Below are 72,089 nucleotides of genomic sequence, written 5' to 3' on the forward strand. Positions count from 1 at the left end.
TGTGGTCTATTCTGGAGAAAGTTCCATGTGCGCTTGAGAAGAATGTGTATTCAGTTGAGTTTGGATGTAAAGTTCTGTAGATATCTGTGAAATCCATCTGGTCCAGTGTATCATTTAAAGCTCTCGTTTCTTTGGAGATGTTTTGCTTAGAAGACCTATCGAGTATAGAAAGAGCTAGATTGAAGTCACCAAGTATAAGTGTATTATTATCTAAGTATTTCTTCACTTTGGTTAATAATTGATTTATATATTTGGCAGCTCCCACATTTGGAGCATATATATTGAGGATTGTTAAGTCCTCTTGTTGAATAGATCCTTTAAGTATGATATAGTGTCCCTCTTCATCTCTCACTACAGTCTTTGGGGTAAATTTTAGTTTATCTGATATAAGGATGGCTACCCCTGCTTTCTTTTGAGGACCATTCGAATGGTAAATGGTTCTCCAACCTTTTATTTTCAGGCTGTAGGTGTCCTTCTGTCTAAAATGAGTCTCTTGTAGACAGCAAATAGATGGGTCCTGCTTTTTTATCCAGTCTGAAACCCTGCGCCTTTTGATGGGGTCATTAAGCCCGTTCACATTCAGAGTTACTATTGAGAGATATGAGTTTAGTGTCATCATGATATCTATTCAGTCTTTGTTTTTGTGGACTGTTCCACTGAACTTCTTCTTAAAGGGGAATTTTAAGAGGCCCCCTTAAAATTTCTTGCAGAGCTGGTTTGGAGGTCACATATTCTTTTAGTTGCTGCCTGTCTTGGAAGCTCTTTATCTCTCCTTCCATTTTGAATGAGAGCCTTGCTGGATAAAGTATTCTTGGTTGCATGTTCTTTTCATTTAGGACCCTGAATATATCCTGCCAGCCCTTTCTGGCCTGCCAGGTCTCTGTGGAGAGGTCTGCTGTTACCCTAATACTCCTCCCCATAAAAGTCAGGGATTTCTTGTCTCTTGCTGCTTTAAGGATCTTCTCCTTATCTTTGGAATTTGCAAGCTTCACAATTAAATGTCGAGGTGTTGAACGGTTTTTATTGATTTTAGGGGGGGATCTCTCTATTTCCTGGATCTGAATGCCTGTTTCCCTTCCCAGATTAGGAAAGTTTTCAGCTAGAATTTGTTCAAATACATATTCTGGCCCTCTGTCCCTTTCGGCGCCCTCGGGAACCCCAATTAAACGTAGGTTTTTCTTCCTCAGGCTGTCGTTTATTTCCCTTAATCTATCTTCATGGTCTTTTAATTGTTTGTCTCTTTTTTCCTCAGTTTCCCTCTTTGCTGTCAACTTGTCTTCTAGGTCACTCACTCGTTCTTCCACCTCGTTAACCCTCGTCGTTAGGACTTCTAGTTTGGATTGCATCTCATTCAATTGGTTTTTAATTTCTGCCTGATTAGCTCTAAATTCTGCAGTCATGAAGTCTCTTGAGTCCTTTATACTTTTTTCTAGAGCCACCAGTAGCTGTATAATAGTGCTTCTGAATTGGCTTTCTGACATTGAATTGTAATCCAGATTTTGTAACTCTGTGGGAGAGAGGACTGTTTCTGATTCTTTCTTTTGAGGTGAGGTTTTCCTTCTAGTCATTTTGCTCAGTGCAGAGTGGCCAAAAGCAAGTTGTATTGGGAAAAAGAGAAAAAGAGAGGAGAGAAAGAAGGAAAGAAAAGAGAAAGAGAAAAAAAAAGGGAAGAAAAAGAAAAAAAACGAAAAAAAAAAAAGAAAAAGAGAAAGAAAAAGAAAGGAGAAAAAAAGGGGGTGGGGGAAGGAAACAAATCAAAAAGCAAAACAAAAACAAAAACAAAAACAAACAAACAAAAAAAGAACCACCGGGGAGTATCTTCTGATTCTGTGTTCTTTAAGTCCCTTGGCTTCTCCTGGAAGTTGTCCGTCTAGCTGGTGTTCTGGGGGAGGGGCCTGTTGTGCTGATTTTCAGGTGTTAGCAGTTGGGGGAGCTGCTGTGCCCCCTCCTGGTGCAGGGCTCAGTGGGGGTTGTTTACCCCGTGAGGCCGCAGGAGGAACAGCCCCAGTGGCGGGGCAGCTCTGGAAACCTGGATTCAGCTCCGGCAGGAACTCCGTCTGCAGGGCCTGGAGGCTCCGGGGCGGGGCCGCTGATGTGCTCAGCTGGGGCAGGAGCGTCCTTGCTGTCCTGGGCCCTCCCGGCCTCTGCCTGTCCCGGGGGAGGCGGGATCCTGGGCTGTGTCCCGGCGCCCTGTGCTCCGGAGCCTGCGCTGGTGGATTCGCGCTCCCGGGGCCGCGCAGCCCCCTCCGCGGAGCCGCCGCCCGAGCCCCTCCGAGCTGCTCCTGGAACCGCGCAGCCCCCTCCGCACGGAGCCTCTTCTTCTGCCCGAGCCCCTCCGAGCTGCTCCCGGGGCCCCGCAGCCCCCTCCGCGGAGCCGCCCCCGAGCCCCTTCAGCTGCTCCGGGTCCCGCCGGGTCCCGCCGTGCGCGCTGCAGCCCTTAGGGAGCTCGGCGCACTCTCCCGGGGCACAGGTGTCTGTCAGTGTCCCCGGAGCCCGAGGGCATCCCCGCCCTCCTGGGTCCTGCTCCACCTCCCCGCGAGCCCCTTTCTGCCCGGGAAGGTTGGTGCAGCTCCTGCGTCTCCGGGACGGGGCTCTCCTGTCCTGGGGACACTCGCCCCGGCCTCAGCCCGGCTCCTCGCGGGGCCCCTCCCCCTTGGAGGCCTTTGTGTCTTTATTTCTTTTTCCCCGTCTTCCTACCTTGATAGAAGCGCGAACTCTTCTCACTGTAGCATTCCAGCTGGTCTCTCTTTGAATCTCAGGCCGAATTCATAGATTTTCAGGATAATTTGAAGGTTTTCTAGGTAGTTTGGTGGAGACAGGTGATTTGGGGACCCTACTCCTCCGCCATCTTGCTCCTCCCCCCGGGTGTTCATTATTTCATATCTAAAAAGCTGCTAATAAAAAGAACTTCAATTCAATCACTTTATGACAAAAGCTGAAATGTTTAACTTTCAATATTTTACTCATTAAATATGCCTACCTTTCTTTCTCATATAGCAAATAGCTTTGTTTTAATTAGTTACCTTGAAAAAGTCTATATAGACCAAAGCTGAAATTGTTTTTTAAATAACTTTTCAATTGAGAACACAATTAGAGTACTTTGAATTGAAGCAAAATTTGTCATCTCATTACCTTTATTTAAAAAAAAATATTGTAGGATCTCTTGGAAAATAATTACTAACTTTTTTGACACAAGTAGCTTGAATTTAAAACTGGTCCAATAGTGTGACAAACTTTGAGGTTAAGTAAACTTACCAGATTTCTTCTCTAAACAAATGGTCCAGCATTCAAACAAACATACAAAATGTACAATCTCTAGGTCAATAAGCATATTCTACGCTTTTACAAAGACGTATACTGTGATAATATGAGTTAAAAATTTAATGAAATACAACTCCAGGGGTGCTTGGGTGGTTCAGTCGGTTAAGCATCTGACTTTGGCTCAAGTTGTGATTCCAGGGTCCTGAGATCGAGCCCCACAACGGGTTCCCTGCTCAGAGGGGAGACTACTTGTCCCTCTTCTTCTGCCCCCTCCACTTGTGCTTTCTCTCTCTTTCAAATAAGTAAACAAATAAACAGATAGATAAATAGATAGATAGATAGATGATAGATAGATAGATAGATAGATAGATAGATAAATAAATAAATAAAATCTTTTAAAAAAGTATGACCCAAGAAGCTGAATTCCATGAAGTAATACATTTTATTTGCAATACATAATAATATATTTTTAATTCGTTCAACAGTTCTTTACTGAGCATCTGCTATATTCTGGAAACTAGACAGAACTTTGAAGGTATAGATGTGAGTAAGACACTGAAAGCAACCTGTTGTCTTTAAGGGGCTGGTAGAGATTAGGACAATGTTAGAAGTGTGACAAAAATATGCTATGGGGTCACCTGGGTGGCTCAGTGGTTGAGTATCTGCCTTTGGCTCAGGTCATGATCCCAGGGCCCTGAGATTGAGTCCCGCATCAGGCCCTCTTCATGGAGCCTGCTTCTCCCTCTGCCTATGTCTCTGCCTTTCTCTGTGTATCTCTCACGAATAAATAAAATCTTTAAAAGAAAAAAAAAAAACATGCTATGAAAGCATGGAATAGGAGCACCGAACTCAGTCTGAGGTCCTCAAATGGTTTCCATGGCTGAGTCTTTAAGGATGAGTTGTCCAGGAGACAAGAATGGACAAGGATGCATAACAGAGTATCTGTGCAAGAAAAGAAGTTGAATCTGCTTTCACTTGGTAGTCTGGCTTATCTAAGTAGAGCAGGGGTAATGTTACTCATAAGGAGTAGGAGGGAGTGTGTTGTCTCGTGGGGCCCTCTGAAGATTGGCATTAGCTAGGGACATTAAAGAGCTATTATTCCCTTACCAAAAGAGACTGTGTCTCTTAGTCTGAAGACAACAATTATTTTTACAGACTATATTTGCCAATACTTGTTAGACTTCTCTTATCTGGTTCTGTTTTAAAATGTAGTCCATTTAAAATAAAGCAGGCCTCGCTCATAGAGTTGTAAGGAATAACTCTGCAAAAAGAAGGGCTATGGCAATATGAAGTAATTATAATGCCCATAATGTGTCCAGGTTTGCTTCCATCTAAATTGATGTGTGACCTTGCACAGATCATTTAACCTCTCTGCTGCAGATGTCATTGGTAATTTGGGAGTAATATCACAAATGTTACAAAAAATGTGAGGCTTCATAAAGCACTCTGAGAGACTCCTGTGAAGGGATTATATATGCATAAAGTGCATTATGATGATAAGAACTAATAACAAATTGTTGCTTGGCACTTTGCACACTAATTAGAAGTGCAACCTGTTCCGGAGTATTAGAGGAGTTGAAACTAAGTTGAGAATTCTGTTTCTCATACCATTGTGGCTTATAAATAGGGTGATCACATAATTTTTGCCCAAACTGGGACATCGTTGATAGTGAAAGAGTGCACTAACCAGATGGGACACTCAGACGACAGGCATAAATTATGACTGTCCTAGGCAAATCAGGATGTAGAGTTGCCCTACTTATATATCTATGCCTTCATTGTTTGGATAAGTGTAGCATCTTTTATAAAGCTAAAGGTCCTCACTGGGAAATTCTGAGTATGATGGCTGCCATTTGTGGAACAGTCCATGACAGTATCAAAGCAAGTGCAAGGCAACTATAGACATTTTAACAGAGGCACAAGTAAGGGAGGAATATTATTGCACTCGCCACCCTCAACCCAAACTTTGAAATGGAGCTCTCATAGCTACACAGCCTCTAATCATGCATTCATCTCACTCTCATTCTCAGAAAAGTCCCTGACCTAACAGATGCATTCACTACATTAACATAATGCATTTGTTCTGCCCTCTGTACATAAAACTGTGGCATATTTGAGCTCTGCCTTATGCAAGTCACTTCACATTTCTGAGCTTCAGTTACCCCATGCAAGAGTCCAAATGTTATCTAAGCTTCCTTATGGCTCTGATAATGCTGGATTTTATGTTTTCTTTGTATGTAAGAATGAGAAAGAATATAAATGAGGAAAAATATGTGTATATATATATATATATATATATATATATATATATAGTTTTACCTTGCAAATTCCCATAGATTGAAGACATTGTTTTTCTCACTGCTTTTCCTCTCCCCGCAACACACACACACACACACACACACACACACACACACACACACACACCATTCATCATTATGTAGAAGCAGCAGCAAGGAGAAAAGGCAAGGTGGCAGAACGTGGTGTTGGAGAGGTGAAAGGGCTCTATAAAAATGGAGGAAAGGAGGGAAAGAAGATTGGGAAGAGAGGAGAGGGAGGCAGAGCCAAGCACAGTGCAGTGGGCAGCCTACATTGTCACGTATATTCATGATTGCTAATCGTGGTCATGGGCTGTGGAGGCAAGAAAAAAAAAAGCCTTTAAAAGTCATTTCCATTTTACATTTTCAATCTGTAAAAAAGGTTTAATAATATGCAATCAGTCAATAATTTGCAAGATCATTAAACTCCTACAATAGAAGGAAAGAAGTCTTTAAGTCTTCCAGACTTTCCTGGTGGCAATTCTCAAAAGAAAAAGTAATGGAAGTTAGTTACTAGGTACAGCAATCTCTGAACTCAAGTTCAAAACACAGCTCTCACTAGTATTATCCCAGGATAACAATTGAACTGGGGCAATTTGAGTCATGGGCTCGTTCAAATTAGAATGATCTTATTTCCGATCCAAAAACACAGCTTTCATGTAATGCAAAAGTATGTGACATAGAAAATAATATATAATAATATGATTTGATCAAAGAGATTAGCATGTTTCATTTACTTGTTTCCGGCCTAGCCATTAACTATTGCTTGAATAGAGCTGATAAATGCAGACTAATGAGCCTTGAACCAAAGATTCAAAAGTAGAGGACAGTTTTGGTGTTGAAGCATGCTAATGAAGAAGCTGCAGACACATAAAATCTTAAGTCAGCCCCATATCACTAGCAGGATAATATAGCAAGCAGTACTTTGAACTAAGTATCAGGATACCTATACACTATACTTGGTTCCTTAAGTTAGTCAAAAAGCATTTATTGAAGACCTAATATGTGCCAGACACTATGTCTTGTGTTAGAGAAATAAAAACTAATGGGGTTTGACTAAAGCACAGAATGAATGGAATGGAGTGGGGAAGAGAATAAAAAGCCAGCAAGGGTACAAGTAGACGGTGTACACCTTTGTAAAGCCATTTAAGAAGTCGAGGGTTTATTCTGAGAGAAGCAGAGTGTTACCAAATGATGTTTAAGCAGCTAAGTGACAATTACTTTTGAATATTTGAAGATATTTCTCTACCTAGAGTATAGAGGAGGTGTGGGGATGGGGTCTAATATTGTATGTTGGGAGGCCAATCAGTAAGTGATTGCAGTGGTACAGACCAGGGATGATAATGGCCTGGACTAGTTCTCACAGATCTTGCCGAACAATTGGGTGTTTAGGGAGTGTGGGGGCAGTAAGGGAGAAGATGAGGTCAAGAATGATTCCCAGGTTTCCAGTTTGGTCAATAGGGTTCCATATGTGAAGCCACATACTGAAATAGAATACAGAGAAAGAAGAGAAGTTTCCTGGTGGACTGACAAGTTCCATATTGGACATACTGACACACAGGTGTCTCTGGGACACCAAAATCGAGATGTTGAGTAGATATTCGGATATAAGGAAAAAGTTCACAACTTAAAATGTAGATTTGGAAGCCATCCACAGAAGGATAATTTAAGCCATGAGAGTAGTTCATATTACGGAAGAACCATGTGTTGACTGATAAAACCGGCTTGGTCACAATCTGGAGAACACCAGCATTTAAAAGATGCACAGAGGAAAATAAGTCTACCAAAGAAACTGAAAAGGAGCTAGAGGAGAAGCAGGTGAGTGTGGTGTTATGGAAATCCAGAGAAAAGAGTGTCTCAAAAATAAATGAATCCAATACTTCTGGGCACTTGGACAGGTCAGTTTTCCTTTGTCGACCTTGCTATCATCTCTGTACAATAAGATGATTGGACTGGATGTACATTAAAAGTCATCCCAGATCTAATCTCCTATTACTTCATAGGAGATTGGAAATGTCTCCCTTTATTTTGGCTAATGGGAAGAACATTCTTTCCAAGACTGATCCTTCAAGGAAAAGTCCTGGAGCCTTGCTGTCAACCTAATCAAAGCTTTTACATCAAGTAACAATGACAATATTAAAGAAGACTAGTAAGTTAACAGCAAATAAAAACAAGATATAAACCATAGCTATATGTTCTCAAGCACCTAGTAAATAACAGGCATTACCCTGACTTCTTTTTTGTACTTTAAGTCACTCACTGCTCATAAGAAATAACTATCCAGGGATCCCTGAGTGGCTCAGTCAGTTAAGTGGCTAACTTTTGGTTTCAGCTCAGGTCATGATATCCAGGTCATGAGATCATGGACCCAATGTCAGGCTCCACATTCAGTGTGGAGTTTGCTTGAGGTCATCTTTTTCCCAATCTCTCTGCCCCTCCCACCCTTCTCTCAAATAAATAAATATATCTTTCTTTTTTTTTTAATTTTTATTTATCTATGATAGTCACAGAGAGAGAAAGAGAGAGAGGCAGAGACATAGGCAGAGGGAGAAGCAGGCTCCATGCACTGGGAGCCCGACGTGGGATTCGATCCCGGGTCTCCAGGATCACGCCCTGGGCCAAAGGCAGGCGCCAAACCGCTGCACCACCCAGGGATCCCATAAATATATCTTTCTTAAAAAGAAATAATTATCCATATTTTTCAAAGGTTAAAACCATACTCGAGATAAAAGTTCACCAAAAATTCACAGTGTTAGTTTTTGGTAGAGGTGAGATTTGAAACTAGGTCTATCAAATTCTGGCTATTTTCATAGTGTGAAATGTCCCAGAGATGGTACTTCTTAACTTCCTGCATCTTTCTCTGTTATGGAGAACATAAATTCATTTTCCCTTTAACCGACTGTCTGGTCACAGCCAGTCAGAATTTCTTTTTTTTTTTAATTTTTATTTATTTATGATAGTCACACAGAGAGAGAGAGAGAGAGAGAGGCAGAGACACAGGCAGAAGGAGAAGCAGGCTCCATGCACCGGGAGCCCGACGTGGGATTCGATCCCGGGTCTCCAGGATCGCGCCCTGGGCCAAAGGCAGGCGCCAAACCGCTGCGCCACCCAGGGATCCCCAGTCAGAATTTCTAATAAAAAAAAATCCAAGCCAGTCAAAAAATTAATTCTGTCTTAATATAAAGCTCTTCTATAAATCTGCAGGCAAATTGTTGTTTTATAAGATCCACAGGAGTTGGTATCCTGACAAAAGTGAGTACAAGCAATGGGAGAGGTATTGTCTTCTAAATCTTTCCATGGTCAGGTGTTATTTGCCTTCTTCAGGGCATACTTTACACTCATTTGAAACTCTTGCCTTTTCCCTAATCCTTCCATAACATTGATTTCTTCCTAAATGCCTATGTAGTTGAGTTCATTTTGAACATGTATTAAAGCCCTGAGAACTGATATGAATAATAAAGGAGGAGAAGGACAAAACCAGTAAACATGCTGTATAGAAGCCAGTCTTACATAGGAAACAGTATAAAAGATTAAGTGTAAAACTACTACCCAATATTCTGTGTAATGCACACCCAATATTCTGTGTTGCCATAGCAGATATATTGAAGTGATAAAAGTGACTTTCATTTATTATTTTATGCATTTCCAAAAATGGTATAATTTTATGGGATTTTACATTTTCTTTTGTGTTGTTTATTTAAACTAAAAATCTCTTTAAACAGTAATGACACTACCAAAAAGGCCACCATTAGCCACTTCCACATTCTATTCCTCCAAAACCATTTTCATTGTGTCGTCAGTCTGCTGAATGTCCCCAAAAAACCTCTTATCTTGATTTTTTTTGTAGAAGGCATGTCTAGGGATGTTAACCTCTACTCTGAGGCCCATCCTTCCACATGGAGTAGGGAGAATCTTTGCAATTTCCACTATATGACTGTCCTCCTCCAGTCCTGACATAGAAATTGATCAAGGATGGACACATGATTCAGGGCATAGAAATTAATGCCTCTCTCCTGATTATTTGAAATTGGTAGTCAAAGATATTCATCTCTACTAATTGCTTGAACTGAGGGAGCAACAGCCTATAAGCAATCGATGGGCTATCTTACACAGGAAAATCGAGAAAACATAAGTCTTCCAAAAGGACATGAAATAGGCAAAAAGAATTTAAAAAGAGCCCATGAGATATGAGGAGACGTCTTAAAGAAAGACAGTGGCCTGAGAGTGAACCCAAGGAAGACTACTCTGGTTCCTAATAGCATGCTCATTCTTGGTTCTCATCTTTCTTAAGGATGAAATGTATCCTTGACCTTGGTTCCTTGTAATAGCGTTCTTTATATTTGCTTACACTCGTTTGATTTAGCTTCTGGCACTTTCTATTCAAAGCTCCCTGCCTAAGATAATGAGTCGTAATTTTTCTGCCTAGCCTACACTGGATCAGCAATAATATGAATCAAAATGAAGGCTAACCTACAAGGGGTATCTCAGAAGTACAACTGAAGGAATTGATTGCAGATTTGTAATCTCCTCAGCAGCCTGTGGTCCTTTCACAATATATGTGTTTATTTTGTTGTGTGTTTAACAGTGGTCTTTGGCCATCTTCCCTTTTGGCTCATTGAGGGGAAGGAGTAAGTCTCTGGACTCTCTTCTACATACCAATCTTTATCCTTCAAGGAGGTATTCAGTGAATGCCTAAACGTGTCTATTTGGTATTTGTGTTTGCACAAAGCTGGGGATTCAATGTTGTGGTTATATCAGAGCATCCAAGAGGATGCAGAAAATAGAAAGTCCTCCCTTCATGGCCAAGAGAACTCATGAAATCACAATCAAAAGAAAGAAAGAAAGTGGGGAGAGAAAGAAAAAGAAAGAAAGAAGAGAGGGAGGGAAGGATGGAGAAAGAAAGAAAGAAAAGAAGGAAAGAAGAAAGGAGAGAAAAAGGAAAGGAAAGGAAAGGAAAGGAAAGGAAAGGAAAGGAAAGGAAAAGAAGAAAAGAAAAGAAAAGAAAAGAAAAGAAAAGAAAAAAAAGAAAAAAGAAAAGAAAAGAAAAGAAAAAGAAACAGCAGCTTCATGCAGATTGATTGCCTAGGTCAATGATTAATTTCATTTATGTACATCATCAATAAAAGTGAATTCTGACCCAGTGGCCATGATAGCTATGAGCCAAGTGCTGCTCAAAATGAGGTGTCTGCCTATGTGTGAATCATCACCTGTTTAGCTTTTTGGAAACAGAAAGCTAACTTTCTCAAATATAAATACTGATAGAAGTGTTTCCTCCAACTGTTTTTCATTCATTTGAGATGCTGTTTTGTGATCACTAGGCTTTCAGCTAAGGCTATTTAACTACTGTCCATGATGTTGGTTTTATGTGTATCTTTCTGTCTTCCAGGTATGACAACAACAAAATTAAAGAAAGAAAAATGAAAATAATCCCTGGAATAAAAAAAAAAAACATGGAGTGACAAAGTAATAAAGTTTACTGTGTTCCAGAGCCAAGTTCACTTTGGACTTCTGCCCTTCAAATCTTCTTCATCCCCATGGGCCTTCACTCAATAGAGAAGCCATTAATCAGACCTTAGCTCCTGGGTACCAGGGACAATGTAGTTTTGGCCCCCAGCCAGAGACAGAATCCAATCTGACCTATATTGGGCGATCTGTCTATTTGCCACTCTCCATGCTGCAAATAACGGGGTCAGATTAACTGGTGACGCATGGGGGGATCCACTGGAACCTGCAATGAGGGAAAGGGAGCTACTCCTTCCTCCTTTGCCTTCCCGGGAAACCTTCCAGTGGAGGCCCAAAGTTTATAACTGGAAGAACTGGAAGAACTCACTGGTAGTGAGAGGAAAGCGATCAGACCAGACAATGTCTGCAGCAGGGTGCCTCATTCAGGTTGGAGTCAGCCAGCTGTGTTAGAAGCAAGTGTATGAAATAATAATTCGCTTCCTCTACCTCCCCTCTCAGTGGGAGCTCGTCCTACGTGCCACATCCATTGCTGCAACCAAGTCCTTCAGTCAGGCTGGCACCCATTCCTCCCCTCCCCACCCCATCCCCACTCACCCACTCCCTCTCACACCTCTATTGTTCTAGTGCCCTTCTATTGGGTCTCCTTGTCTACCATGATCCCTCGGCCCTAGTCAATCTTGTTCGCTATTGCTCTATTTCAAATTCCCCAGTGTCCTTTTCTCTACATTTATCTCCTCCCAAATTGCCTACAACAGATTCTTCTCAGCCATTGAGTCAGATTAAAATTCTTCCCCCTGCTTCTTTTCCCTAGGCCGCTGTCCTGTCCCACCCCCCACACAACTCATATCTGCTTTCCTCATCCCACCTTTTATGTCACCACCAGCCTTCCCCTTACTTACAGAAATAATGCAGGTGTGGACAATAGGATCTCTGTGAAGCATTTCCATTATTTGTTAAATCACCATCTTTAAAATAGAAGCTGACGGGAAGGGACACAGAAGGAGGCAAAGCACGGAGACAAATCCCTGCCTGCCTTAAGCCAGCTTCCAGACTTTCCCTCACTACCAGGCGATTGTCTCCCAACCTCTGCAGGGTTGCTATGGCCACTGGCAAAGACAGCATTTGTCAAATGCCAACTATAACCCCTACTTCAAGTGTGCCACTCGATGTCTAATGGCTTCTGAGGCTGGGACGGAAGCCCTATATGTTACAGAGGAGGAAAGTAAGACTCAGAAAGGAGATAAAAAGCAGGTGTCTCCGAACCTGGTGCCTCCCCTTTACTGTGCAGTCTCTCCTTAAACGACATAACATGAAAGTGATCTATATTGATTAGATCCCCTCCTCCACCCACCTTCCTTTTCAGGGGAACTGTGTGAAGAAGGGAAGGTCATAAATGCAATTGTCTCCCTTTCCACCGCGCAGATAGAGACCCCAAATTGGGAAACAAACGAACTCACACATTGTTATCCATGGCAACTTGGTCCCCCACAAATACACCTATGAGTAAAATCAAAATACAATGCTTACTTTTAAAATGTAAAACGTAAATTAATTTCCATTAAATGCCATTATTTAAATTTTGAAATAAAAAATGTAATGCATGTATAGAAAAAGAGATTTAAAAGGGCTATTGGAGGTTATTTGATCTTTAATGGCCTGTAGAATGTTCTTGCCATTTCTTGCATAGTAAGTGAGCATGGCTGCTCTCTTCCATAGCAATTCCAGCCTCCCCACGGTGTTATTCAAGTGTGGCATCGAGAGCGGATTGAAGACATCATTTGCTCACTCTAGATTTTCTTCTCTTGATGTAGCTGAAGGAAGTATTGCCTTCTCCAGCAGCCACATCAAACTACTAATGCATATTGAATTTAAAAATCAGGCAAAAGCACTGAAGAGATTTTTGTGTAGTGCTGCTAAGTCATACTTCCTGCAATACATACTGACACAGCTGGGTTGCTTTCTTGGGTGGGGTCTTGGGTGATCCTAGTGCAGTATCTCATGGTTATCTCTGGGAAAGATGTGTCTTGTTTCATTCAGCCTGTGAAGATACTAGTTAAGGATGATACCCAGTTTTCTGGCTTTGGTAACTAGGCAAAAAAGTTCACAGAGACAAGGATACTCAGGCAGGAGAGCAGCTGGAGGGTACAAGAATTCCATTTATTTTGAATGGGTTGAGCTCGAGGTCCCTGTGCAAATCTAAGTGCAGAAGTTTGGGGCTCAGATACAGCTTTAGGAATCATGAGCTAATTGGTAGGAATTTATGCAACAGACATTAGTGAAGTCATACAGAAGATCAAATGCTCAGGAACACTACTACATTTAGGACATAGTTTATATTGGCATGGGGAAATGAAACGAAAGATTGCAAGGAGCAGTCAGAGATAGAAAACATTCTATAGAATTATGGAGAAAGAGTATTTCAAAAAAAATAATGGGAAAGAAATCAATTGTGTCATGTGCCACAGAAGGATAATTGGGAAAAAGAATTAAATACTCAATCAATTGTGTCATGTGCCACAGAATGATAATTGGGAAAAAGAATTAAATACTCAGCTATTAGAAATAACAAATACCCACCATTTGCTTCAACGTGGATGGAACTGGAGGGTATTATGCTGAGTGAAGTAAGTCAGTCGGAGAAGGACAAACATTATATGTTCTCATTCATTTGGGGAATATAAATAATAGTGAAAGGGAAAATAAGGGAAGGGAGAAGAAATGTGTGGGAAATATCAGAAAGGGAGACAGAACGTAAAGACTGCTAACTCTGGGAAACGAACTAGGGGTGGTAGAAGGGGAGGAGGGCGGGGGGTGGGAGTGAATGGGTGACGGGCACTGGGTGTTATTCTGTATGTTAGTAAATTGAACACCAATAAAAAAAAAAAGAAAAAGAATTAAATACTGTGATCTGGGTAGTCTATGCCTAGACAATTTCCCCAATCTCCCTTAACAAGGAAAAAAATGGTCTGACAGAACTTTTCTTGGTGACCTCAAGGTGGATTCAAAGGACCACCGCTTTCTCTAATAAAAGCTTACAAACTACCCCTTTCTAAGCCCCTTCTAAATTCATACACAACTCTGAACACATATCCACTGACTGTAAAGGATCCATTTTCTTCTCCTTATTAACAATTGGAATGGTAGTTCCCTGTTCAAATCTTTTAGTATATTTTCCCACTCTTGATAATCAACAGTATTATCTATAAAATCTCTCAGAACCCTGGTGTCTGATATCTCTGGACCATGAGCTGTACATTTATTTAGAAGAAAGAAGTGTCCTTCAAAAATTTTCCCCACATTTCTTGGATTTCTCTTCCCCCTTCCCAATATCCCTTCTGCCATTTCTACAAAAAAATTATTCCCTTCCACTGAAGGACATAAGCATAATAGTTTGACTTTTTTAAAAAAATCAAATGATTTCAAGGAAATTTAGTTAATTTTTCAGTAGAATAATGCCAGTGGGTTTCAAAATTCTAAAAGTAGAGATATATTCAAGTTCATTCCTAATAGCCTGCAGAGAACTATTGATACTCATGTTCTATTAGCTCTAACAGGGACACACGCCTAATTCCATTCAAATTACATTGAAACTTTACTGCATCATATCTTCAGACAGCAGATTTTTATCATCATGCTTTATGCAATTAAATCTTTAAGCATTCTCATAAATTAGAAAATGGATGGCATTGCCTCTGCTGGTTTAGCCAGAACCAGAGCGATGAGACATTTAAATTATAGATATGAAGAGCACTGAAGTTAGAAATGCCTTAGTCTTAGAATAAAAACTACAAGACCAGATTTCACCTTTACCTAGAAAGCCTAAAGAAACAGCAATCCTATTTTAAGGCAAATTTGCAGATTAATACAGAACTCACAGATGTGAATAAGAAGAGAAGCCAGTATCTTTCTTGCCAGTTCCTTCTGGCTCTTACCGGGATACTGTAGTTGCCACTTCTGAGAACTCATTCCTTACTTCATACCCCTCTGTGTGTACCAGAAAAAAACTGTCTCTCTTCATGCCAGAATTTTCTTCCATTTCAGGGGTCTAAAGTCATATTTCTAGTTTCCACTGTTGTTAACTTTGGCTTGCTAAAATCCCCAAAATCCTTCCCGCCCTGCTCGACCAATATCTACTCATCCCTTCCTCCCTCCCTCTCTCCTCCTCCCTTACATACAGTTGTCGGAAAATCACCACAAAGAGATCCAGCTGGATGAATCATCTTTAGACACACAACTCTTCTCAGACGCACAGATCTTTTGAAAGCTGATGGGGACATCTGTCTCCACAGCAATTCAGGAGTTAATCCTCAACCAAACAACCCTGTTAAGTAATTCAGAAGTACAGGGTTTGGTTGTTTTTTTTTTCTTTTTTTTTCTTCCAAAACCTGTAGGGGAAATGTGGAACACAGCATAGACATATCGCTATATTGAAAACTCCAGAGGTCCCTCTGTTCTCCAAGCAGATGGAGATCCCACTCTATAAAAGGTTTTGTCTGTTGGCTCTTTTAATGAGGCTGGTGCTCCTGACTCTTAAGAGTGAAAAAGAGAAAGGTAAGATTTTTGCTGATTCACAGCTTTCTTATATTTCTGCTGCTTTTTTTTTCTGGGCCTTTTTTCAGGGGCTCATATGTTGTTTAGTTTTATTTAGTTAGTCTCAAATGTAATCAAATTTGTATTCTCTGAAGTTTCATGTTCCACTCTCAGATGACTAACTCAAAGTCATTTTCAGGATCTTGAATGATAAAATGCCTAACTCTCATGATGGCACCAAGTCCCAGAAAAATCTAAAGGAGTTGAAAAGAGTTCTACTTCGTTACAGATTCTATGGAAGACGAATAAAAAAGGCTTTAAGTTATGCTCTGTAGAGAATTTAAATACTGTCTTAAAATTAATCACAGAAGATTGTTTAAAGTCTTTAAACTTCTAAAAGTCAAATAAGAACTAAACATTGTACAAGTAATAAAGGATTCATGATTTTAATTCTAACTTTTAATATTTTCAGGAAAGAAGGTCCCAGAACCAGCATTATATAAAAACATTCACTATGACTAATATTTCTGGTCATTAAAGATCAAAACTATTTTATATAAAAATGTTTGAAAAATACTTCTGGTTTTGTTTTTTTTTTAAAGGTTCATGTTTTTTTTAAAGATTTATTTATTTATTCATGATAGACAGAGAGACAGAGAGAAGCAGAGACACAGGCAGAGGGAGAAGCAGGCTCCATGCTAGGAGCCGGACATGGGACTCGATCCCGGGACTCCAGGATCGCGCCCTGGGCCAAAGGCAGGCACTAAACCGCTGAGCCACCCAGGAATCCCTACTTCTGGTTTTGACCCTGGATCATTTTGTATAATAATAAAACCAACTTGCATTTGTACAGCATTTGTAAAGCGTTTTCTTTTTTCTCATTTTACATTTACGTGGATGCTTGTGAATGAGTACAAATACGGAATGAAAGCAGAGAGGTTATGTGACTTTGCTTCAGATCATGCAACAATTTCATAATATGGCAAGTTAAAAATTCATCCTATTTTATTATACACAGCTCTTTCTCTCCTGATACCTCTTCAAAAGAGGACTATGCCTCTTGGCTCTTTCCTTCTCTGCACCCTAAAAGGAGGGTCCAGCCTTGCCACATAGGCCTTTAGGCTTTAGCAATGGAGGATCACAAGTAAAGGAAGATACAAACCATGAGAGACTCTTAACTCTAGGAAACAAACTGAGGGTTGCTGAAGGGGACCCGGGTAGGGGGATGGGATAATTGGGTGATGGGTATTAAGGAGGGCAAGTGACGTGATGAGCCCTAGGTATGATATGCAACTGATGAATTACTGAACTCTACATCTGAAACTAATGATGTACTATATGTTGGCAAATTGAATTTAAATTTAAAAAAGGAAAGAGAAAAAGTAAAGGAAGATAAAAGGAAAACTATAACTGGTATTTCGAGCTGAAGGCTGAAACTAATTTGCACAGAGTGGGAGAGTTGAGAGGAAATATATATAAGAAGCGCCAAGATATCAGACAAATTTATAAGACAGGAAGAAACAAAGATAATTTTAAGATCCATTTCCAGAGACCATGTGTCCCCTTAATAAGACTCAGGGGATACAAGTAAAGATATGAATTATTGTGAAGTTGCTCTTGGTTGAATGGGCTATGTTCCATGCTCCCTTAACATTGCTCCAAACCTATATCATATGGTTGCATGTCTTCAAACACTTTTTTATGTCTTTGACCTTTGCAATGTTTTTTTTTTCCATTTTATCATAATAAGTCTATATCATGGAAGAAATCCCCAAAGAATTTCCGTATAAATGCAGGAAATCCTTATTTTTCTTTGCTCCCACATGATAACGACACTTTATATCAGAGGTGACTGATTTCACCTCTGAAGTGAAAGAAGTCCAATGTGAGGGGATGAGAACTAGACTGAGAAAAGGGAAAGAGTTAAACTCATACTAGATGTTTTAGCACATCTGAATAACCCAGAAACCACTGTCAGATACAAGTAGAAAATTGATTTATGAAGCACTATCATTCATTACTGGCATGAATCAATTAAGTAATACATTCATTTATTTATGCATTCTACTAAATTTTTAAGTAATAAATCAGATAAGCTACATGTGATACTTGCATTTAGGAATTCCAAGTTGAAAGAGAAGAAGGTGAAGAGAGAGACACAGAGATAATTAAAATAATGCAATCTAATACACTTTAGAGTAGAAGAACGTATACATATGCTATAGGAATTCAAAGCATAGAGAACTGAGTGAATAAAATAAAGGAAGGCCTCACCAAAGACATATGATCTGGGTCTTCAAAACCAAGTAGCTAAGAAAATGATGGATACAGTATACTGTATAGAATAATGGCTTTGCACAGTTATGGTGGCATGATGTGTTCTTAAAAAACTGTGTTTGACTGGACAGTGTATGTGTTGTGGAGAAGGGTGCTCAAAGCAAGGATAGTGTTAATAATTTGCAAGATATAAAGATAAAAAGGTGGATTAAAAACAGATAGGGAAGAGCTGCAAAACTTTTTAAAGTATATGCATATGTACATTTTCTTTAAAAAGGATCCATAGCTTTCATAGACTCTCAAAGACCTTGTGACCACCAAAAAGTTTGCAAGTCACAGCTAAAGGAAAAGGAGAACATATATATTGGTTTTTAACATACATATTTGTAAGTTCCTTGTATCAGTGAATACATCATAAATGTCTTTTTAAATCATTCCATATTCTTCCACAATATAACTTTAATCCTGCCTAGAATGTACATGTATACATAAGTGAATCTGAGTCAGAGTTTGTTCAATCTCTTAATGTTGAACATTATTATTCCTGTTTTTCTGTAAATATGATAAACATCATATTTATAGCTAAAATCTTTGCAAGCATTTTCAATAATTTATTTAGAATAAATTTCTGGAAACTTAATTGTTTGATCACGTACTATATGTCTTTTTGAGTTGTGGTAAATACTGCCTAACTTCTCTCCAAAAAGATGGTGCTGATTTAAACTATTACTTCCAGTGTATATGGTGTCTCTGTATACACTGGTCTATAGTAAAAAAAAAAAAATTACACTTTTTTTCACATTTTGATATCTACTTGTGTTGTCATCAGTTGTGTCCTTTGCCCTTTTTAGATTGGGGTGTTTGTCTATTAAGGAATTGTAGGAGTTTACTTATGCCTCTACTAACAATGTGAATTATTTGTAATTCATATTTGTGAATATTCATTCTAGTTTATTTGCCTTTCAGTTTGTCTTTGCAGCGTTTCACTTACATAAGTTGTAAGATTTCATTTAGACAGATCTATCAGTTATCCTTTATGAATTACAACCTTAATTCTTAGAAAGTCCAGACCCATTCCATGATAATTTAAATATCTACCTATATTTTCTTCTATAATTTATTTTTAAATAAATCTTTATTTTTTAAAATATTTTATTTATTCATTCATGAGAGACACAGAGAGAGACAGAGACACAGGCAGAAGAAGAAGCAGGCTCCACACAGGAAGCCCGACACGGGACTTGATCCCAGGTCTCCAGGATTACACCGAGGGCCAAAGGCGGCACCGCTGAGCCACCCAGGCTGCCCTTTCTTCTATAATTTGAAAGAAACATTTATCCTGTGGAATCAGTGTGGTGTGATTTTCCAAGTGTCCTCACTGAGCTCCTTGAAATATCTGAACTGGACTCACCAGCTTCAAATGTCACTTTATCTCTCAGATTTATCTCTTACCATTTTTCCCTTGTTAACCACACCAGTATTCTCTCTAATCTTTGGACATGCCAAGCTCAATCTCACCTAAGGATCTTACTGTTTGTTATTATCTAGACAGTGAGCACTGCTCACTCTTTTATTTAGGTCAGATCTCCACTTGAGTGTTACCCACTCATAAAGTCTTTCCTTGAACATTCCATCTGAAATAAAATGCCATTCCATCCAGCACACTCTGTACCTTTAGCCTGCTTTATTTTTCTTTATACAACTTAATTCTACCTGAAATGATATATTTAAATATATACTTGTTTACTGTTTTATTTAGCATCAGATGTTTCACATCAGCAGATATTTTTATCTTTTTAAAAATATTTTATTTATTTATTTATTTTTTATTTATTTATTGTACACATGCATGTGGTAGGAGGGGCAGGGGGAGAGGGAAAGAGAGAATCTCAAGCAGACTTTACAGTGAGCGTGGAGCCCAATGCAGGGCTCAATTTCACGACCCTGAAATCATTACCTGACCCAAAATCAAGAATCGGCTGCTCAACTGGCCAAGCCACCTAGGTGCCCTGACATTTTGTCTTCTTAATCTCTATATCCCCAATACCTAGAGAGTGATGAGTGAACAGGAAGAAATCAGCAAATACTTCCTAAATAAAGAAATTAATATTAAATATTCATACCAGTTTGTATTTTTGTGAAATGTCTATTATGTTTCTCTGATTGATCCACCTATTTTGACATTTGTATTTTTGTGAAATGTCTATTATGTTCCTCTGATTGATCCACCTATTTTGACACCAATTCCAAAATAAGTAGCTTTATAATATATATTAAAATCTATACAATCTTTCCTATTAGTTCTTTCTAAATATATCCATCTCTACTGCATATATTCTCAAATGAGCTTCATTTTCCTATTTCCAAAAAAAAAGGTATTTTAATTGAACTTCCATTAAATCATGAATTTATATGAGGAAAATTGACAACTAATATTTCTAACCCCGAGTAATTTTACATCTCTCTGTTTAGTTGATTCTTCCTTTATGTCCCTCAGTAAAGTGTTATGGTGTTCTTTGTGTAAGTTTCATACAGTTCACTTTTATTTCTACGGGTTAGATAGTCTTGTTATCATAAAGAGAATCTTTCATTCTCTCTTTTCTTAAAGATTTTGTTTATGAGAGAGAGAGCTTGAGCAGGGTGAGGGACAGAGGGAAAAGCAGACTCCCCACTGAGCAAGGAGCCTGATGCAGGGTTTGATTCTGGGAAAGATCTGAGGTGAAGGCAGATTCTCAACTGACTGAGCCACTCAGGTGCCTCAGAATCTTTCATTCTCATTATTTCCTACTTGGTTATAAATTTGGTATAAAAATTTCAACATCTGTTATGTTATACTTATTGTATAATTCAAATTTTATAACCTTGGGCATATTTAATCTACTAAATCTTTCAGTGACTAGAACTTATGAAAAATACACCATACTAATGTAGTTCTGTCAGTTTATCCCTTAAATTCTAATAAATTTTTCTGTTTGCTTTTAGATGTTTTATTTTGTTAATCAGTTACAAAAGTTTAATCTCTGCTCTGACACCCCAGGAACTGGTAGGATGCTGATTTTCACCATGACTGTAGGCCATTTTTGTTTTTTCTTAAAGATTTTATTTATATAATTATTTATTTGAGAGAGAGAGTGTGTGTGTGCATGAATGAGAGAGCAAATCTCCAGCAGAGTCCATGCTGAGTGTGGAGCCCAGAACAGGGCTTGATCCCATGACCCTGAGATCAAGACCTAAACCCAAACCAAGAGTCCAGTGCTTTACAGACTGAGCCACTCAGGCACCCTGTGGGCCATTTTTCTTGATTCAGCCCCTCTCATGATTGTTGCCTTTGGTTAATTGCCAGAGTTCTGAAAAAGTTTATTTTGACAATTTTTGCCAGTGTTCTTGTTACTTTTATGAAGGAGTGGATATCTAGCAGTCTTTATTCCATATTTTCCATCGGTGTCACTCCTCTTAATTTCCATGTAAAGATAGATGTGGCTGCATCTTAAAAATTTTGATATGTTGACATTTACTTCTCATTTTAATCAAAATATTTTTAACTTATAATTATTTTTAGCCTTTGTTTAGAATTGTATTTCTTAATTCTAAATGTATAAATATTTCCTAGTTATCTGTTTGATTTTTAATAGACCCGGCTCAATAGCACCATGATCAGAGAATATACTTTTCATAATTTCAAAATTCCATTATTTTTTTGAGAATTCAACTATCATCTATTGTTTCTCTGGAGGCAATGCCTTTATTTTCTTTTGAATGCATTTAATATTTGCTGTCTCTCTATTATTTTCATTGGCTTTACAGCACCTAGATGTAGTTTCATTAGTATTTCTCTTGCTTTGTGTTCATAGAGTTCCTTGAACATAAACTATTGGATGAACTTCAAAATATGGCTATGAAAAAGATTACAGACACAAAAGAGTATATAGTACATGATTCTATTTACATGAAACTTGAGGAAAAACATATCCCTTCTATGGAGATAGACTGAAGATCTCCAAGTGGTTATTTGATGTCAAAGATGGAGATTGACTGGAAAGGGGAACAAGGGTATCTTTGGGGTGATGGAAATGTTCTTAGTTTTAAATATGGTGGAGGTCCCATAAAATGTTATTGTTTTGAGCCACTAAACTTTGGGGTGATCTATTACTTTGTAATAGGTAACATTTATAATATTGGTTTGCAGAAGCATTGTGATGTTGTAACAAAGCACTAAAAGGTGCAATACTGTCTATGGGACCAGGAAGCAGGCAGAGGCTACGAAAACAATGGAGAGTCTGTTAGCAAAGTTTTGAGAAATGTCAGACAGCTAGTTAAAACTGGAAAAGCAACAGAGAAGTGTTATTTGAGTCTAGGAAAAAGAGAATCTACATTGTATAATAGCGAAACAATTAGCAAAATGTCACCTGAACAATCTTGGAGAATAGAAAATACACATAAATGAACTTACAACTTGGGCTAAAGACATGCCTCAGCAGAATGTTGAGCATGACAGTTGGCTTCTCCTAGCTATGTACAGTAAGGTACAGGAAACAAATGAATTTGTTAATTAGCTCCAACAGTTTTTTGGTGGAGTCTTTTAAGGTTTTATATATATAATATCATGTAATCTGCAAATAGAAACAATTTTCTTTCTTCCTTTTTGGTTTGAATGATCTCTCTCTCTCTTTCTCTCTCTCTCTCTCTCTCTCTCTCTCTCTCTCTCTCTCGACTAATTGCTCTGGGCTAGGACTTCTAGTACTATGTTGAATAAAAGGGCCAAGAATGGGCATCCTTGTTTTTTTCTCCTGATCTTAGAAGAAACATTTTCACCATTGAGTATGATATTTGCTATGGGCTTGTCATATATGGCCTTTCTTATGTTGAGGTACATTCCCTCTATACCAAATTTATTTCCTCTATACCCAGTTCGTTGAATTTTTTTTATCATGAATGAATGTTAGATTTTTTCAAATGTTTGTTTCTGCATCTATTGAGATGGTCATATGATTTTTATCCTTTATCTTCTTAATATGATGTATCGTGTTGATTGATTAGCATATGTTGACCGCTTTTGCATCGCTGGAATAAATCCCACTTATTCATGGTGTATGATCCTTTTAATGTACTGTTCAATTGGATTTGCTAACATTTTGTTGAGGATTTTTGCATCTGTGTTTATCAGGGATATTGACTGCAATTTTCTTTTCTTTAGTGTCCTTTTCTGGCTTTAGTATCAGGTTACTGTTGGGCTTGTAAACTGAGTTTGGGAGTGTTCCTTCCTCTTTGATTTTTTGGAAGGATTGAAGAAGAATTGGCATTAATTCTTCTTTAAGTGTTTGGTAGAATTCACCAGTGAAGCTATCTAGTCCTAGGATTTTCTTTGCCAGGAATTTTGAATTATTGATTCAATCCTTTTACTAGTAATCGATCTGTTCTAATTTTCTATTTCTTCATGATTCAATCTTAGTCAAATATATGTTTCTAGAAATTTATCCATTTCTTCTAGAGTACCCAGTTTGTTGATGTATAATGGTTCATACTTGTTTCATGATCTTTTTGTATTTGCATAATCTTAGATGTAATCTCTCCTCTTTCATTTATAATTTTATTTATTTGAGTCTTCTCTCTTTTTTTCTTGGTAAGAATAACTAAAGATTTGTCTATCTTGTTTACCTTTGGACCTCCTTTTTTAAAAACGGAAGTGCTTATTGTAGGTATCCTGGCATTATCTTACCTTTGGATATATCTGAGGAAGGCAAATAACATGACTTTTTATCTGACAGGTCTTAGGGTCAAGAACTGCACTTCTAGAAATATATTGGATGAACTACATGTATGAGCCTAATTTACATTTGGATCAGACTTAGATAATGAGACTAAGAATTTGAGCCTGAGCCAAATGTCTTAATGAGATTCAAATTTGAGAGGAAAAGATAAGCTATGTTATACAAGGTGAGAATGTAAGTAATTGTGCCTAGAAGAGAACTGGGGTAGATTGAAAACTATTGCCACATTACATTACTGCTCCTGCTGTCAAGACGTGGTGTGTTTTTCCCCAGTGTTTTGAATTTGATCTTCCCTTGAGTTATTTTGACCAATGGAATATAATAAATATGACATTGTATGAATTATAGAGCCTGAAGCTGAAGAAAGGTCCTTGAAAATGTTGCCTCTGACCACTTAAAATGCTTCCCTGAAACTGACATGCCCTTGAAAAAGACCAGGGTTAAAGACTGAAGAGAAAGGTCCAGTCATCCCAGATGTTCCAAATGAGTTAAGCTCCCTGACAACTCGTCTGCTGAATGCAGCCACTTGAGTGAACCTCATTCAGCAAGATCAGCAGAACAGCCTAGTCACTCCACAGAATAATAAAGGTCTTAAATAAGGCCTTGTTTTTTTAAGCTGCTAAGTTTTGGGGTAGTGTTATACAGTAATTTGGTTTTTTCTACCGCTATTTAAAAATTACCCTAAAAATTAGCAACTTAAAACAGCCAACAATTGTATTACACACATCCTAAGAGGCTGGAATCTTGGAGCAGCTTAGCTAAATTTCTGCCTCAAGGTCTCTCGTGAGGTTGAAGTCAAGCTGTTGGCCAGGGCTGCAGTCAATTCAGATCTTGGCTGGGACTGGAAAATCCACTTCCAAACTAACTCACATGGTTGTTGGCAGGTTCCTGCTCCCTTCCGGTAGTTAGCCAGAGGCTTTAGTCCGTTACTATGCAGGCCTCTACACAAGGCTAGATCACAGCATGGCAGCTTGTTTTCCCCAGTATACGTGACCCAAGACAGACAGAGCAGGTATGTGAGAGAATACATAAAATAGAAGCCAGCCTTTTTTTAACCTCATATTGGAAGTTATATATCATCAGTTCTGCTGTATGCTATTAGTCGCACAGACTAACTTTGGTGCAACATAAGAGGATACCATACAAGAGTTTGAAGACCAGAGGGTGGGGATCATCTGGGGTCATCTTGGAGGCTGACTATCACACATAGGCGGTAGGGAACTGGAACAGATTTCACAGAATTGTTTTTAGTTTTGTTAGTTACAAGAATGACATTGTGGTTTTCTCACAAAAAGTTCATACTTTCAGAAAAGCAAGCTGAAGATGGAGTATGTAATGACATGGGCCATCCGATTTCTTTGAAAGACTTCAGCAAAAAAAGTGATAACAAAAAAGGGATAGATAAAGCAAGTGTGGCAGTATCTTAAAGTTTGTTGAATATGGGTGATGGGCAGAGGGAGTGCACGATCATATTTGTGTAGGCTGGGAATTGGTCCTGTGAAGTTTTCAAGTCAGCGTTTACAATGTGCAGGACATGGAACCCTTTACAACTTTTCAAACATGGGGAGATTTTACATATCAACTAAAAAATGTGCGAAGGAATAGCTCCCTTTTCAAATTTCTTTTAAGTTATGCAAGCGGAAGAAAAATAAACAAAGACCCCTGATAGGAAAGGATACTGAGGATGACTTTGCTTTTGCCTTGGAATTGGTACCTGCAGCCCAAAGCCAAGAACAAAGAATGTTTAAACTTTACATTTTAGAGAGGCCTCCAAGGCCTAATTAATAATTGGAGCCAGACATCTCCCTTTTGGTTATTATAAAGAAGCTGCTGAACTGACTCTGTTAGCCTCAAGTATCTCTGCAGGCCACTCCCAAAGTCTATAAAAGCAGAAGGCTAATGTGAAGGCAGGCAAGCCAGCATGTAGTAGGCACTCTAATGGCAAGTTATAGCGGCTCCTCTCCGTCTTTCCTCTGTAGGATTAGGAGATAAATATCTCACTGTTGGCATGATGCCTGTTAAGACCTGCCTGTGGCACTCTGGGAGTATAGTAGTGGGGAGTGAGGGAGCTTTGGGGAAAGCTTGATGTGTGCCTCCCAGAGCTTGTGGGGTATCTGTAGACATAGCTACCATTGCTTCCTTCTCTGCTGTAAAGGCAGAGTTTCCTGGTACAGCCAGTGGAAGCAGATCAAAGAAGAAATGTAGTGTGGTGTTCTTGGTAAAAGGGAGGAAAGCCCTCACACAAGACACTCCCCAGTACTCCACAGCACTAGACTGTGCAGAAAAGAACCTGGCAATATCCTTAAGTCCACATGAAGGAGTATACAGTACAAGAGAGACAGATGCAGTAGGGCTATATAGGCAGACAAAAATCGACAAAACATTTTACCCAGAGAAGGGGTTAGGGTATGATTCTAACATACTGTCAGCCAATATCAGGAAGCTCAGTGAAGATTACACTGTATGGTGCCCCCTACCCCCCAAAACCAAACAAGACATCAGTGGTAGGCATTACCATCATTCCTTTTTTTTTTTTTTTTACCATCATTCTTCATTACCCAAATTCTTTCTACCTCTGAACACATGGAACAGTTTCCCATTGAAGCAATGTGATGTGGACATATAGTATGATCTGACCAATGAAATGTGGCAGAAGTAGCACGTATCACCTCTATATGGAAGTGTTTCATTTCCAATGCTTGGTGCTCCAGCTTATTTTTCCCTCACTGCAGTGGTTGTAAAAATATTCATGGAGAGGCCACATTGATATAAACACCCTGGAATGCTAAGCCAACACATGGGAAAATATGAACTGAAGAGTCACCTAGATCCCAGAAGACTTTTAAGATTAATTTTTGAAAGTTCTTTTTGTAAGCCACTGAGATTTTGGAGTTGTTTATTACTGTAACAGAGCTTACTGAATCCTGACTTTTACGCTGTCAATGAGGACCCATTAGCCAAAGTCACCAGCAATAGACAGAAGACTAACCATGTAAGAGGATTCCTTCTTTCTCTCTCTCTCTCTCCCTCTCTCTCCTTAATTCAGAGATTCACTTTATTTTTTTATTTTTTGTTGACTTATTTTATTTAAATTCAATTAGTTAATATTGAGTGTATCATTAGTTTCAGATGTAGAGTTCAGTAATTCATCAGTTGCATATAACACCCAGTGTTCATTATATTATATCATTTGCCCTCCTTAATACCCATCACCCAGTTACCCCATCCTCCTGCCCACCTCCACTCCAGCAACCTTCAGTTTGTTTCCTAGAGTTAAGAGTCTCTTATGGTTTGTCCCCCTCTCTGATTTCTTCTTATTTTACCTTTCCCTCCCTTCCTCTATGACCCTCTATTTTGTTTCTTAAATTGCATGTGAGTGAAACCATATAAATGCATTTCTCTGATTGACTTATTTTGCTCAACATAATACCCTCCAGTTCCATCCACGTCAATGTAAGTGGTAAGATTTCATCCTTTTTGATGGCTGAGTAATATTCCATGGTGTGTGTGTGTGTGTGTGTGTGTGTGTGTGTGTGAGTGTGTGTGTGTGTATACCACATCTTCATCCATTCATCTGTTGGACATCTGAGCTCTTTCCATAGTTTGGCTATTTGTGGACATTGCTGCTATAAATATTGGGGTGCAGATGTCCCCTCAGATCACAACATTTGTATCCTTTGGGTAAATACCTAGTAGTGGGATTGCTGGGTCTTAAGGTAGCTCTATTTTTAACTTCTTTAAGGAACCTCTATACTGTTTTCCAAAGTGGCTGCACTAGTCAAGAATTACGCAGAAGACATGAACAGACATTTCTCCAAAGAAGATATACAAATGGCCAACAGACACATGAAAAAATGCTCAACATCCCTTGGCATCAGAGAAATACAAATTGAAACCACAGTGAGATACCACCTTACACCAGTCAAAATGGCTAAAATTAACAAGTCAGGAAACAATAGGTGTCGGCAAGGATGCAGGGAAAGGGGAACTCTCTTACGCTGTTGGTAGGAATGCAAGCTAGTACAGCCTACTATCTCTCTTATTCTTCCTTCTATGCCTCAATCCAAAGGAGTTTTTCTCTAAAAAGGTAGAAGAAAAGGTCAGGTTTTCCATCAATGGTGGAGAGGTATCTCCTGGTATCACTCTGAGGAAAGCTTTGAAGCCAATGAGATTGAATGTTGGAGTTTTTAAATTATATGACTTTTTTAGAATGAAATCTTACCATTTGCAGTGATGTGGTTGGAATTATAGAGTATTATGCTAACCAAAATAAGTCAGTTAGAGAAAGACAAATAACAAACGATCACAGTGGAAAAAGAGAGAGAGAGAGAGAGTTGCAAACCAAGAAAGAGACTCTTAACTCTAGAGAACACATTGATGATTACCAGAGGGGAAGTGGGCAGGAAGATGGGAGAAATAGATGATGGGGACTAAGGAGGGCACTTGTGATGAGAATTGGGTGTTGTATGGAAGTGATGAATCACTATATTGTACACCAGAAACTAACATAATACCATACATTAACTAACTGGAATTTAAAGAAAACCTTAAAAAATTAAAAACACTTAGGTCTTAATGAATAAATATATAAACCACATGACTTTTTTTAATAACCGAAAGTGACCGGGGACCAGAAAACTATGGCATATGGTCAAGATAACTTTAAGATATTTGTTACCTAATATGGAAGGGATATCAGAAGTAGTAGAGATGAATGATGAGAGGGAACAAAACTTCCATAATTGTTAACCCACTAAGATCATACCGATTGAGGTCAGTAACCCATTTATAACTCCTAAAATTTCAAGAATACATGATATATAGACTGTGATTGATAGTAGCTACCTCTGTGTTGCTACCCTCTTAAGATTAGGTGCTCTTTTGTTTTGTTTTATTTGTTTTGGGTTTTTCAACCCTTTCTCTCCCAAAGACCAAATCCTTAGGATTTGTAGCTTTCTCTTTGCTACTTTCTCAAGTATTATAACAATATAGCCCCCAGTGAAGAACTTTTCTGTTGAAACTCCACAGTACCCAGCAGAATGTTTCTTATATCATTCCCATTTTAAAAATATTTGCTTATGGCATATTTTACCAGAGGACCAGGGAGTCTCCAGATGCAAGTCATCTACAGCTACCTATGAAATGAGACAAATTACCGGCACAGCATCTCACTTATTACTTATGCTTGACTAGCTTAACGTAAATCCTCATTCAGTGTTTTCTAATACTTGGTTCTTGTTCCAGATTTCCCTTTCAGCCTCATGTGTGGGTTTATATTGTCCTCTCTTGATCATGTAATCTTATTTCTATTTACCAAGCTATTTTTCTCTTCTCCTAGTATATTTGAGGAAGTATTGTCCTTCCTGAGTGTTTGCCACTCACCACCACCACCCCCCACCATTCTGGAAAAACTCCTCTTGATTCAGTGGCCTCCACGGCCTCAGTATGGAGTATCCCTGCACTTGCTTTTTCCCCTTGAGACCTAGCTCAGGTCCTCTGAACTGTCTCTTCTCTATACCTCTATGAATCTCATCCCTCTCTATCAGTCTTTCCAGCTAGTAATTCTACTGCCTCCTCAGATGCACACATACACGCGTGTTCTGTTTCTGTCCCAGCTGAGATTGCTCACAAAATGACATGTGGTATTAGGGCAATAGTTTATGGATCCCAGCAGATAATAAAAATCTCTCATTATAGCTAATCAAAAATTGTATGGAACTTTTCAATGTACTTAGTTATTTCAGAGTCCAGCAGTTCTATTTATTCATAGAGATTAAAACATATTCTTGAATCTAGCCTACTCTTTGAAAAGACTCCAGCTGTAATATAAAATAAATCTAAAGCATTCACTGCCAAATACCTTGTAATTGTCATTTAACTCTGAATACCCCTATATTTCTACTTTATAAAACAATTTTAAACAATTTGTAAATATTGTGTCCCAATGCAGTTTTGGTCAGCTTACTTTCACAGTCACTCATATAGCTTTAATAAGAATCACGGACTCTTAAAAATGGCAAATATAAACAATATTATATCTTACTTTTTCATTTGTTTACCTTCCTTTTTGAAATTCTCTCCTTCCTCTGTTTTGGTGACCTGGGCATCTCTTCTCTACATGTGTGGTCACTTTTCAATTTCAGTGGGAGTTTTTTCTCTATTCATCTCGTAAATGTTGATTTCTTTCAATGCTTCATATTGGGACCTCTTATCACAGTATAAGAGTTCATGGGTGATCTATCCACTCTTGTGACTATGTTTAGTATCCATATACAATAAATCTGATGCTGTAAATAGATATGTAAACAAAATAGACTTGCATTCAGTTTGTATTCCAGTTAGCGAAGGTACAAATGAATGTATTGATTGGTAATAAGTGCTATAAAAGGATAAAGCAAGTTAAGGGATCAAGGTACTATTTTACATAAGGGTGTCACTAAAGGCTTCAACAGGATCATAACTTTGGGCTGGGACTTGAATGAAATGACAAAGTGAGCCATGTAGATATCTGGAGGATACAGGATATATATTCCTGGCAGAGAGAACAGATAGTGCAAAGGTCCTGAGGCAAGCACATGCCTGGCACGTTTGCAGAACAAGACAAGTATGGTGGGAGAAGAGTGAATGAGAGGATATGATAGTATTAGGTAAGACAGTGGAGTGGGGAGTTTATCTAGAATCTTGTGGGCCATCATTAGGACATGGTCTTTGGCTCTGATTGAAATGAGGAACCATTTTATAATTTTCATCAGGGGCATGGCAGGATATGGCTTATAATCTTTTACACATTTTTAAGATTTATTATTTATTAATTTGAGAGAGAGCATGAGCACTTGAGTGGGGGGAGGGGCAGAAGGACAAGAGGGAGAGAGTATCTAGAGCAGAGTCCCTGCATAGAACCTAATGCAGTGCTTGATCCCATGACCCTGAGATCATGACCTGAGCCGAAATCAAGAGTTAGACGGTTAACTGACTAAGCACCCAGGTGCCCCATTACACATTTCAAACAAATATATAAATTGTATATATTTAAGGTATAAAACATGATTTGACAAGTATGTACAGAGTGAAATGATCACTACAATCAAGCTAATAAACATATCACTTACTCACATAGTTACCATTTTTTGTGTGTGGAGAAAGCACCTGAAACCTACTCCCAGTAAATTGCTAGTATTTGATACAGTATTACCAACTATAGCTATCATGCTGTACATCAGATCTCTAGACTTATTTATTTTATGTAACTACAACATTCTACTCTTTGACCAGCATCTCCTCACCTATCCCTCACCTCTCCACCTTTGGCAAACCATTCTACTCTCTGCTTCTATGCATTCAACTTTTAAGATTTCACATGTAAGTGAGATCATGTAGTTTTGCTCTTTATTCCTGTATATGGCTTATTTCACAATGCATAATAGCCTCCAGTTTCATCAATATGGTTTATGCTTTAAGAGTCATAATGACTAATTCATAATAGGCCATGATGGGAATTTACGTCTAGAAGTAGAAAGGCCAGTTAGGAAACTGTTGCTCTAATCCAGGCAAGAAACAGTGATGATTTTCACTAGGTTATTAGCAAGGAAGTAGGGAAAAATGAGGAGACTGAGACTAGATTTCAAACTTTGAGCTCACAGGATTGTTTGTTTGTTTGTTTGTTTGGATGGAGGGTAGGTGCTCAAAGATGATTCTTCATTTTTTTGACCTGGCCAACTAGTTAAGTCTGTATCTGTATCCAGACCTCTGGATCCACATAAACATATATCCACTGCCCACTGAATAACTTCACCTAGTTGTTCCAGGGCATCTCAGATTCCAAAGTAAATTCATCTTCCCATAAGTTACTCCTTCTTCTAATAAATTACATATCCATCCACCCAAATGTCCATCCACCTTCTTCCTCGCCCTCTTCCAAATCTAATTATTCCCCAAGTCTTGCTGAGGAGATAGAATATCTTCTATCTGTCCATTTCTCTCCATTCTTATTCCTTTTGCTGCCTTATTTCAAGTCCCCAACTGTGCCCAGAATATTACAATATTTCCATAGCTGATATTGACACTACCAGTACCAACCATTTCTAATTGACTCATAGCACCCAGTCTAGTGCCTAAGAAAGAGTAAACAATTAATATTAATTTTGTTGAAGTGAATTTATATATGAACTCCTGGATGATGATTAATTATATATGCCAACTTGGGTGGGCCATGGTACCTACATATTTGGCCAAACAAGTCTAGATGTTGCTGTGGAGGTATTTTTAGATGAGATTAATATTTAAATAAATGGACTTTGGGTAAAGCAGATTATGTTCCATAGTGTGAGTGGGTAAGTGAGCCTCATCAAATCGATCAGTTGAAGGTCTTAAGAGCAAAAGGACTGCCATCCTCTGAGAAAGAGAGAATTTTGCCCCAGACTGCCTTTGGACTTAAGCTGCACCATCAACTCTTTCTTGAGTCTATAGCTTGCCAGCCTATCCTGCAGATTTGGATTTGCCAACCTCCATGGTTGTATGAAGCCAGTGCATGTGTGCATGTGTGTATAGGAACCAATAGGAGATTATGATTATATATATATTACATATATATATAATCTCATAATATATATATATATAATCTCCATATATTATATATGTAATGTATGTGTGTTGCTTAAAGGAACCAGTAGATTATATACATATAATTATATATACATATGTATAACCTCCTACTATAATCTCCTACATATGTATATATACATGTATATATACATATATGTATGCATGTACATGTATATGCATGTATACATATATATCCCCTACATATATATGTACATATATATATGTGTGTGTATATGTATATGTATATATGTTCTGTTTCTCTAAAAAAAAAAAACCTGACTAATACAGCCTGTGCATCAGTGCGCACAATTTCAGTGACAGATCTGTATTTCATCATACAGACTGACGTTATTTAAAAGTAGTTACAATAACCTCTTACCCTGGGACATAGCCAGTTGAAATTCAATCTGGAGATAGAAATTAAGGAAACCACAAAATGTGCCAGTACTTCATAGCACCAATTAGCACGACACTTGCTCAGATTAGCAAATCCCTACCATGGTTTCCTGAGCTTACTTCCCATGGGCCCCACAGTAGGGTCAATTTACCCCAACCCACTCGCTGACTCTGAAGCAAAAGGAACATATGACCTTAGATATATATCTTGGCAGCAAAGCATCAAACCAGCTTGAGCACTACCAATATTTTAAAAGTGTACCCTGCTTCTAGTAAATTCAGTTTTTGCCTTACTATATGACATCAAGATCTCCCTTTATGGTCCAGTTCTTGAATTTGGGTCACGGTTTCAATTTTCAAGAGTCCTTGCATCATAAATTTCTATATCTTTTTTAGTGTTTTTACCCCCCAGATACTAGAGTTCTAACCTTGAATCATTATTGCCTTCGACCAGTCTGTTCTGAGACTGAGTTCTTACCCGGCAATATATCTGCCTGATGTTTATCTCTGGAATTCCTTGATGCCAGTTCTCTCTGGGCCTGCACTTCTTTCCCTCATATGCCCTAGCCTAGTGGATTTATCTACTCTCAGTGTTCTTGATACCCATCTGTGCATTTTTCCCATGTTACCACTTGCTGATTGTACCTCAGTTCTGACAAGTAGTGTCGTCGCCACAGTTCAAGGGGCTGCCCCCAGGCATATGACAGCACCAACTTTATTAGGTGAAATTTGTTCAAGAGTTTAGGCAATTTTGTCATGGGAGAGAGAGAGAAATTAATATACATGACCCAGATTATAATGTTTCCAAATATATTTTATATATTAACATGAAAGTATTAATGTATAAATTATATCTAATTTACTTCACAGTCACTCAAGAAAACTAGCTGAATAGAAGTGCTTCAGAGAGTTGGAAATCCAGAGAATCAACCTCCAAAAAAATAAATGAGCGAGGACAATAAGGTAAAATACCTGATTTTACAAACATGCTATATAGTAGACAAGTTCACCTGTATGTAACATAATGTACCAGAAGGCACAGAGTCAAGAAAATTGGAAAATGAAACTACAGATCCAAGTAGTTCTGACACATAAGGCTGTATTAAAACTGTTGAAGATTATGTAGAATAAGGACAATGAAACAAACTGAAGAAGACGCTAAAAGTTGGAAAGCTTTAAGTAAGCCATTGAGAATTTATGTTCCTGAAACCACATTTTTATTCTCTTACTATTTAAATGTCCTTTCACTGAACAGCTTTAAGCCTCATCTTTCCTAGAGGAACAACATAGTACTAGTGATTTAGAAGACTGATCTCTAAACATTTTCTCTTTTTTTTTTTAAGATTTTATTTATTTATTCATGAGAGACACAGAGAGACAGAAGCAGAGACACAGGCAGAGGGAGAAGCAGGCTCCACGCAGGGAGCTTGATGTGGAACTCAATCTCAGGACTCCGGGATCACGTCCTGAGCCAAAGGCAGACGCTCAACCGCTGAGCCACCCAGGTGTCCCTAAACATTTTCGACTACACTCCTAGATCAGTTTATGACTTTAAGTCATCTCTACCCCTGAGGTGGGGCTTGAACTCATGACCCTGCTTTCACGAATCACTTGCTCTACCGACTGAGCCAGCCAAGCATCCCTACAATCCTAACACGGTTCTTAAACAGTGCTCTTAATATACGTATTGATATTTACAATTTGTAGGCATAAGCAAGTATAGTAAGAAACTTCAAAAGAGGCTTATAAATAGTTATGACTGACTTTAGAAAACTGTTACCAAATACCGCATAGAGACTTAATGATTTTAAATGTTGCTGAAGTATTTGTAGGGATTTATGTTCATGTTCAAAGTGGTTAGCTTTTAATGCTTCGCTAATCAATATAGCTCCATACTATCAATAGCTCATAGCTGAAGACACAATATACATCTAGAGTGAGATTCATTCATCGTTAATAATAGTGGATGTACATCTGCATTTCACATAGATTCCAGAAAAATTTTTTTTTAATTTTTTTATTTATTTATGATAGTTACAGAGAGAGAGAGAGAGGCAGAGACACAGGCAGAGGGAGAAGCAGGCTCCATGCACCGGGAGCCCGACATGGGATTTGATCCCGGGTCTCCAGGATCGCGCCCTGGGCCAAAGGCAGGCGCCAAACCGCTGCGCCACCCAGGGATCCCAGATTCCAGAAAAATTTTAAAATACATCTTGGCCACCTTCCAATCAGATCTGTTTGTACTATCATCTTTACTCTGTTTACAATTAGTTAACAAGAAAAACATCAGAGACTAGAACGGTCAGCCCCATCTTTTCGTGTTGGTTTGTGTTTACGTTTTAGTATCACCTATAAACAAAGTATGCTTAAACAAACAAACAACTGGCCCATTGGAAACTGCATAATGTAACCCACAAAATAAACACACAGAAATTGGAACTTGTGGCAATATGCCAAAAGTGACAGGGCACTACCACTTCTCCGCGTAGTGAAATGCCCATGCTACCCTGAAACAAGTCATGTACTCCATGGTATTTGACCATCTGATATGTAAGTCTAGTGAGGGTGCCTGTGTCAATCTATAAACACTAAATATCGGTACCCATTAGCTTTTTTGCTTTTACTTAAATATATAATTTATTATTAACTTCCAGAACCCAAGTGATCTTCTTGAACTTTTGCTAGTGTGCATATATCCACCTTTTTTTAAAGTTTATTTTTTTAGTAATCTCTGCACGCAATGTGGGGCTCAAACTCATGACCCTGAGATCAAGAGTCACATGCTCCTCCAACTGAGCCAGCCAGGCACCCCATGCATGAATCCACTTTTAAGATCATGACTTTTAGAGCATGGATTTTCTCTGACAGATCAGGGTTTCTATCGCAGTTCCACCAGCTATGCGACTTCAGGCAGACACAATCTCACAAGTCTCATTTTTCTCATCTATAAAATGAAAATATTACAATGTTTATTTCACAGAGTTGTGAGAATTAAATGAGATAATGGGTGTAGAACAATTGCAATCAAACTCAGCATATAATTAATACATGGTATATTTTGTCCATTATTACCAGGATTATTTTTCTAGGCTCAGAATCTCCAGAAATGCATCATTGAGAAGGGAAAGGATATGCCTAGTAGGTAATAGAATTATCTCAGAGGACAGCTATTTAGGATGAGACTCTCTCCAAAACTGGCCATGCTTAAGCAATCAGTGAGCTCACAGTGAAAAAATCCATTGGTTCCTGGAGAGAATATTATCACTACTGTTAACTTTCTGGGATATCATACATTTCTCTGGCCTGTTTATTGTCTGATTGGTGCTTCTCAGAGAGGTAAATTTATACCTGCTTGTTTAATCTTACTCTTCATCTATGCTTTCTATTTGAAACCACAGTTTTAAAGACTTGGCAAGGGTTAGGACACTAAGTAAATGAATTTCAGTCGTTTTTTTTCTATATCTCAATTTTAATCGATTTCACATTTTTTTCTTGATAAACTTTCTAGTTGTTTGCTCAGTAACACACAACACCAATGAAATTTGTGTTGCCCTTGCAATCTGATTTTTAAGTGCTAATATTTTTGTTGCCTATTCATGACTTTCCCCAGTGCATTTCAGCAAAAGTAACCCCAATGGAGGAAACACAACGCTTGATTTATACAAAATGCACATTAAATTATTCTGCCATCCTATAGTTTGTTATTGTCAAATGCTGTGTATACTGTTTCTGCACTGCTGACGATTCATTGGGATTTAATCAGACAGAAGAGTGAACATCTTGCTCTCACGAATCGTTAAATTCATTTTGAAAACTAGTGAATTTGATCATGAGAGGGTAACCAGTTAATTTTTCCACTCTAAAACACCCACCTTACAAATCAGGGCTGCTATTTCTGTTCCTGCCTGGTCTCTAGGAGAGTCCTCAATGCTGATGTTTATCACCAATCCTGCCTCGGGTACCACTAGGTCACCATACAAACTTGTGGGGGGCTGGGAGTGGTGATAAAAAGTAACAAAAAAGAAACAATCAGAAACATTTTAGGGACAACATCTCTTGAGAGAGCTAACCTTTCAGGAATCACTAACCTGTTCAGAGGCCTCCTGTTCAGAAAAAAAATTGCCTACACTGGTTGAATATTCTCACCTCATGTTATTAACACAAAGTCTGTCGATTATCGATATCTGGATTGGCAAGAAGTCTCTTTAAATAATTTAAACATCGGTGCCAACAAAGAGGGATTATGAGCCATCCATGCATTAAGAAGGATTTAAAGCAAGTTGTTTCCTTCTTGACACTGGAGTATAATATGAATTATCTGAAAGAAAAGCATGACAATTTTATAACAGGCAAATAAAATAGATAATTTTGGATCCGGCAGCATTTTAAGAGGCAGATCAGGCCTGCTTGGAATCCCACGGTAGTGGGCAGGGGGCGCATTTAAAGCAGCCTGGGGGCATTGAGCTTTATGTGGCTTCTAGGACACTGGTATGCGTCCCAAATCAAAGACCAGCCTTCCTTGTCTTAAACATTTACCTTAAACTGACCGTTTGCCCTGGAAAGGGGGTGAAAAATAAGAGACTCATGACCCTTTATTTCACGATCTAAGACTGAGTTTAATATTACATTCTGGGTTTGGAGGTTGACCTGGCTACTCATTCTGTAAATTGTCTCTAAAAGAAAATGTATTACAAATGCTAAGCCACCAGCTTAAAAAGGAGCGTTGGAGTCCATGCATTTTCCTAGGTTGAAGACTACCTCAATTCCTATAACATGATCCTTTCTGGGAAGATATAAATAAACTCCTTGCTGGTATTCTAAAAATGAATAATCAAAATTATTTTACCTACTAAAAAACTGTATCGAAGCCATTAAAGCCAAAATTGTTCTCTATCCTGCCTACTGAGATTTTCCAAGAGGTGTGTGAAGAGTGCTTGAATGTTCTTTGTAAATGTTTGGCCCACTGTCTCACATTGTTAGTCACCTTGTTCTCCCGTTAATGAGTTGTAACCTGAGAGGCTGGGAGATTGAATCTGTCCCCATTCTGGGGACATGCTAAGAAAGCCCGCTGAGAGCCTCTGGTACTGTGTATCATTTTGATGTTTGAGGTAAAATATCAAAGTAAATTGGTTCCCCAAAGAAAGATATCAAATGCATACTAAAAAACTCTTGCCGTCTGCCATTCCCATCAAACTCCAAGCAACGCTGCAATAAAAGTGACTGATTTGTATTCCCTTGTATCATCTTGCGAATTCTCCCTCTCCACTCAGACCATCTGGTGGGTTTCTGCAGACAATACCCTGCATGGTTACTGTGAATGGAGCATGGCATGTTGGGGAAGAAAATCAATTATCAGTTGCTTTTTCTCTTTCTATTGGAGGCAGGGTTGCTCTGCTCCATTGAGGAAACCTTCCAGTAGATTCCGTTGTCGCTTTCATTGCGTTAAACTTTTTAGAAGACTTAACCTATCATGCCTCTGCTTTCCTTATGCAATTCTCTCCTCATTCCCACTGCTCTGTTTTGTCCCTCTTGTATCCTCCTGGGCAATATTTCTTCAATATTTTAGGTACTTTCTTGATTTCTTTTTGTCTAGAAACACTAAACCATGTGTTAACATTTTATCACAAACTTCTTTTTCCTCCTTTTAAGTAACAACTACAAGCGACTCTTCCCCATCCCACTCGCACACATCAAGTTTTGTTGGTTTTTATATGTGTGGGTAGTAAAGTCCTAATGACCAAAGTATGTTATCCCAATGGAGTCTTATATCGTATTTTCGATGGTAATTCCCTTAGTTCACGACAAGAATGGATGTTTAACCAATTTGGTTTATGAAACTCCAGCTCTCTGTCAGTCTGTGCCTATGGTCTTTGATTGGGAGCTGGTACATTTCAGCAGAAGGGAGAAATTGAATGACTGGGAAACTTGGAGATGCTCTTGATTATTTTTTAGCAGGAAGCTTTCTGTTTCACAGCTAAATGTTTTTATCCCAGCCTGTACAGCTGCTTTCTCCCTTGACTTTAAAAAGAAAAGAATCCGTGCTTAATAGATATGATTCTTCCTTTGAAGATGATGAAGTTCTAAAACTACACAGTAGAAATGCTTGCACAACACTGCAGATATACTAAATACCATTGAACTGTATACTTTGAAACGATGAATTTCATGTTATGTATATTTTGCTACAATGAAAAAGGGAAGAATCCGGGGGAACAGAACAGGACAAAAATTACAAAGACCAAGTCTCTCTTGGTGGCCTCCAACTGCCAACCTCTAGTCCTCCTTTCCCTAAGTGTATGATAATGCTTACTATGCTCTGTCAATCCAGAGATGCTTTTTCCTGCTTCTTTCAGGTCTGCTTTTCTGAGTCAGGGCTATATGTTGCTCAAATCAGATCTACCTTGTCTCCTCAACCTTGCCAATAATCACGTAAATTCTCATTCTGTTTATAGTGTAAGAACATACCTTCCCTTTGGATGACAATGTTTCTACTGAAATTGCTCTATCTTGCCCAGAAAGTGATCAGTCTGGAACATGGTAGCAGAAACCAGGAAGACTGGCACACTGCATGATGCTGTTAAAGAAGCATGGGATTTGAAATCAAAGAATTCAACCCTACAACTTAGTATATGCCATGGAAAAAGTGAATTATCATGAGCCCCAATTTTTTGTCTGCAGAAAATGGGATGACATCTATTATCCCAGAGGGGACTTGTGACATTTAAAAATGAATATGTTTAAAATGGTATTACATACAAGACACACATTCGATACATATAAAGTCCATCTTCCGTATTGTCTAGCTCTGTCACTAATTAAATGTAGAATCATCACCAAGTCCTTGAAGCTTTTTAGCTTCCATTTCCTATAAGTAAAACAAGACAGAAGAACAGTAGTTTAACAATAGACAGAAGATGTGTAGATCTTGAACAACAAATAGCTGCAGCTCTCTAAAAGTCCTCTCGGTTCTTTTCATTTTAAGTCATGCAGGACGCAGAAGTGTGCAGGCCACCACCCTTAACATTTCATGAAGAGTGGGTTCATTTATGTAATTTTGTTCTATTTCATAGACATACAACTGACAATTTCCAAAATTCACACAAAATCATCTGCTATGATCTTGAATTATAAAAGGTAATCTTTTAAGCACATGCTTGTCCTACGAAGAGCAAACACTAAGAAACATGGAGCTTCTTTTTGTTTGTTTATAGATTTTTTTTTAATTTATATATTTATTTGAGGGAGAGATTGTGAGCCTGAGTGAATGGGGGAGGGGCAGAGGGAGAGAATATTGAGCAGACTCCTCACTGAGCACACAGCCCAATCCCAAGACCCACGAGATCATGATCTGAGACAAAACCAAGAGTTCAACGCTTAATCAACTGAGCCACCCAGGTGCCCCCACAAAGATGGAGCTTCTGAAACGGTTCTGAATTTTTCTTGTTCAAGTTAGCCTACATAACCTCATCATAAGGAGTCTTTCATCAAATTAGTTTACTCAATATTTTTGTCCCACTAGGTTGATAGCAAATGCACAATTTCATCATTTTGAAGTTCTTGGAATAAACAGATATGCAAGTTAACACCGACTGTCTTTGATGTAAATATTTTTGTGCCACTAATATGTACTGGTTGCTTCTAATAAGTTATTTAAAAATTCACTCTTTTGTCTACTCAACCATTCACATGGAAAACTGAACCAACAAAAAATGTATTGAGCACTTATGATTTGCCAGACATTGTGCTTCTCTGCCCTCGTGGACTTTGTGGTCTCATAGGGCACATAGATAGTAGAATGCCATACAGATTAATATAAATTACATTCTAAGATATGCCACAATTAAAGGTTCATTGTGCTACGAAACTGTATATTAAGGGGATAACTAACCTAAAGCCATGGGTGTCAGGAAAGGGTTATTATTAGGTTTTCTTTTCATAGTGATGCACAGAAGTCTTCACTGAATTTTTATATTCTAAGTTGGATAATGGTACTGCTATCCATTTAGTCTCCTAAACTTGAATTTCAGAATCAGCATTGATTTTGCCTTCTTCCTAGACTTTGGCTACCTTCAACAAATCACTCTATCCTATCCTTCTTCTGAGCAGGATCTCATACATCTTAGCTTTTCTTTCCATTTCCATTGTTGCTTCTCATAATTATTAGCTGTTGCCCTTTTGTTGGACTATTAGCACAGTGGTCTGTTTTAGTGGGCCTGCTCAAACCCTTTCACTCTCCAATCCTTTCTAGACACTAAGGCCAGAGTAAACTTTATTATATCACCTCAGGGTTGACCTTCGCAATCTGTCTCTAACTCGATGATTTATTTTGACATGTGGAGCGGTTGAAATCCACTGTCTCAACACAGTTTTTTAATTTCCCTCTGCTTCCCTACACATACACAGGACTCCAGCAGTTTCTTAAATATCATGTGCCTTTTCTGTTGCTTTGCATAGACTGTGTCGTTCTCTGCTTAAAATTCCCTTTCCTTCTCACTTGTCTGCTGATTACAATCCTTGTTTTTAAAGGTTTCCTTCCAGGCCACTTCCTCCATTGTGCTTTGAGATTTCTCCCAAGTTGATTTCATACTCTTCTCGAGCACTCCAGGAACATTTTGTTTATAGCACTTATGTGTTCTACTAGAATATCTTGTCTCCCTTACTAGACCATAATAACATAAAGGGTTTTTCTTAGATAATTTATACCCACTGCAATGCTTAATTTACTTCTTTGGGCAAAGCAGGTGGTACAGGATATATTTGCTGAGAAAATGAAACAAGTTTCACCATTCTGCAAAGAGTAAAATTGCCTGTGAATGTACTGCTATCAGGGCATCTCCCCCTTAACTACAAATGTTATTGAAGTATCCATTGGCAATTTATGTTTTCCATAAATATAAACTTAGCTATAGATATTATATATATAGAAATATGAACTCATATGGCTTCAATATATACTCTTTTCATGAATAGAAAATATATAGTATATTTTGTCATTCACTTACTTTTATTTCAGTTTGACTTTTTTTTTAAGATTTTATTTGTTCATGAGAGACAGAGAGAGAGAGAGAGGCAGAGACAGAGGCAGAGGCAGAGAGAGAAACAGGCTCCATGCAGGAAGACCTATGTGGGACTCAATCCCGGGACTCCTGGATCATGCCTTGAGCCAAAGGCAGACACTCAACCGCTGAGCCACCCAGGTGTCCCTCACAATCTAACTTTTAATCCACCCATTTTCAGAGGCAATGCTGATTTATGATGCCATGCTGTGAATCACTGAGAAAACAAGCATTGGAGCAGGAACTTCATGGCACTTCTTCAAGTAGCCTTTCCAAAGCTCACTTCGAAAGTTTTATTATCTTTAACTTGTTCTCATCCAGTGAATTCATTGACATTTGTGGACTAAAATTCAGAAAGAAAGAAGAAAAAAAAAGAAAGAAAGAGAAAGAAGAAAGAAAGAAGAAAAAGAAAGAAAGAAGAAAAAGAAAGAAAGAAAGAAAGAGAGAAAGAAAGAAGAGAGAAAGAAAGAAAGAGAGAAAGAAAAAGAAAGAAAGAAAGAAAGAAAGAAAGAAAGAAAGAAAGAAAGAAAGAAAGAAAGAAGAAACTGGTCCTGGTCCTGCTTTACAATTAGTGGAATGATTCTTAAAACTTCAAAAATATTTTGATTTATACAAACAAGTATATCTCATTGACTGGATGAAATCAAGTACCTCTTAACAAACAGGTCCCAAAGCCAATTAGTTTCCAGGCATAAGACTTTTAAGGTAAAAAGTGTTCCAGATTATTATATAGAGATCATAGATTATATCTATGATTTATTATGTCCTAGAAGTGATCAGAGATTTCATGTTTTGTAGGATGAACATGAGCTAACATGTAAATGTGTTTATTATTCCAGAGTCTGTAAGAAGTATTACTAGCCTAGAAGTTCTGCTTTTGAATTGATACAGATTTAAATAAAAATGAAATATAGTTCTTATAACATTGAAGCTCTCTGTATTGTAGTTCTCTGTTTTTTTTTTCCTTTAGATTACCAATAGTCTTTGTCATGAAGGATATATCTCTTTAGGGATTGTGAAATATGTAACATGTCTCCTCTGGAACCCTCTTTCTGTCTCCCCTCCTTGATGTCTGTCATCCTGCTCTCATCCGATATACAAGGTCTTCTACTACAATAAACTTTTCCTTTCCTGCCCAGACTTAAACCACTCTCCCACATCAAAAATTATCCCATTTCTTCAGGAGTCATGCAGATAAATGCTTCTCAACCTGTAATGTACTTGTGACTCACTGGTACCTTATTAAAATGCATATTCTCATTCAGTAGGACTGGGTTGGAGCTTGCCTTTCTACATTTCTAACAAGCTCCTTAGTGATACTCACACATGCTACTTTGGGGACGGCACTTAGAACATCAGAGTTTTAGGCAACAAAAAAATTTCAATCAACTTCACTTTTATGATCTAATAAGGACTTCAAAAGCTTTCCTCTGTTCAGAAAAAAATGTACTTTTAAAAATAAACCTTCAGGAATCTACATGTAAATATGATATGGGATTTTTAAATACCATGGTAATATCCACAGGAAAAATATTTAGGGGATGATCATCACTGCATCTCTCAAATCATGCAAGAGTGGATGGAATCTTTGCTTATAAAAACAACAAGGCCTACTAATTACAAGACTTGGGAAGCAGATATTAATTTCCCCAATTTATAGGTGAGGAAACTGAGTTCTAATGATATTAACTAACTGGTCTTAGGTCATGAAGACTGTCATCAAAACAAAGAGGCTTTGAACACTGATTTTCTGCCTGGAAAAAAAAAATCTATGCTCTTTCTACAATGTAACTGTGCCTACCTGATAATTAAAGAAATATATCAGAGTCATAGGCTGAAAAATCCCTCAGGAGATTTAAGATTTTAAAAAATTTTATCAGGTAGATGCAACTGGATTCTGGCGGAGAGAAAACAACATTTGTTCATTCATTTTGTAATAATACATACACATGTACATAATATTAATAAAAGTAAAACTTTATATTCAAATAAATCTCTAAAATTTATATGCAGTAAAGTTGATTCCAAAAAGCTAGCAATGAACATTCCAAACGCATAGCTGAATTTAAGTAAATAACCTGCTAAAAGATTGTTTTGTTACTGTTTTTGGAATTCTATGGATTTTTGTCCAACACTTAATTTCACCAGATTTTCTTATGAATCTGTAGAATTTCATTATTTATTTATTTAAAGCTGGACTACTCTTCTCTGAGTGTATTTTAATATGCTCTCTAATGAATTCTTACAATATAATTTGGAATAAAATTCAAGGAACAATGATAACAGTAGGATTCCAAGTCCAATGTACTATAAGCTGATTTTAAAATAGAGTCCAGAATAATGGTCCCCATTATAAGCTTTAGGACTGAAAGAGACTAAGAAATAAATAAGATGTAATGGGAAGGAAAAAAGTCTAGTTCATTTTATGGCGCCATTCCTATTTCTCTGTATTCAGTCAGCCACGGTCATTTCTTAAGGAGGAATAAATAAAGGAAAACATAAGAACTGGCATCTTAAAAAAAAAAGAACTGGCATCTTAAAACACATATAAAATTCAGTAATAATCATAAGTATGAATATTCTTTCAACTGAAATGACTGCAATTTTGTCAAAATAGTTTTTCTCTGAAGTCAAAAATACTCCTATTTTAAACCACTTTTCACATTCAGCCTGTTCTCCAAGATTTATAGGGGAGACGTTAACAGGGAGTCTAGGGAACAACAGTTCCTTTCGACTTTATTATGTGACTTGAGTCAGGGTTTCCACCACATCTTCCCCACGTTCAGCTCATCTTCTCTTAGCCAGAGCAGGCTCTCATGCAAAAATATTGAACTCTGTCAATCGTGTAGAACTTAACGGGTCTAAGGCATGATCCCGTATTTTGCAGAGACTCTGCTTTCCAAATAATGGAAACGGTGGGCTCACCCTCATCCTGGCACTGAAGTGAAGATTGTGTGGGGCAGCTTCAGTTCCACCTCAGGCATAATTCACAATCTTGTGATGAGCTCATCTGCCATAATGGGTCTCTCTCCTCTTCTGGCCACGACTCGCCCTGGTCGTCCTGTCTGGTTTCTCATTGCATTTGCTCACTTCTTTGATTTCTCTAACTTGCAAGTGTGCTTGGTATGCTACACCACTGATTTTGGATCTCCAGGCCATGGGATGGAGATGAACAACCTCAAAAATTACCAGGCAGAATTTTAACTAAATTAGGTCTGCAAGGGGAAAATAAATGATCTAAACTTGAGAAATAATACAGAGCAAATCCTAGGTTATTTCAGTCAAACAAAGTTACACATGCCATGTAACAATTTTTCATTACACCAAAGTGATACAAGGAGTGTAACCAAATATGCTCCTTGCTAGTCTGAATACAAGATCCCTAAAAGCCATAACATTTATTTACAGTATTAGTAGTTAAGCATACATTTTATTTTCTTATGTTTGGGATTGAGTCAGAAAGGGTTCTTTTTTTTCTGTGAGAATGGTAAAATGAACACAACTCCTCATAAATGATCATGAAAGCAAGTAGAAAAGCCTACCAAACATACTCTCATGCTGTTGCATGGAATGTGTTACCTGAAACACATTAGCCTGTAACCGTGGCTTCTTAAACTATAAAAAGTAATGTATATGTCATTTCATCAACATGGCAAATTGACCTAACACCAAACTCTGCTCTTGGGACATATGGATACTGAATAAAATATAGCTATTTTAATAATCATAATGAATCTTGAAAGACAAATTCCCAGCTGACAGGAATTTAAAAATAACTCAAGCTCTTGGATCCTCTCTGTTCAACAGACAGCCACATCTTCTAGTGCAGTGCCAGCCACATCCCCAAGACACCATGGTGAAGGTCAGAGTAAACGGATTTGGCATTGGGCTTTTACCTGTGGCAAAGTGGATCTTGTTACCATCAGTGACCCTTTCATTAACCTCAATCAACTACATGGTCTGCATGTTCCAGTATGATTCCACACAGCAAATTCAATGGCACAGTCAAGGCTAAGAATAGGAAACTTGTCATCAATAAAAAGCCCATCTCCATCTTCCAGAAGCAAGATCCCACCAATATCAAATGGAGTGATGCTGGTGCTCAGTATGCTGTGGAGTCCATTGGGGTCCTCACCACCATGGATAAGACTGGGGTTCACTTGAAGGGTAGGGCCAAGATGGTCATCATCTCTGCCCCTTCTGCTGAAGCCCCATGTTTGTGAGGGACGTAAACCATGAGAAGTATGACAACTCCTTCAGGATGGTAAACAATGCCTTCTACACCACCGACTGCTTGGCCCCTCTGGCTAAGGTCATACATGACAACTTTAGCATCATGGGCCACAGTCCATGCCATCGCTGCCACACAAAAGAGCATGGACAGCCCCTCTGGGAAGCTGTGGCATGATATCCAGGGGTGCTGCCCAGGACATCATCCCTGTTTCTACTGGTGCCACCAAAGCTGTAGGCAAGGTCACCCTGAACTGAATGGGAAGCTCATTGGCATGGCCTTCCATGTCCCCACCCCCAACGTATCAGTGGTGGATCTGACTTGCTACCTGGAGAAAGCTATAAAATATGATAACATCAAGAAGTTGGTGAAGTAGGCATCAAAGGACCCCCTCAAGGGCATCCTGGGATACACTGAGGACCAGGGTGTCTCCTGCAACTTTAACAGTGACAGACTTGGATGCTGGGGCCAGCATTGCCTTCAATAACCACTTTGTCAAGCTCATTTCCTGGCATGACAATGAAATGACATGACAATTTGGCTACAGAAACCATGTGGTGGACGTTATGGTCTACATGGCCTCCAAGGAGTAAGAGCGTCCTGGACCACCAGCTGCAGCAAAAACAAGAGGAAAAGAGAGGCCCTCAGTTGCTAGAGAGTCCTTGCCCCAACTCATTCCCCAACACACTGAGAATCTCTCGACCTTTACACAGTTTGCATCCCAGAACCCCTGGAGAGGGGGAGGGATTGGAGAGCCCTACCTTGTCATGTACCATCAACAAAGCATACAGTGTCCAGCCCCTCCCCCCAAAAAAAGAACTCAAAACCAGAATGATAAGCAAATTAGCCAGTATTATGTGACCAGGGGCTATCTGAATGACATATCTAACAAGCAGTCCAAAAGAAGAAGATAGGAAGTGATGAGAAACAGTAGTGAAAAGAGGGGAGAATTTAAGGAAGACACCAATACTCAGATCGAAAGAGCAAAGCTCCAAAGGAGATAAGTCAAATTACAGTGACATGCAGAAACAAGGTGGGAAAACTGTAGAATAACAAATGCAAAGGAAAAGATTACAAATAATCCGAGGAAAGATATATTCCCCCAATAAAATGGCAATCATACAGACAGTAGATCTCATATCAACAACACAGGCCAGAAGACAGTGGACATCATCCACAGCTGAAGGAAAATAACTGCCCACCTGGGGCCATTGAATATTCAAGAGTGAATGTGAAAAAAGACATTGTCAGACAAACAGTGAAAGAGTTTAGCCCTTAAAAATGCTTACTGAAGGCATGACTAAAGACTATACTAAAATGAGGGGCACCTGGGTGACTCAGTGGTTGAGCATCTGCCTTCGGCTCAGGTCATGATCCCAGGGTCCTGGGATCGAGTCCCACATCGGGCTCCCTGCAGGGAGCCTGCTTCTCCCTCTGCCTATGTCTCTGCCTCTCTCTGTGTGTCTCTCATGATTAAATATTTAAAATCTAAAAAAAAATAAAGATTGTTATAAAATGAGAAAGAGGCTGAGCCTTGAAGGAAGTAATGGAAATGCAAAAGGGCAATGGTGAATAGGGAAGTGGGTACATGTGAGTAATGCTCTGAGGCCTTGCTTGTAAAACGTATTCTACAGGGAACGCCTTTGGCAAATCTAAAAACAGGTCAGGACTTCTACTTCCAGGAAAATGGAGATGTATTTTCCCTATTCCTCCTGCTAAGTACAACTGAAAATGCTGGACATCGTATATAAAGCAAATATATAAAGACTCTGGATGGTGAAAAAGAAAGCAAATCAATGATGGACTTAGGGTACTGAGGAATGATACACTGGTGAGTTCCCAGACAGAAAGATAGATACATACAGAGAGACATAGAAATAGATACATCTCCATCTCATGAATCTCCACAGGAGCAGACAAAAAAAGCTTCAACAAGCCTGATTGTCTCTAGCCAAAGAATCAGGAAGAGGGGAGCCTAATAAACAAAAGCCTTTTCGATAAAAACCAGTCTACTGCACTCAGACACCATGGAAGAAACTGTAACCTGACTCCCACTCATGAAGGCAAAAGCTTAAGGGGAAACCTAGACACCCACTCTCACAAAGCTATAACAAGGTTCTCCAACACCACTGGTTAGAGGATTCCAAGACAGCCAAATTAAAAGCAAGGACTTTTATCCCCACTGCCTGGTAACAAATCCCATCCCCATGGTATCAGAAGATATTTAAGACAACTATATTATAGGGATGCCTGGGTGGCTCAGTGGTTGAGTGTCTGCCTTTGGCTCAGGGCGTGATCCCGGGGTCCTGGGATCAAGTCCTGCTTCTCCCTCTGCCTATGTCTCTGCCTCTCTGTGTGTGTCTCTCATTCTTTTTAAAAAGACAAATATATTATAGAAAGGGGAGGGAAATGAGACATAAAAAGAGGTGAGAATTCTACACTTCACCCAGAATGGTAAAATAAGGACACCAGTAGAAACCTCAATCAAGGGACGTTCTACAAAATACCAGTCTTTAGGAGCCTAAGGAAACATGATGGCTAAATGTATCATAACTTCCTGGATGAGACCCTGAAATTAAAAAAGGACACTAGATTTCTTTAAAACTGAGGAATCTGAATAAAATACAGACTTCATTTTAAAATAATGTATGAATATTATTTCTTTCGTTGTGGTAGATTTACTATACTAGCATTTATAATAGAAGGATAAATATATGGTAACTCTACTATCTTTGCAATTTCTCTGTAAATTTACAACTATTCTAAAAATAAGAGTTTCCCTTAAAAAATGATACACTGTAAAAAATTATGCTTTAAGGACTAATTTCATTCAGACCATAGTCTCTGAATACAGTGAGGTAATAGAACAATAGGAAAGAGCCTATAAATAACTAAAATGATTATAGAGATTAGGGGCACCTGGGTGGTTCAGTCAATCAAGCATCCAACTCTTGATTTCAGCTCAGGTCACCTTCTTGAAGTCCTAGGATCATGCCTCGCATTGCACTCTGCACTCAGCAGGTAGTCTCCTTAAGGACTCTCTCCCTCTCCTGTGCCCCTCCCCCCACTTGCATACACATTCTCTCTAAAATAAATAAGTCTTTAAAAAACTAAAATAAGGGGGCAGGGCAAGATGGTGAAAGAGCAGGGGCCCCACCTCACCCGGTTCCACCAATTTACCTGGATAACTTTCAGACCATCTTGAACACCTACAAATTCGACCTGAGATGTAAAGAGAGAACAGCTGGAACACTACAGAGAGAAGGGTTTGCACTTCTAGCAAGGTAGGAAGGCGGAAAATAAAAATAAGAAAGAATCCAGTGGGGGAGGGGCCCCTGCGAGAAGCCGGGCCTAAGGCAGGGCAGCGAGAGCCTCCAGGACAGGAAAGCCCAGTCCCGGAGAGATGGGAACTTTAAAAATCCGAACTGGATTCTTCCTGGAGGGAAGCATAAAGGATTCAAGATACTTCATGACTGCAGAATATAGACCTAATTAGACAGAAAGTAATGATCAATTAAATGAGATGCAAGCCAAAATGGAGGTCCTAATGATGAGGGTTAATGAGGTGGAAGAAAGACTGAGTGACATATAAGAGAAGTTGATGACAAAGAAGGAGGCTGAGGGAAAAAAGAGAAAAACAATTAAAAGACCATGAGGAAAAGTTAAGAGAAATAAATGATAGCCTCAGAAGGAAAAATCTATGTATAATTGGGGATCCAGAAAGCGCCGACAGGAACAAAGGGCCAGAAAGCATATTTGAACAAATTGTAGCTGAGAACTTCACTAATCTGGGGAGGAAAACAGGCATTTAGATCCAGGAGATAGAGAGATCCCCACCCGAAATCAATAAAAACCATCAAACACCTCGATATTTAATAGTGAAACTCACAAATTCCAAAGATAAAGAGAAAATCCTTAAAACATCGAGAGACAAGAGATTCTTAACTTATATGGGGAAAAATATTAGGTTAAGAGCAGACCTCTCCACAGAGACCTGGCAGGCCAGAAAGGGCTGGTAGGATATATTCAGGGTCTTAAATGACAAGAACATACAGCCAAGAATACTCTATCCAGCAAGGCTCTCATTCAGAATAGGAGACATAAAGAGCTTCCAAGATAGGCAGAAAATGAAAGAATATGTGACCACCAAACCAGATCTGGAAGAAATATTAAGAGGGACCCTGTAAAAAAAGGGGGGAAGCCTGCAGAAATAATTCACAAAAACAGGGACTGAATAAGTATCATGATGACACTAAATTCATCTCTTCCAATAGTTACTCTGAATGTGAATGGGCTTAATGATCCCATCAAAAGGCGCAGTGTTTCAGACTGGATAAAAAAGCAATACCCATCTATTTGCTGTCTACAAGAGACTCATTTTAGACCTAAGGACACCTCCAGCCTGAAAATGAAAGGGTGGAGAACCATTCAAATGGTCCTCAAAAGGAGGTTAGGGAGCAATCCTCATATCAGATAAATTACAGTTTATACCAAAGGCTGTAGTAAGAGATGAGGAGGGACACTATATCATACTTAAAGTGTCTTCCAACAAGAAGACCTAACAATCATGAATATTTATGCCTCTAATGTGGGAGCTGCCAAGTATATCAATCAGCTAATAACCAAAGTTAAGACATCCTGAGATCATAATACACTTATACTGGGAAACTACAACATGGAGCTTTCTGCAAGTGACAGATCTTCTAAGCACAACATAACCAAAGAAACAAGAGCTTTAAATGATACACTGGGCCAGATGGATTTCACAGATACTTACAGAACTTTACTTCTAAACACAACTTAATACATATTCTTCTCAAGTGCACATGGCACTTTCTCCAGAATAGACCACATACTGGGTCACAAATCAGGTCTCAACCGATAACAAAAGATTTGGGATTGTCCTCTGCTTATTTTCAGACCATAATGATTTGAAACTAGAACTCAATCATAAGAAGATATTTGGAAGAAATTCAAACACGTGGAGGTTAAAGACCATCCTCCTAAAAGATGAAAGTGTCAAACCAGGAAATTAGAGAAGAATTAAAAAGATTCATGGAAACTAATGATAATAAAGATACAACCATTCAAAATCATTGGGATACAGCAAAAGCAGTCCTAAGAGGAAAATACATTACAATAGAAACCTCCGTCAAGAAATTGGAAAAAAACTCAAATGCACAAGCTAACCTTGCACCTAAAGGAATTTCAGAAAGAACAGCAAGTAAAACCTACACCAGGCAGAAGAGAGATAATAAGGATTCGAGCAGAACTCCATGAAATAGAGACCAGAACAACTGTAGAACAGATCAACAAAACCAGGAGTTGATTCTTTGAAAGAATTAATAAGATAGATAAATCCCTAGCCAGCCTCATTAAAAAGAAAAAAGACTCAAATTAACAAAATCATGAATGAAAGAGGAGCGATCACAACCAATACCAAAGAAATACAAATGACTTTAAAGAGGTACTATAAACAGCTATACGCCAACAATTAGACAATCTGGAAGAAATGGATGCATTTCTGTAAAGCCACAAATTACCAAAACTAGAACAGGAAGAAATAGAAAAGCTGAACAGGCAAATAACCATGGAGGAAATTGAAGCAGTCATCAAAAACCTCCCAAGACACAAAAGTCCAGGCGCAGATGGCTTCCCAGGGGAATTCTATCAAACATTTCAAGAAGAAATAACACCTATTCTACTAAAGCTGTTTCAAAGGATACAAAGGGACAGAATACCTCCAAACTCATTTTATGAGGAAGGCATCACCTTAATTTCAAAACCAGACAAAGACCCCACTGAAAAGGAGAATTATAGATCAATATCCCCGATGAACACAGATGCAAAAATTCTCACCAAGATACTAGCCAATAGCATCCAACAGTACATTAAGATTATTCACCATGACCAAGTGGGATTTATTCCCAGGATGCCAGGGTGGTTCAACACTCATAAACCAATCAACGTGATAGATCACATCCACATGAGAAAAAACAAGAACCATATGATCCTCTCAATAAATGCAGAGAAAGAATTTGACAAAATATAGCATCCATTCCTGATCAAAATTGTTCAGAGTGTAGGGATAGAGGGAACACTCCTCGGCATCTTAAAAGCCATCTAGGAAAAGCCCACAGCAAATATCATTCTCAATGGGGAAACACTGGGAGCCTTTCCCCTAAGATCAGGAATAAGACAGGGATGTCCACTCTCACCACTGCTCTTCAACATAGTACTAGAAGCCTAGCCTCAGCAATCAGGCAACAAAAAGAAATAAAAGGCATTCAAATTGGCAAAGAAGAAGTCAAGTTATTCCTCTTCACAGATGACATGGTGCCATATATAGAAAACTGAAAAGACTCCACTGCAAGATTGCTAGAACTCATACAACAATTTGTAATATGGCAGGATACAAAATCAATGCCCAGAAATCAGTGGCATTTCTATATACTAACAAAAAGACTGAAGAAAGAGAAATTAAGGGGTCAATCCTATTTACAATTGCAACCAAAACCATAAGATACCTAGGAATAAACCTAACCAAAGAAGTAAAGGACCTATACCCTAAAAACTACAGAACACTTCTAAAAGAAATTGAGGAAGACACAAAGAGATGGAAAAATATTCCATGCTCATGGATTGGAAGAATTAATATTGTGAAAATGTCTATGCTATTCAGGGCAATTTATACGTTCAATGCAATCTCTATCAAAATATCATGGAATTTCTTCAGAGAGTTAGAACAAATAATCTTAAGATTTGTGAAGAATCAGAAAAGATCCCAAATAGCCAGGGGGGATATTGAAAAAGAAAACCAGAGCTGGGGCATCACAATGCCGGATTTCAGGCTGTACTACAAAGCTGTGGTCATCAAGACAGTGTGGTACTGGCACAAAAAAACAGACCCTCAACTTTATGGTCAACAGAAAAGACTGTCCACTGGAAAAGACAGTCTCTTCAATAAATGGTGCTGGGAAAATTAGACAGCCACATGCAGAAGAATGAAACTGGACCATTCTCTTACACCATACACAAAGATAAACTCAAAATGGATGAAAGATTTAAATGTGAGACAAGATTGCATCAAAATCCTAGAGGAGAACACAGGCAACACCCTTCTTGAATTTGGTCACAGTAACTTCTTGCAAGATACATCCATGAAGGCAAAAGAAACAAAAGCAAAAATGAACTATTGGGACTTCATCAAGATAAGAAGATTTTGCACAGCAAAGAATACAGTCAACAAAACTAAAAGACAACCTACAGAATGGGAGAAGATATTTGTAAATGACCTATCAGATAAAGGGCTAGTTTCCAAGGTCTATAAAGAACTTACTAAAATCAACACCCAAGAAGCAAACAATCCAATCATGAAGTGGGCAAAAGGCATGAAGAGAAATCTCACAGAGGAAGACATAGACATGGCCAACAGGCACATGAGAAAATGCTCCGCATCACTTGCCATCAGAGAAATAGAAATCAAAATCACAATGAGATACCACCTCACACCAGTGAGAATGGGGAAAACTAACAGGGCAGGAAACAACAAATGTTGGAGAGAGTGTGGAGAAAGGGGAACCCTCTTGCACTGTTGGTGGGAATGTGAACTGGTGCAGCCACTCTGGAAAACTGTGTGGAGGTTCCTCAAAGAGTTAAATACAGATCTGCCCTACAACCCAGCAATTGCACTGCTGGGGATTTACCCCAAAGATACAGATGCAGTGAAATGCCAGGACACCTGCACCCCGATGTTTCTAGCAGCAATGGCCACAATAGCCAAACTGTGGAAGGAGCCTCGGTGTCCAACGAAAGATGAATGGATAAAGAAGATGTGATCTATGTATACAATGGAATATTACTCAGCTATTAGAAACCACAAATACCCACCATTTGCTTCGACTTGGATGGAACTAGAGGGTATTATGCTGAGTGAAATAAGTCAATCGGAGAAGGACAAACATTATATGGTCTCATTCATTTGGGGAATGTAAAATATAATGAAAGGTAATAAAGGGGAAAGGAGAAAAAAATGAGTGGGAAATATCAGAAAGGGAGACAGAACATGAGAGTCTCCTAACTCTGGGAAACGAACTAGTGGGGGTGGAAGGGGAGGTGGGCGGGGGGTAGGGGTGACTGGGTGACGGGCACTGAAGGGGGCACTTGATGGGATGAGTGCTGGGTGTTATGCTGTATGTTGGCGAATTGAACTCCAATAAAAAATATATATATATATATATATATGTATAAAGATTGCCAGTGCTTTTATGATTTTTAAAATTTATAAGCATTTTACTATTACATATGAATTCTTTTCTATCTTGTTTTACCATTTGTTTTGTATTGAAATATATACATTTTGGCCTTGTTTATTTTACTGTTGAGTAGAATTCCATTATGTAAATAAAATTCTTTCCAAAACTGTTTTAACAACTGCACTCTAACTGCACAGCACTTGAGAGAACCTGTTTTCCTATATCCTTGCATAAAATTATGCTCTCAAATTTGAAGTTTCATCAATTTGTTGGGTGTGAAAGATATTTATTTAAATTTATATTTCTTTGATTATTATTGAGATTGAACATCCTTTTATATGTTTACTGACTTTTCATATTTCTTTTCTGCATCGATATTCTTTGACCACATTTTAACTGCTTTAAAATAAACCACAAATATCTAGGAGTTCTTTATGGATTCTTGATACCCAATATGTTTTTGATTTATATCTATTGGAAATGTCTTCTCCCAGTCATGTCTTCTAATTTAACCTTCCCTTTATCATACAGAAAAATTTAAATTATTACACGCTCAAACTTTGATCTGTTACTTTTTAGTTTTAGCTTTGGATTCCTGAGTTAGAAAGCCGTTGCCATTTCCAAATCATAAAGATAGTCTCCTATGTTTTGTCTTAAAGTTTTTTCTTTTTAAATTTAGGTCCTTAAATTCATTTGAAATTGATTTTTATTTTTATGTGATGCAGGGATTCAATTTTTTTTCATACACACACACACACACACACAATTTATCCAATACCACTTATTGAAAAGCTTGTACTCTCCTAATTTTAATGTAATCTCTGTTATATGCTAAATTTTCATATATGGAATGTATGCATATACATTTGGCCTCATTCTGTTTTACTAGCATAATGGCTTCATTTTGCCAATATCACACTGTTTTAATTACTATAATTGTATAGTAAATTCCTATATATAGGTAGGAATGTAAATCAGTGCATCCACTGGAAAAACAGTGATTACTGTTTCAGTAATCAGTAACAGAGATTACTCAAAATATTAAAACTAGAAATAACATATGATCCAGTAATTCCACTATTAGGCATTTACCAAAGAGAACAAAAACGTTAATTTGAAAAGATATGTGTGAGACGGGCACTTGACGGGATGAGCCCTGGGTGTTACTCTGTATGTTGGCAAATTGAACACCAATAAAAAATAAATTTATTATAAAAAAATAAAATAAAAATAAAAAGGGGAATTTTGAAAAAAAAAATTCCTCCCTGGTTATTTGCCTGTTCAGGTTTTCTATTTCTTCCTGTTCCAGTTTTGGTAATTTGTGGTTTTCCAGAAATGCATCCATTTCTTCTAGATTGCCTAATTTATTGGCTCATAAATAAAATTTGAAACTTCAAATTTGAGAGCATAAGGATTATATAGCTGCTCATAATATGGTTTTAAAATCGTTTGTATTTCCTCGGTGGTGGTGATCTCTCTCACTCATGATTTTATTAATTTGAGTCTTTTCTCTCTTCTTTTTAATAAGGCTGGCAAATGGTTTGCCTATCCTATTAATTTCTTCAAAGAAAAAAAAATTTCTTCAAAGAACCAACTTCTGTTTTTGTTAATCTCTTCCACAGTTCTTCTGGTCTCTATTTCATTGAGTTCTGCTCGAATCTTTATTAAGTCTCTTCTTCTGCTGGGTGTAGAATCATTTTGAGGTTTTTTCTACAGCTCCTTTAGGTGCAAGGTTAGCTTTTGTATTTGAGTTCTTTCCAGTTTTTGGATGGATGCTTGTATTGCGATGTATTTCTCCCTCAGGACTGCTTTTGCTGTATCCCAAAGATTTTGAATGGTTGTATCTTCATTGTCATTAGTTTCCAGGAATCTTTTTAATTCTTCTCTAATTTCCTGGTTGACCCTTTCATCTTTTAGCAGGATGGTCTGTAACCTCCACGTGTTTGAAATCCTTCCAAACTTCTTGTTGTGATTGAGTTCTAATTTCAAAGCATTATGGTCTGAAAATACGCAGGGGACAATCCCAATCTTTGGTATCGGTTAAGACCTGATTTGAGACCCAGTATGTGGTCTATTCTGGAGAAAGTTCCATGTGCACTTGAGAAGAATGTGTATTCAGTTGAGTTTGGATGTAAAGTTCTGTAAATATCTGTGAAATCCATCTGGTCCAGTGTATCATTTAAAGCTCTTGTTTCTTTGGAGATGTTGTGCTTAGAAAACCTGTCAATTATAGAAAGTGCTAGATTGAAGTCACCAAGTGTAAGTGTATTTTTATCTAAGTATGTCTTAATTTTGGTTATTAATTGATTGATATACTTGGCAGCTCCCACATTCGGGGCATAAATATTGATTACTGTTAGGTCCTTTGTTGGATAGATCCTTTAAGTATGATATAGTGTCCCGCTTCAACTCTTAGTACAGTCTTCGGGATAAACTTTAGTTTATCTGATAAAAGGATGGCTACCCCTGCTTTCTTTTGAGGACCATTTGAATGGTACATGGTTCTCCACCCTTTTATTTTCAGGCTGTAGGTGTCCTTAGGTTTAAAATGAGTCTCTTGTAGACAGCAAATAGATGGGTCTTGCCTTTTTATCCAGTCTGAAACCCTGCGCCTTTTGATGGGGTCATTAAGCCCATTCTCGCTCAGAGTTACTATTGAAAGATATGAATTTAGTGTCATCATGATACCTATTCAGTCCCTGTTTTTGTGGATTGTTCCCTTGGACTTCCTCTATTACAGAATCCCCTTTAGTATTTCTTGCAGAGCTGGCTTCGTGGTTACATATTTTTTCAGTTTCTGCCTAACTTGGAAGCCCTTTATCTCTCCTTCTATTCTGAATGAGAGCCTTGCTGGATAAAGTATTCTTGGCTGGAGGTTCTTCTTATTTAGGACCCAGCCCTTTCTGGCCTGCCAGGTCTCTGTGGAGAGGTCTGCTGTTAATCTAATATTTTTCCCCATAAAAGTTAGAGATTTCTTTTTCTCTTGCTGCTTTAAGGATCTTCTTTCTATCTTTGGAATTTGCAAGTTTCACTATTAAATGTCGAGGTGTTGAGCGGTTTTTATTGATTTTAGGGGGGGATCTCTCTATTTCCTGGATCTGAATGCCTGTTTCCCTCCCCAAATTAGGGAAGTTCTCAGCTATCATTTGTTCAAATACCTCTGTCCCTTTTGGTGCCCTCCGGAACCCCAATTAAATGTAAATTTTTCCTTCTGAGGCTGCCATTTATTTCCCTTAACCTATCCTCATGACCTTTTCTTTTTCTCTTTTTTCCTCAGTTTCCCTCCTTGCCATCAACTTGTCTTCTATGTCACTCACTTGTTCTTCTACCTCGTTAACCCTCGTCATTTGGACCTCTAGTTTGGATTACATCTCATTTAATTGATTTTTAATTTCTTCCTGATTAGATCTAACTTCTGCAGTCATGAAGTCTCTTGACTCCTTTATGCTTTTTTCTAGAGAAGCAATGACAATCTTAAAAATAAAATAGCCATGTATTGAACCAGCATAAATGAGTTTATTTGGCAATAACACAGGAATTGCTGTAGTGGACATGCAAATTAATGCAAAGCATAGTCAAGTTCAAAGAACTAAGGAGCAGAGCATGCTTTTATAGAGGAAAGAAGGAAGTTAGGAAGGGTTATTTTTAATAAATCTCACTGGAAGAGATGGAAGGTTCAGGGTTGGGGCTGTTTCTCATTGGCTGAGTTGTTGCTAAGCAAGGATTAAATCATTCTTCCTGCTGGATATGTAAAGAAATCTGTGAGAAGTGGTACATGAGTGAGAAACCTTCCTTCATGGCTTCCCAGCTCCATTTTGAATTAGATTTCCTATATTAGGGATCCCTGGGTGGCGCAGTGGTTTGGCGCCTGCCTTTGGCCCAGGGCGCGATCCTGGAGACCCGGGATCGAATCCCACATCAGGCTCCCGGTGCATGGAGCCTGCTTCTCCCTCTGCCTGTGTCTCTGCCTCTCTCTCTCTCTCTCTCTCTCTGTGACTATCATAAATAAATAAAAATTAAAAAAAAAAAAAGATTTCCTATATTAATTTTCACAACAGCAGTATACTGTAAACCGTTTATGGAAACATTTTGCTATAGTAACATAAAATGAGACATGGAGGAAACTAACTTAAAAAGAGTGATTATTCCAGGAAGGGAAGGCATATTGGGATAGATTCAGAGTAAAAAGTGGACTTCAACTACATTTATAAGCTTTATTCTTTAAAAAAAGACTCACACAGATATGACAAAATCTTAATATTGGTGAATACGGATTCTGAGCATCCAAATTATTGAAAAGAACATAAAATCTCACCTAATCCCACCATCTGGGATTTACTGTTGTTAAACTTGAAACACATTTCTTAGAGTCTCTGTGCATCTCCCTTGTGTTTCTTATTCTCTACAGTGTGTGTGTGCATGTGTGTGTGTAGTAAATTGTGATCATGAAGTTTTACATGCTAATTTCTTCGTCTAACATCCTATAGTAAGATTTGAGCATTTGATATATAGCCATTCCAATACCTCCCAGTTTTTCACTACTTATATAGACAAGAAATGGCCGTTTCTGATGTGCATCTTTGGCCCCATCTCTGGATTGTTTCTTAGAATAGATTTCTGATGTGGAATTACTAGGATATTAATATTTTAAGGTTTTTGATACCTATTTTGCTATAAAGCCTTTGAGAATATTTAGTTTAATTTGCATTCCTATCAGTAAAATGAGTATCCACGCTCACCACAGAGGATTAGAATCTTCAAAATATCAGTCAAATATATAGACCTCATTTGAATTTTCATTTCTTTTAATTAGATTGGGCATTATTATTACTGTAATTTTTGGTCAATTATTCCTCTTCTTTTTAATGTCTTTATCAATTTTCTAATAGAATATTCATCTTTGAAGTTTTTGAGTCTCTTTCCATTTTCTACATATTCCTGTTCTAATACCACATTGCTTTTAAAGTGTTTCTTTGATACATTTTTATATAAGCAAGTATCCTGTCTTTATTTTTGTTGTCCAAAAATTTCTTGGCTGTCTCATGTTTTAAAACTTCCAGATGAGTGTTAAAATAATTTTCTCAAGTTTCAAAAATCCCACTGGGATTTTGATCTGAATTACAATAAACTTACATCTGAATTTTGGAAAACTTGGCATGTTCATATTGTTTAGTCTCCCCATCCAGGAACATGTTATTCTTCTATGTTTATGTAAATCTTGTATCTCTCCCAGTAAAGTTTTGTCGTTTTCTTCAGCCAATTTTTAATTGTTTGTTTCTGGGTATTATGTTGCCATTTTAAGCGGTCTTGTTTCCCTGCTATATTTTCTAACAAGTTATTGTCAATATGTAAGAAAGCTCTTTACTCTGTTTCCTATGTATTCAGGCATTTGACTAAATTCTCCCATTAGTTCTAAGATTTTTTTAATGCAGAACCTTTTAGATATTCTATGCAGATATTTCTTATTGCATTCACTGGAATTTCCATGTGATTATTAAATAATTTTTTTTAATTTTATTTATTTATGATAGTCACATAGAGAGAGAGAGAGAGAGAGAGAGAGGCAGAGACACAGGCAGAGGGAGAAGCAGGCTCCATGCACCGGGAGCCCGACGTGGGATTCGATCTCGTGTCTCCAGGATCGCGCCCTGGGCCAAAGGCAGGCGCCAAACCGCTGCGCCACCCAGGGATCCCATTAAATAATTTTAACGATGAAGCATGCTTGCCTTGTTCTTAATTTTGATTATAATGCCTCCAGTGTGTCACTGTTACAGATGATGCTAGTTATTGTTTTTGTCTCAATATTGTAAGACTAAGAACCTATTCTTTCATGCCTAGGCTTTTAAAAAATTAATGCTTAGTTTCATTAATCCAGAAATGGGTGTTGAAATTTAGCAAATGCCCCTTTTGGCCATATATGGAGATAGTCTAGTAACTCTAGTAACTTTTGACTTCTGGGTATGATATAGTAAGTGATTTCCTAGTTTTATCAGGCTAACATTCTGAAATAAATTGTCCTTGGTGATATTATTTTCTTTTGTATACTGTCCATATTTTATTGGCTTAGTGCTTTATGTTAGTTTTTTTAATTTTAAAAGAATCCATCTTTAATATCTATGAGCTATATTTGGTAAGATTTTGTATCAGAGTCAAGTTAACTTCAAAAAATATATTCAGGAGCCTTCCTTTTTTTACCATGAAGTGATTTTTTAAAAATATTACTGGCTAATTACATATTCCATGAAAATCTGAAAAAAAGAACATAAATAATCAGTCTGAGAATTTGAATAGAGCTTCACAATAGTATATAACCTGCAAGGACAGTTTTTGTCTCTTTGTTCACTACTGTATTTCTAGAGTCTAGAACAGTTCTTGTCATAGAGTGGATATTCAGTAAATATTTGTTGAGTTAATGTAATGAATAGTATCCTCAGACCTTCTGTAGTATTGTTTGGAAGGTTTCTTTCTGATTTATTTTGCATTTTGCTCAATAAAGCTCTTTTAGTGTATCACTTGACACAAACATGCACATACACACAAACACACCCCTCAAAAAAACTGGTTTACTTTAGACAACCAAAGTATAGATGTTACTAGAAAGATCATGTATTGTACTTAAATTCCCCACTGATATTAAGAACAATTATCAACATTTTCTAAGGTTTTCCAATATTATGTTTTAACAAGGCCATAAATTCAATTTTAAGAAAATTTTCAGGCTGGCATTTCAAAGCTTCAGTGATAGACATAATGAATTGTTAGTCTCAATTTGAGATGGACATGTAGCTCATTCTCTTAGTAAAAAAGCTAAAAGCAATTTCTCTTCCAAGTCCCTTAATACTTTCCATAACACATTAAAGTAAAACTTAAAGTAAAACTATGTCAGTGAAGATAAAATACCAAATTTAAGCATCATTGCTCAGATTATATAATCTTTTTCTTTTGCCTATATTATAATATCAAGGGTGATATGGCGGTTGAGGAGGAAAAATGTCTCAGGTTGGGGTTGATCATAATATAAACAGTTTTTAATCCCTTCTTTTGAAAAAAGAGAAGAAATATGATCTGATATTGTTAACTCAGATGTGATTAATTTTAAAGAGCATGACCTCAGCAAAATACTATGGTAATTTTTATGTCGTGACTTCTTATTATGGTGTCATAGATCAATGATCTGTGATATATTTCACAAATATAACATATCACTTATTTATTTGACCCTGGATAATATGGTGCAATTCTAAATGAAAGGAAGCTGTGATTAAACAGTATAGAGCAACCCAAAAATGAAATAAACCTACAATGCCCTCTGTTGATGAAATGTGTGACTACAGAATGCATGATCAGAGAAGAAAAATTCAACATATGTTTCTTAGTTCATTTTTCTATCAGTTTAAGGTAGTTTTTCTAAAATATGTGTTAATTTAATTTCATAAAATGAATGTTTTGTTTTCATAGCAGTGAACACAAAATTATATAAATCAATAGGAAAAAATCAGAATAAAAACGATTAATGCAATAATTCCAGGCACATGGCCTTGAACAGGTATGATCTAGTCTGGCCTTGTTCTAGGAGAAAAACAGTATGGAGGGAAGAACCATTTTTAGAGAATTTCAATTAAGGCAGAGTAGAAGAGGTAGATGAGTAGTATTGCTCAGATTGCTATTCTCCCCCTCATTTCCCCTAGTCTTCAAATATCAGCTAAGTCCTTACAACTGATGGAGTTCACTTGTGGCTTATGGGTGCAAGGATGGATTGGTACCCTAAAACAAAACCTAAATCCCCTCTTCTAGAACGTGTTAAAGAGATTGATAGACATCCTTTGATAACTCTTCTCCCTCTCCTTAGTAACATAATCATAAATTTTGGTTGAGCATATTGGTACCCTGCATAAGCACTATATTTCTTAGCCTCCATTGCAGCTGGATTTGGCCATGTATCTACATTCAGGCCAATAAAATGAAAGTTATAGTAACATATGTAACTTCTGGGAAATTTCTTCAAAAGATAGAATGCACGTCCTTCTTCGCCTTTGCCACTAGCCTGGTAAGAAAGGACAGTTAGGCAACCATCCTGGACCATAACATAGAGCATATATGTTGAAGATGACAAATCAACAGAATATAACAAACTTCTGTTCCCAATGCATCTATGGATCTGCCCTACACATGCTGGACTGCCTCTCAATCAACTATTATTTTGTAAAGTTATTGTTTCGCATCTTAGCTACACCTGAATCTAAACCTAAATGAAAATAAAGGAATATTAGGTGAAGAATTTCAGAGGCTATGACACCATCAAGCATTATGACAAGTTACTTTATACTGATTATTTGCAGAACCTTTACCACATTATTCAAATACATTTGCATTAAATTCTCATTGAATGTGTTAAAGATACATTGTATAAACCTAGAGTAAATTTTATTGTTATAAGATGAAAAGTATCGTAATATTTTCTGGATATCAATTACCTTACATCTGTGGTTATGTTGAGTCATTTGTTAAGGAGGGTCTCCTTGATAATTCAGGTTGAAGATAGAGTGTCCTTTTATGTGTAAAAGATTATTCTGAGGAAACTTAAGGTTTCATTCTATACTCATACTACTCTTCCTTCAAAGTCAATAGAAATGAGCTTACATCTTCCCGGCATCAGGAGCTATTATACTTTGAGCTTAGGAAGTATAACATTGTTACAGAGGTGGTTACATAGTAGCATACCCAAGAGAAGATCCTGAGCAATGGCAGAAGCTCCGTAGCACAACTAAAAAGGGGCAAACAACTTAAATTACATCAACACTATCTTAATATCATTTGATATCCCCTCTGTCAATTTCACAACTAGAGAGATAATAAGTTACTTGTTAATGGACCTGATGGTGAACATTGAAAGATTTACTATGTATAGTAAACTGCTGCCAAGATATCTCAATTTACTCACCTTCTCAACATAGGAACAGAAAATTAATACCATAAACTATTTAACTTGTGATTCTTCTCTATTTGGGGATAAACATATGGAGACAGTATGATGAGAGGACCCCAAGTTAAGAGACCTGGTTCCTGGTTCCCAGTTAACTGGGACTTTTTTTTTTAACTGGGACTTGTTAAAAAATTATTTTTATGTGAGAGAGAGTGAGCAAGAGAGAGCACAAGCAGGGGAAGGGGCAGAAGGAGAGAGAAGCAGACTCCTCTGCTGAACAGGGGGCTTAATGGGGGGGGGTGAATGGGGGGCTTGATCCAAGGACCCTGGGATCATGACCTGAGCCAAAGGCAGACGCTTAACCAACTGAACTACCCAGGCGACCCTGATTCTGAGACCTTAAGCAAAGCAATTAAATTACATCAGCTTCCTCTGCTGTAAAATGGGAATTACACTTGTCACAGCTACCACACAGGATTGTTGGGAGGGATTAAATGAAATCATGTAAATAAAGATGCTTTGGAAATTGTAGAAACGGTAACCAAATGTAAGAGCAGTACCGTTTTATCCAGGTTATTAGAGATAGCAAACTGTTTTCATGAATAAATTGATCATGTAACAAAATACACTTATCCAACTTCCATCACCATAGAAAGCACTGTCAGTGCTCCTACTAGAATGTAAAAATCACACCTATTCAAACACCAGCCTTGGAAACACTCATCAAGTTGCCCACAAGTATTTCATAATAATATACAAATGGCTAAGGAATCTGGTATGTTCAAGTTTAATATTGTATGACGTATATGTCAGGACTTGGGGAAAATTTTAAGAGAATTTATACATGATGTCCTCAATATCCTTTTTTCCCCTTGATTCTATCCTATTCCCTACCCTCACACAACTCCGTTAAACTTATTTTCTCATTATACCAACTTCCACGAGCAGAAACCCATCAAATAACTAAGGTAATCCAAATATTTAAAAAATTGATGTCATGTACATCTTGGCATAAAATAAATTCTTTGGGGGCACCTGGGTGGCTCAGTCAATTAAGCATCTGCCTTCAACTCAGGTTGTGAACCCAAGGGTCCTGGGATCGAGTCCCACATCTGGCTCTCGGCTCAGCAAGGAGCCCGCTTCTCCCTCTCCCCACTGCTTGTGCTCTCTCTCAATCTCTTCCTCTCTCTCTTCCTCTCTCTCTCTCACTCTCTCAAATAAATAAATAAAATCTTTAAAAAATAAAAATAAAGTCTCAGGAGGGAGAAATATTTTAAGCCTTATCTCTAAAATGGGGAGTAAACAAAAGCTTTTACAACTTCCTCCCCTAAGAATTTCAGCTTATTAGTATGGAGATTAATCTTTTCCTGTGTAAAAATGAAGTGGCAAAGGACCAGCCCACGGACTTTAAAACTACATTCTGTAAGCATATGAGATACCGAGGACTGTTCCCTCTATCCCTACACTTTGAAGAGTTTTGATCAGGAATGGATGCTGTATTTTGTCAAATGCTTTCTCTGCAGCTATTGAGAGGACCATATGGCTCTTGTTTTTTCTCTTGTTGATGTGATCTATCACATTGATTGACGAATGTTGAACCACCCTGGTATCCCGAGGATAAATCCCACTTGGTCATGGTGAATAATCCTCTTAATGTACTATTGGATCCTATTGGCTAGTATCTTGGTGAGAATTTTTACATCCAGGTTCATCAGGGATATTGGTCTACAATTCTCCTTTTCGGTGGAGTCTTTGTCTGGTTTTGGAATCAAGGTAATGCTGGCCTCATAGAATGGATTGGAAGTATTCCATCCCTTTCTATCCTTTGAAACAGCTTTAGTAGAATGGGTATTATTTCTTCTTTAAATGTTTGATAGAATTCCCCTGGGAAACCATCTGGCCCTGGGCTTCTGTGTCTTGGGAGGTTTTTGATGACTGCTTCAATTTCCTCCCTGGTTATATTTCTTCCTGTTTCAGTTTTGGTAATTTGTAGATTTCCAGAAATGCATCCATTTCCTCCAGATTGCCTAATTTGTTGGCATATAGTTGCTCACAATACATTTTTAAATCGTTTGTATTATCCTGGTATTGGTAGTGATCTCTCCTCTTTCATTCATGATACTATTAATTTGAGTCTTTATTCTTTTTAATAAGACTGGCTAGGGGTTTACCTATCCTCTTAATTCATTCAAAGAACCAACTCCTGGTTTTGTTGATCTGTTCCACAGCTCTGGTCTCTATTTCATTGAGTTCTGCTCGATCTTTATTATCTCTCTTCTTCTGCCTGGTGTAGATTTTTTTTTTTTTTTTGCCTGGTGTAGGTTTTAATTGCTGTTTCTCCTCCAATTCCTTTAAGTGCGAGGTTAGCTTGTATATTTCAGTTTTTTCCAATTTCATGAGGGAGGTTTCTATTGTGATGTATTTCCCTCCGAGACCGCTTTTGCTGTACCCCAAAGATTTTGAACAGCTGTATCTTTATTTTATTTTTTTAATAATAAATTTATTTTTTATTGGTGTTCAATTTGCCAACATACAGAATAACACCCAGTGGTCATCCCATCAAGTGACCCCTCAGTGCCCGTCACCCATTCACTCCCACCCGCCGCCCTCCTCCCCTTCCACAACCCCTAGTTCGTTTCCCAGATAGGAGTCTTTATGTTCTGTCTCCCTTTCTGATATTTCCTACCCATTTCTTCTCCCTTCCCTTCTATTCCCTTTCACTATTATTTATATTCCCCAAATAAATGAGAACATATAATGTTTGTCCTTCTCCGATTGACTTATTTCACTCAGCATAATACCCTCCAGTTCCATCCACGTTGAAGCAAATGGTGGGTATTTGTCATTTCTAATGGCTGAGGAATATTCCATTGTATACATAAACCACATCTTCTTTATCCATTCATCTTTCGATAGACACCGAGGCTCCTTCCACAGTTTGGCTAATGTGGACATTGCTGCTAGAAACATCAGGGTGCAGGTGTCCTGGCATTTCACTGCATCTGTATCTTTGGGGTAAATCCCCAGTGCAATTACTGGGTCGTAGGGCAGGTCTATTTTTAACTCTTTGAGGAACCTCCACACAGTTTTCCAGAGTGGCTGCACCAGTTCACATTCCCACCAACAGGGTAAGAGGGTTCCCTTTTCTCCGCATCCTCTCCAACATTTGTGGTTTCCTGCCTTGTTAATGTTCCCCATTCTCACTGGTGTGAGGTGGTATCTCATTGTGGTTTTGATTTGTATTTTCCTGATGGCAAGTGATGCAGAGCATTTTCTCATGTGCCTGTTGGCCATGTCTATGTCTTCCTCTGTGAGATTTCTCTTCATGTCTTTTGCCCATTTCATGATTGGATTGTTCGTTTCTTTGGTGTTGAGTTTAACAAGTTCTTTATAGATCTTGGAAACTAGCCCTTTATCTGATATGTCATTTGCAAATATCTTCTCCCATTCTGTAGGTTGTCTTTTAGTTTTGTTGACTGTATCCTTTGCTGTGCAAAAGCTTCTTATCTTGATGAAGTCCCAATAGTTCATTTTTGCTTTTGTTTCTTTTGCCTTCGTGGATGTATCTTGCAAGAAGTTACTGTGGCCGAGTTCAAAAAGGGTGTTGCCTGTGTTCTCTAGGATTTTGATGGAATCTTGTCTCACATTTAAATCTTTCATCCATTTTGAGTTTATCTTTGTGTATGGTGAAAGAGAGTGGTCTAGTTTCATTCTTCTGCATGTGGATGTCCAATTTTCCCGGCACCATTTATTGAAGAGACTGTCTTTCTTCCAATGGATAGTCTTTCCTCCTTTATCGAATATTAGTTGACCATAAAGTTCAGGGTCCACTTCTGGATTCTCTATTCTGTTCCATTGATCTATGTGTCTGTTTTTGTGCCAGTACCACACTGTCTTGATGACCACAGCTTTGTAGCACAACCTGAAATCTGGCATTGTCATGCCCCCAGCTATGCTTTTCTTTTTTAAAATTCCCCTGGCTATTCGAGGTCTTTTTTGATTCCACACAAACTTAAAATAATTTGTTCTAACTCTCTGAAGAAAGTCCATGGTATTTTGATAGGGATTGCATTAAATGTGTAATTTGCCCTGAGTAGCATTGACATTTTCACAATACTAATTCTGCCAATCCACGAGCATGGAATATTTTTCCATCTCTTTGTGTCTTCCTCAATTTCTCTCAGAAGTGTTCTATAGTTTTTAGGGTACAGATCCTTTACGTCTTTAGTTAGGTTTATTCCTAGGTATCTTATGCTTTTGGGTGCAATTGTAAATGGGATTGACTCCTTAATTTCTCTTTCTTCAGTCTCATTGTTAGTGTATAGAAATGCCACTGACTTCTGGGCATTGATTTTGTATCCTGCCACGCTGCCAAATTGCTGTATGAGTTCTAGCAATCTTGGGGTGGAGGCTTTTGGGTTTTCTATGTAGAGTATCATGTCATCAGTGAAGAGGGAGAGTTTGACTTCTTCTTGGCCAATTTGAATGCCTTTAATGTCTTTTTGTTGTCTGACTGCTGAGGATAGGACTTCCAGTACTATGTTGAATAGCAGTGGTGAAAGTGGACATCCCTGTCTTGTTCCTGATCTTAGGGGAAAGATCCCAGTGCTTCCCCATTGAGAATGATATTTGCTGTGGGCTTTTCGTAGATGGCTTTTAAGATGTTGAGGAATGTTCCCTCTATCCCTACACTCTGAACAATTTTGATCAGGAATGGATGCTGTATTTTGTCAAATGCTTTCTCTGCATCTATTGAGAAGATCATAAGGTTCTTGGCTTTTCTCTTGCTGATATGATGAATCACATTGATTGTTTTACAAGTGTTGAACCAGCCTTGTGTCCCGGGAATAAATCCTACTTACTCATGGTGAATAATTTTCTTAATGTACTGTTGGATCCTATTGGCTAGTATCTTTTTTTTTTTTAATTTATTTTATTTATTTATGATAGGCACACAGTGAGAGAGAGAGAGGCAGAGACACAGGCAGAGGGAGAAGCAGGCTCCATGCACCAGGAGCCCGACGTGGGATTCAATCCCGGGTCTCCAGGATCACGCCCTGGGCCAAAGGCAGGCGCCAAACCACTGCGCCACCCAGGGATCCCCTATTGGCTAGTATCTTGTTGAGAATTTTTGTATCCATGTTCATCAGGGATATTGGTCTATAATTCTCCTTTTTGGTGGGGTCCTTGTCTGGTTTTGGAATTAAGGTGATGCTGGCCTCATAGAATGAATTTGGAAGTACTCCATCTCTTTCTATCTTTTCAAACAGCTTTAGTAGAATAGATATGGTTTCTTCTATAAACGTTTGATAGAATTCCCCTGGGAAGCCATCTGGCCCTGGACTTTTGTGTCTTGAGAGGTTTTTGATGACTGCCTCAATTTCCTTCCTGGTTATTGGCCTGTTCAGTTTTTTGTATTTCTTCCTGCTCCAGTTTTGGTAGTTTGTGGCTTTTCAGGAATGCGTCCATTTCTTCTAGATTGCCTAATTTATTGGCGTATAGCTGTTCATAATAAGTTTTTAAAATCGTTTGTATTTCCTTAGTGTTCGTAGTGATCGCTCCTTTCTCATTCTTGATTTTATTAATTTGAGTCTTCTCTCTCTTCTTTTTAATAAGGCTGGCTAATGGTTTATCTATCTTATTAATTCTTTCAAAAAACCAACTCCTGGTTCTGTTGATCTGTTCCACAGTTCTTCTAGTCTCGATTTCGTTGAGTTCTGCTCGAATCTTTATTAAGTCTCTTCTTCTGCTGGGTGTAGGATCTATTTCCTGTTTTTTCTCTAGCTCCTTTATGTGTAAGGTTAGCTTTTGTATTTGAGTTCTTCCCAGTTTTTGGATGGATACTTGTATTGTGATGTATTTCCCCCTCAGGACTGCTTTTGCTGCATCCCAAAGATTTTGAATGGTTGTATCTTCATTCTCATTAGTTTCCATGAATCTTTTTAATTCTTCCTTAATTTCCTGGTTGACCCTTTCATCTTTGAGCAGGATGGTCCTTAACTTCCACGTGTTTGAAGTCCTTCCAAACTTCTTGTTGTGATTGAGTTCTAATTTCAAGGCACTATGGTCTGAGAATATGCAGGGGATGATCCCAATCTTTTGGTATCGGTTAAGACCTGATTTGTGACCCAGTATGTGGTCTATTCTGGAGAAAGTTCCATGTGCACTTGAGAAGAATGTGTATTCAGTTGAGTTTGGATGTATAGTTCTGTAAATATCTGTGAAATCCATCTGGTCCAGTGTATCGTTTAAAGCTCTCGTTTCTTTGGAGATGTGTTTAGAAGACCTATCGAGTGTAGAAAGAGCTAGATTGAAGTCACCAAGTGTAAGTGTATTATTATCTAAGTATGTCTTAATTTTGGTTATTAATTGATTGATATATTTGGCAGCTCCCACATTCGGGGCATATATATTGAGGATTGTTAAGTCCTCTTGTTGGATAGATCCTTTAAGTATGATATAGTGTCCCTCTTCATCTCTCACTACAGTCTTCAGGGTAGATTTTAGTTTATCTGATAAAAGGATGGCTACCCCTGCTTTCTTTTGAGGAACATTTGAATGGTAAATGGTTCTCCAACCTTTTATTTTCAGGCTGTAGGTGTCCTTCTGTCTAAAATGAGTCTCTTGTAGACAGGAAATAGATGGGTCCTGCTTTTTTATCCAGTCTGACACCCTGCACCTTTTGATGGGGTCACTAAACCCATTCACATTCAGAGTTACTATTGAAAGATAGGAGTTTAGTGTCATCATGATATCTATTCAGTCCCTGTTTTTGTGGATTGTTCCATTGGACTTCTTCTTAAAGGGGAATTTCGAGAGTTCCCTTTAAAATTTCTTGCAGAGCTTGTTTGGTGGTCACATATTCTTTCAGTTCCTGCCTGTCTTGGAAGCTCTTTATCTCTCCTTCCATTCTGAATGAGAGCCTTGCTGGATAAAGTATTCTTGGTTGCATATTTTTCTCATTTAGGACCCTGAATATATCCTGCCAGCCCTTTCTGGCCTGCCAGGTCTCTGTGGAAAGGTCTGTTATTACCCTAATACTTCTCCCCATAAAAGTCAGAGATTTCTTATCTCTTGCTGCTTTAAGGATCTTCTCTTTATCTTTGGAATTTGCAAGCTTCACTATTAAATGTCGAGGTGTTGAACAGTTTTTATTGATTTTAGGGTGGAAATCTCTCTATATCCTGGATCTGAATGCCTGTTTCCCTTCCCAGATTAGGAAAATTTTCAGCTATGATTTGTTCAAATACATATTCTGGCCCTCTGTCCCTTTTGGCGCCCTCGGGAACCCCAATTAAACGTAGGTTTTTCTTCCTCAGGCTGTCATTTATTTTCCTTAATCTATCTTCATGGTCTTTTAATTGTTTGTCTCAGTTTCCCTCTTTGCCATCAACTTGTTTTCTATGTCACTCACTCGTTCTTCCACCTCGTTAACCCTGGTCGTTAGGACTTCTAGTTTGGATTGCATCTCATTCAATTGATTTTTAATTTCTGCCTGATTGGATCTAAATTCCACAGTCATGAAGTCTCTTGAGTCCTTTATGCTTTTTTCTAGAGCCACCAGTAGCTGTATAATAGTGCTTCTGAATTGGCTTTCTGACATTGAATTGTAATCCAGATTTTGTAACTCTGTGGGAGAGAGGACTGTTTCTGATTCTTTCTTTTGAGGTGAGATTTTCCTTCTAGTCATTTTGCTCAGTGCAGAACGGCCAAAAACAAGTTGTATTGGGAAAAGGAGAAAAAGAGAGGAGAGAAAGAAGGAAAGAAAAGTGAAAACGAAAAAAGAAAAAAGGAAGAAAAAAAAGAGAAAGAAAAAGAAAGAAAGGAAAAAAGGGGTGGAGGAAGCAAACAAATCAAAAAGCAAAAAAAAAAAAAATATGGGGGTGTATCCTCTGATTCTGTATACTGTAAGCCCCTTGACTTCTGGAACTTTCCAGTGCTGCTTGCTCAATATTTTTTCCCCTGTCCGTCTAGCTGGTCTTCTGGGGGAGGGCCCTGTTGTGCTGATTTTCAGGTTTTAGCACTTGGGCGAGCTGCTCTGCCCCCTGCCTGGTGCAGGGCTCAGTTGTTTACCCGTGAGGCCCCAGGAGGAACAACCACAGTGGCGGCGGCCAGCTCTGGAGCCCTGGATTCAGCTCCCGCAGTAACTACAGAGCTCTCAGTCTGCAGGGGCCTGGATGCCCTGGGGTCGGGACCGCTGATCTGCTCAGCTCCCGGCAGGAGCGTCCTTGCTGTCCTAGGCCCTCCAGGCCTCTGCCTGTCCCGGGGGGAGGTCAGATCCTGGGCTGTGTCCCCGGCGCCCTGTGCTCCCGGGCCTGCGCTGTTGGATTTGCGCTCCCAGCTGTGCAGCCCCCTCCACGCAGAGCCTCGGCTGGAGCCCCTCCGAGCTGCTCCCGGGTCCAGCTGTGCCAGCTGCAGCCCTTTAGGGAGCTCGGCCGGGGGGAGTGGCGCTCTCCCCGGGAGCAGGTGTCTGTTACTATCCCAGGGAGCCTGAGGGCATCCCCGCCCTCCTGGGGTCCTGCTCTAACTCCCTGGGAGCGCCTTTCTGCCCGGGAAGATTGGTGAGGCTCCTGCTTCTCTGGGATGGTGCTTTCTGTTCTGGGGGCACTCGCCCCGACCTTAGCCCAGCTCCTCGCAGTGCCCCTCCCCCTTGGATGCCTTTTGTTTCTTTATTTCTTTTTTCCCTGTCTTCCTACCTTGATAGAAGCGCGAACTCTTCTCACTGTAGCATTCCAGCTGTTCTCTCTTTAAATCTCAGGCCGAATTCGTAGATTTTCAGGATGATTTGAAGGTTATCTAGGTAATTTGGTGGGGGCAGGTGACTTGGGGAGCCTACTCTTCCGCCATCATGCCCCTGTATCTTTATTTTCATTAGTTTCTGTGAATCTTTTTCATTCTTCTCTAATTTCCTGGTTGACCCATTCATCTCTTAGTAGGATGCTCTTTAACCTCCATGTGCTTGAGTGTCTTCCAAATTTCTTCTTGTGATTGAGTTCTAGTTTCAAAGCATTGT

At 38.4% G+C, this 72,089-nt stretch overlaps 1 long non-coding RNA gene across 1 annotated transcript; it reads left to right on the forward strand.

Annotated features, from left to right (window-relative positions):
* Positions 1-15,251: 15,251 nt before the first annotated feature.
* Positions 15,252-42,003, forward strand: LOC144308485 (uncharacterized). The gene is made up of 3 exons (XR_013374954.1): positions 15,252-15,590; positions 33,482-33,574; positions 41,849-42,003. It is a non-coding gene; the product is annotated as an uncharacterized LOC144308485 (long non-coding RNA).
* The last annotated feature ends 30,086 nt before the right edge of the window (positions 42,004-72,089 follow it).

Source organism: Canis aureus, chromosome X, assembly GCF_053574225.1.
Source record: "Canis aureus isolate CA01 chromosome X, VMU_Caureus_v.1.0, whole genome shotgun sequence".
Taxonomy (NCBI): Eukaryota; Metazoa; Chordata; class Mammalia; order Carnivora; family Canidae; genus Canis; species Canis aureus.